Source organism: Pseudophryne corroboree, chromosome 4 (genome assembly GCF_028390025.1).
Source record: "Pseudophryne corroboree isolate aPseCor3 chromosome 4, aPseCor3.hap2, whole genome shotgun sequence".
Classification (NCBI taxonomy): Eukaryota; Metazoa; Chordata; class Amphibia; order Anura; family Myobatrachidae; genus Pseudophryne; species Pseudophryne corroboree.
In genome coordinates, this window is record NC_086447.1 from 253,687,570 (window position 1) to 253,759,658 (window position 72,089).

Consider the following 72,089-nt stretch of genomic DNA (forward strand, 5'->3'; position numbering starts at 1 on the left):
CCCCCCCCCCCCACACACACACACACACCTGCTTACCTGTTACCTACTTGGCTGTTGTATAGCAAACCGAAGACAAATTCCTAGTATACGTAAGTATACCTGGCCAATAAAGTGGATTCTGATAAAACCACCTTAAGAGATGGGCCATTGCTCATGCACTACAGACCACTGCTGTGCGCTTGCCACAAAGCTAAAATCTGACAACCAGTCTTTGCCATATCACAAAACTGCTGCTTAGTGTGTCCAAACGCAGCAGGTTTATTTGAATGTACAATCTCTGGACAACAAGCTCGGTCAGACGCAATCGGAGACTGCACACATGATGATGTTTTACTGAACTGATAGGTTTATTTAAATTAATTTTCATCTTCTGTAAAGAGGACCAGTATAAAGGCTCAGTTTAAAAACTCTACATTACTTGCATACATCAAACAGAATATTTTAATGTAGTCACAAATATATCTTTCACTTAATTGCCAATAATTCTTTTTATAATTTAGAATAACTTAGTGATCTGCAATATAATCTTATTTTATAGAACATTGATAACAAAACATTTATGGCTAACTGTTACGGATCATTGGATTCATTTTTGATAGAGCATCACTTTAAACTATAAAAAGAACAGATTCTTATAAAAATTAGATATTAAAGACAAAATGTCTCAGGAAGAAACACAATTAGATAACCTATTCCAACACTGTAAATTATGAATATAAAACAAAAAAAAGTTTTAATGCCAGCATTATGTGAACTATGGAACATTGAAAGAAATGGCTTAGAAATAAAACTGATGACTACACAGTATGTCATTGCACTCGGTCTGTACAATTTCACAAGAGGGCAGCACACAGAAAATCTTGCAGCGAGAACTTTTGAAGGTACAACGAGACGGCAGAGAGACATCCGGCCTGCACCAACAGGAACTGTCTTCAGAGCAGGCCTTCATAAACACCAGCCCCGCTGATACCTTGGTTAGAGTCCACCAGCCTGGGGAAAAAATACACAGGATCAGAGCGCTGTATTTACATTTGTACTCCAGTGCATTAGAGAACACTTCTAATAAAATACAGCATGAAATGTTAGGGTCACACACAAGTTTGGTCCAGCAGTAAAGGACAAATCTGTCACATCATTATGGCAAATATCATAGTTTTGAGGGTTATATTTATTACACCCATCATCGTCAACATCTTTTGCTGTATTTAGTGTTACAGTATGTTAGAGCAGGGATAGACAACGTGTGGCACTCCAGCTGCTGTCAAACTTTATATACCAGCATGCATAGCCAGTTTTTATCATGCCCCAACTGTGGTACTGTATGTTTGTTCCACAGCTGCCAATTTGCTTACCGTTGTGTTAAGGTTAATGAAAGGAGAAGGACGTGTGACTTAGCACTCCCACTAATTTATAGCCACTAAATGGCTTTGCAATATTTTTCAAGCCACAACTTTGCCCTACATGGTTCCTAAGCTCCATAAAGTTGATCAAAAGGAAGTCTCTATGGGGCAGTGGTTTTTATAAGTGAAAGCATTGGCTCAGCACCAAGTGATCTGCAGTGTGTTTACTTCCCACGTGCAGCCTGATCTCATCAGCATAAAAGCATTATAGTGGCGAGACCGGGATCTATACAACTGTCTGACCTCCTCATATATGCCTTATACAGGTTTAGAAGTACAGTGCCCATGTTCAACTGAAGCCTTAATCCCTGGACTTGCATGTTAAGTGGTGAAACTGCTACTCACAAAAATGAAGGGGAGCAATCAATTATGTGAAAGGTCATCTTGCCCTTGTATCAAGAAAAAGCAGAAGCCCACATGTACAGCTCAGGCAATCAGTGGCTAATCTGGCCATCTAGCACACTGGCCACTGCCAGACCCACTCTAGACAGTGAGAAGTACTGGCGGGTAGGAGTAGGGTGTTATCGGAGAAGAGACGCAGATGGGCTTTAAGTAAACATTAATTAGTAACACAGGATTCGTCAGAGGTGCCTGATCCTCTAATGTCTTTATTATCGGGTCTCTTGTCTGCATCAAATTTACTCTGCAAGTAAGTAAAAGTGAGAGCAAAACAAGCCCACCACTAAGGGTTCTCATTGTGATGACATGTCAGTGATGGGGCAGCAGTCTCTATATAAATTAGTGATGAGCGGATTCGGTTTTACTCGGTTCTCAAAACCGAATCTTATTGGCTCACTGATGTCACGTGTTTTGGATAGCCAATAAGATTCGCCGAGTAAAACCGAATCCACTCATCACTAATATAAATAAGGAAATCCTGCACATTAATGTTATAACTAAAACATTTAAGTTTCAGTGCACAAAACGGCAACAAACATTTTAACCCTTTGGCGAAGAGGGTTCCGACACCCCTTTGCTCTGGCTATTTTGGCACTTTTCAGGGAGGCCACATTCAAATATCAATATCACTGATTAATTTTTTTGTATTACAGTAATCACACAAATGGACTCGTTCATTTTTTATATATAAGGCTTTGACATTTCTGAAACTACCATTAGCATTCGTGTTTGAAAGTGGGCACTCTTCTCTTTCAAAGCAGGGTGTTTGGGAGTGAGCGAGTGACAGTATGGAGAAGATAAAGTAAGGCACTAAAACAGACCCATCTCTTGAAAACGCAATGTTTTCCATTGTGGTGTGATCAGACAATCACTATTGTGGCCACCACACAATTTCACAGATGTGAACCACGTATGAAAGAGCACAATTCCCAAGTTAATTGAAGCCAGGATGACACCCCTGGACTTAATGTTTTCAGGCAGTGTAGTATTTATTGGCGAATGAGAGCACCACCAGGTCTGTAATTGCCAGGATGGGAATAGAGAAGAGATTACTCCCTACCCATACACAGCACTACTGATTTTCTTTTCTGTAGTGCAAGATAAGCCATTCTGCCTCAAGACATCATTGCAGAATGTCATAACGCAGAGGTTCTCAAACGCGGTCCTCAAGGCACCCCAACAGTCCAGGTTTTAGGTATAACCATGGCTCAGCACACATGGTTAAATCAAATTGACTGGTGTGCTAATTAAGTCACCTGTAGCCAAGCATGGATAAACTTAAAACCTGGACCATTGGGGTGCCTTGAGGGCCACGTTTGAGAACCTGTCTTACAAACACCTGATTTCATCCCCAACTCCCCACTGGTAGTAATTATTGGTGGGGGCTTTATAGGTGCATTAAATGCGTGCAAATAGTCCCATAGTGCTGAGGATAGGTCAGACATGTCCTTGACATTTAAGTGGTTAAAATATACTTTGTCTACTATAGAACTAGCTTTTTAGAGTCATAGCTGCTGGGGGAAGAGCGAACAGGTGTTAGCTTGGGAATCAGGTTTTGGGAATCATGGAAAATAGTTAGAGCTACTTTTAGCTCTGGCAAGTGTCTATGCATTGTCCTTTGATGGAAAATTTGGAAAATTTTACTTTTCAAGAGAAGAGGGAATCCCAGATCTGTGAGGAAGGGTGGAACAAAAGAGTAGCTACTGTAAACTGTTTTCAGACATGAGCATGAATACCTATTTTAATGGTCATACTCGCTGAGGCTCAGGGACCAACTAGTGTGGGAACATACAGAGGGGATTACTTTTTTATGACATGATGCTTATAAACACTGTAGACTTACAATATAAATCTGGTGCTGGATACGTGGCTAGGAACGGTGGTGGTGGGGAATCGCATCCATGTGAACATTTAACTTCATTTCATTATCAATAATTTGGACAAGTTGCTGCATTGATGGGAGATGACCAGATTCTAGTTTTGACCACACAGGAACATCTAGAGAAAAGACATTACAGATTATTCTAAAGCATGAACATAAAGATAAGAGTCACGTTAGGAGTACTGTTCAACATACCAGCAGTCATAGGCCCTTCAACCTACCATCAACAAAACACAATCCTAATGTAACACTGCCAAAAGAAGTTATGGCCAAGATAGCTGAGATCTGGATGTTTAGCACATAGGCCAAACAGTCAGTTCTCCCCGTATCACTGGGACCTAGACTAGAGGTGGAAAAAACACAGAAGGCCAATAGCATTAACCTTACAAGCACATATACCTACATACCTGGTCATTCAGATTAAGAAGAGGACATAAATCTCAGAAAATATCAGGAACATGGAAAGTTATCTATATTATGTGAACCTATTACATTCATTCAGGTCTTTCACAGGTGTTACCAGCTATATAACCCTGACTGAATCCAGAGATTAATCTCCCTAGTAAGGAGCTATCATACAGCGAGCAGAGCTACAGGAGCAATATGAAGCTGTTGGGAGAACAGCAGCAGGTGATTATCACTGCACAAAGAAAAGGACAGCTGATACAAATGGAAGCATTCATCTTCCTCTAAAACCTTACAAAACAGACATTTTCATTACAAAACAAAATATATAAACAAATAGGTGAGCATGAAATGGGGAATTGAGGTTAAGAATCCCTGCCACCTTTTCCCATGGGATGCTCTCTTGTAACACCTTGATCACCCCCTACCACCACCTCAGATCTGTCCTCTAGCATCCCTTCGTCTGTCTCCCCTGGTATTCTCCTCTAAATCATATGGAGGTTCTGGTGTTTGTGAGGAAAATATTTTTTAACGTGACACTACAAAATATATGAATTGTGATCAGGGCCGGCAACAGAATTCTCGGGCCCCATACAGTGATATCTTTATTTATATTATAAATATGCATGTCTCTTCTTCCTCACCCCTACATACCACCGTCTATGTCTCCCTCTCTCCTTCCTCCCACACACCCAAAGTCTGTCTCTCCTGACTACATGATGCATTCCCAGCTCCCCCAGCCCATCCCAAAGCCCTGTATGCCCTCACCAAGCCACTCTTGCCCCAGGGAGAGACTCACTTGTGCTGCATTTCCCAGACCAGAACACCGCACAGCAGACCATACTAGAAGAGGACAATGCAGGGCACGGAAATCCTGGCTAGCGGAGCTGCTGCCATGTCCCGTAACTGCCTGCAACAGAGCGGAACCCAAAAGAGCGGATGCACACTCGCTCCGCACAGTCACTGTGTGTGAGAGGCTCCTGTCACTCTGAGGCTTTGGCCACACCACCTACAGCTCGCTGCCCTATTTGGCCAAGACTGCTCACATCCCTGCAGGGTACTTATCAGCATATACTTGGGGCCCGGTACAGTTGTCCCCTTTGTACCCCCATGTCGCCGGCCCGGATTGTGATCCCAGAGGAGAATGTGCTTTACATTGAAAGCATACTATGGGTGGTATTCAATTAGTGCCGCACTTTCCACCCGCTTGTAGGTTGAATTAACATTCAACCTATTCAAAGCCTGTTCTGATTTATCGACTTGTCGAAAAATCCGCCCGGGCAAAAAAAACACAAAAACAAAACAACACGTGGATTGGCGAATTCGCCGCCGATCCACATGTTTTGTCCACATGTTTTGTGGGGCGTTTGACAGTTTTTTTGGTCTGTTTTCTCCCATGCCGATTTGACCCTCCCAAAAAAAAAAAAAAAAAAAAAGGCATGGTGAAGACGAAGCAAAAAACTGGCAAAAACACCCGCTATGTAATACCAAATGGTCGAATTAGTGCCGATTTTCTGACTGTCAGAAAACTCGGCACTAACTGAACATCCCCCTATGAAATTATTTGCTAAGACTACACAAGGTAAAGCAGTTAGCCCTCACAGCAGTCCTGCATTTACAGAGAGATAGGAAAATGGCCTAATGCTAATTATTCTCAGGCTACAGCCAAGCACATGAACATTTACCATTCAAAGTGATCTCAAAGGCTCCGGTGGACATACACTGGTTCTCAATCATGTTGCTCAGGAAGAAAACCATCATGCAGGCATAGACCTAGTCAGAAACAAAGAGCAAAGCAAACCACATGTAAACACTCAGGTCAATGTAAAGAACACACACAATGCTAGGTAGAAGCTGATTGGTCACAATTGCCAGCTTCTACACTTCTCCATTCTTTAGCAGGCCTAGAACATCACCCTCAATTAAGTCTGACAAATGGACAGCAAAATAACGAGAAAAAAAAAAAAAGACAAAGATAACTGCTCATTACCAATTGACTATTGAAGGTTGTGCTCCTTATAGCAGCGCATTACATGTTGAGCCTCCCATATGTAAAATGTTTAGGTCCAGAGGAATTTCTAATTTTTGGGGTGGGGTATCCAATTGCCTGCGATAGTGCCACAGCCGTAAAGAGCAGGTGTTTTTCCCTTTTCTTTTTTTTTTCTCCTTTTTTTAATCACCCCTATTCAATTAGGTAGTGCGAAAAACACCCATTTTTTGTGCAAAAAATACATAGGTCCTGCAAAAAGCCGCAAACCTATGTATTTTCGTGACACTTAGGGTGAGATTCAAATGATATATCACGCCCAATTTCCTTTCTAAAACGATCTCCGTTATTGCGCATATTGCGCCCATAGTAATCAGGTATAGCTGTGTAAACGGTTGGGTGCCTCGCTACTTCGGGGGTAGCGAGCTGAAATGATGATACAACGTCCCTGAGGGCAGAAACAGAACGGGTGTGTAAAGGGGTGAAAAGTGCGTCTGCTTATCAGGGCTAATTGTATGGCTCCTGGCAAGAGAATTACCCACGGTGACCGCAGGCAATTGGATACCGCCGTTAGGGTTATTCTGTACTTTGTAATATTTGCATACCTATTAGCCACGATATGCTGGTGCGAGCAGCATCTTATTGGGGATTTTGTTTCACCTGCCTCAGGCAGGCGAAACTAAATTCACGGAAACAGCCAAAACCACAGTTTTCACTGAACCTGTGTGTGTTTTCAGGAGAAAAGGCATTTTTTTTTTTTTACAGGCGATCTAATTAGATAGCCTGTAAACAAAAAATAAATAAAATTGTGAAACATCGTGAAAAATTTACATTTTTCACACCCGATGTTTTACAGCAGCTAATAAGATACAGCCCATATAATCCATGATAAATTCATGGATCTACGCGTTAACACTGATAGATTTGCATTACAAAAAAAAAATTATCTGGCATTTAGTTTTTATCCTAAGCTTAATGAGGCTCAAAAAAGAATCCCCAATAATAGCTGCCGTGGCTGCACATCGGGGCTTATTATAGAGTCCCGGAGGATTAGCCCGCGGTAAATTACTGCAGGAAACTGAATTCTCCCCTAAATCATGCATTCTTTCAGTGTAGGATTTTTTTTCTTTTAACCAATGTTACATCTTCCCAACACCATCCCCTGTCTACTGCCATGAGCACAACCACATAAATAAGAGGACGGAGATAGCAAAACCTTAAAACATGGCCACTGGCCACATCGGCTGTTGTAAGACTATGGGGGAGATCTCTCAAAGCTTGGAGAGCGATAAAGCACTAACCAATCAGCTTGTGTCCCGTTACAGGCTGTATTTGAAAAAATAAGAATTTACTTAGCGATAATTCTATTTCTCATAGTCCGTAGTGGATGCTGGGGACTCCGAAAGGACCATGGGGAATAGCGGCTCCGCAGGAGACTGGGCACAAAGTAAAAGCTTTAGGACTAGCTGGTGTGCACTGGCTCCTCCCCCTATGACCCTCCTCCAAGCCTCAGTTAGGATACTGTGCCCGGACGAGCGTACACAATAAGGAAGGATTTTGAATCCCGGGTAAGACTCATACCAGCCACACCAATCACACCGTACAACTTGTGATCTGAACCCAGTTAACAGCATGATAACAGAAGGAGCCTCTGAAAAGATGGCTCACAACAACAATAACCCGATTTTTGTAACAATAACTATGTACAAGTAATGCAGACAATCCGCACTTGGGATGGGCGCCCAGCATCCACTACGGACTATGAGAAATAGAATTATCGGTAAGTAAATTCTTATTTTCTCTAACGTCCTAGTGGATGCTGGGGACTCCGAAAGGACCATGGGGATTATACCAAAGCTCCCAAACGGGCGGGAGAGTGCGGATGACTCTGCAGCACCGAATGAGAGAACTCCAGGTCCTCCTCAGCCAGGGTATCAAATTTGTAGAATTTAGCAAACGTGTTTGCCCCTGACCAAGTAGCTGCTCGGCAAAGTTGTAAAGCCGAGACCCCTCGGGCAGCCGCCCAAGATGAGCCCACTTTCCGTGTGGAATGGGCTTTTACAGATTTTGGCTGTGGCAGGCCTGCCACAGAATGTGCAAGCTGAATTGTACTACAAATCCAACGAGCAATCGTCTGCTTAGAAGCAGGAGCACCCAGCTTGTTGGGTGCATACAGGATAAACAGCGAGTCAGATTTTCTGACTCCAGCCGTCCTGGAAACATATATTTTCAGGGCCCTGACTACGTCCAGCAACTTGGAATCCTCCAAGTCCCTAGTAGCCGCAGGCACCACAATAGGCTGGTTTAAGTGAAATGCTGAAACCACCTTAGGGAGAAATTGAGGACGAGTCCTCAATTCCGCCCTGTCCGAATGGAAAATCAGATAAGGGCTTTTACAGGATAAAGCCGCCAATTCTGACACGCGCCTGGCCCAGGCCAGGGCCAACAGCATGACCACTTTCCATGTGAGATATTTTAACTCCACAGATTTAAGTGGTTCAAACCAATGTGACTTTTGGAACCCAAAAAACTACATTGAGATCCCAAAGTGCCACTGGAAGCACAAAAGGAGGCTGTATATGCAGTACCCCTTTTACAAACGTCTGAACTTCAGGGACTGAAGCTAGTTCCTTTTGGAAGAAAATTGACAGGGCCGAAATTTGAACCTTAATGGACCCCAATTTCAGGCCCATAGACACTCCTGTTTGCAGGAAATGTAGGAATCGACCCAGTTGAATTTCCTCCGTCGGGCCTTACTGGCCTCGCACCACGCAACATATTTTCGCCAAAAGCGGTGATAATGTTTTGCGGTTACATCCTTCCTGGCTTTGATCAGGATAGGGATGACTTCATCCGGAATGCCTTTTTTCCTTCAGGATCCGGCGTTCAACCGCCATGCCGTCAAACGCAGCCGCGGTAAGTCTTGGAACAGACAGGGTCCTTGTTGGAGCAGGTCCCTTCTTAGAGGTAGAGGCCACGGATCCTCCGTGAGCATCTCTTGAAGTTCCGGTTACCAAGTCCTTCTTGGCCAATCCGGAGCCACGAATATAGTGCTTACTCCTCTCCATCTTATCAATCTCAGTACCTTGGGTATGAGAGGCAGAGGAGGGAACACATACACTGACTGGTACACCCACGGTGTTACCAGAGCGTCTACAGCTATTGCCTGAGGGTCCCTTGACCTGGCGCAATACCTGTCGAGTTTTTTCCAACGGTTTATAATCATGTGGAAGACTTCTGGGTGAAGTCCCCACTCTCCCGGGTGGAGGTCGTGCTGAGGAAGTCTGCTTCCCAGTTGTCCACTCCCGGAATGAATACTGCTGACAGTGCTATCCCATGATTTTCCGCCCAGCGAAGAATCCTTGCAGCTTCTGCCATTGCCCTCCTGCTTCTTGTGCCACCCTGTCTGTTCACGTGGGTGACTGCCGTGATGTTGTCCGACTGGATCAACACCGGCTGACCTTGAAGCAGAGGTCTTGCTAAGCTTAGAGCATTGTAAATGTCCCTTAGCTTCAGGATATTTATGTGAAGTGATGTCTCCAGGCTTGACCACAAGCCCTGGAAATTTCTTCCCTGTGTGACTGCTCCCCAGCCTCTCAGGCTGGCATCCGTGGTCACCAGGACCCAGTCCTGAATGCCGAATCTGCGGCCCTCTAGAAGATGAGCACTCTGCAACCACCACAGGAGGGACACCCTTGTCCTTGGTGACAGGGTTATCCGCTGATGCATCTGAAGATGCGACCCGGACCATTTGTCCAGCAGGTCCCACTGGAAAGTTCTTGCGTGGAATCTGCCGAATGGGATTGCTTCGTAGGAAGCCACCATTTTACCCAGAACCCTTGTGCATTGATGCACTGAGACTTGGCTCGGTTTGAGGAGGTTCCTGACTAGCTCGGATAACTCCCTGGCTTTCTCCTCCGGGAGAAACACCTTTTTCTGGACTGTGTCCAGGATCATCCCTAGGAACAGAAGACACGTCGTCGGAACCAGCTGCGATTTTGGAATATTGAGAATCCAATCGTGCTGCCGCAACACTACCTGAGATAGTGCTACACCGACCTCCAACTGTTCCCTGGATCTTACCCTTATCAGGGAATCGTCCAAGTAAGGGATAACTAAAATTCCCTTCCTTCGAAGGAATATCATCATTTCGGCCATTACCTTGGTAAAGACCCGGGGTGCCGTGGACCATCCCTACGGCAGCGTCTGAACTGATAGTGACAGTTCTGTACCATAAACCTGAGGTACCCTTGGTGAGAAGGGTAAATTTTGACATGAAGGTAAGCATCCTTGATGTCCCGAGACATCATGTAGTCCCCTTCTTCCAGGTTCGCAATCACTGCTCTGAGTGACTCAATCTTGAATTTGAACCTCTGTATGTAAGTGTTCAAAGATTTTAGAATCAGTCTCACCGAGCCGTCTGGCTTCGGTACCACAATAGTGTGGAATAATACCCCGTTCCCTGTTGCAGGAGGGGTACCTTGATTATCACCTGCTGGGAATACAGCTTGTGAATGGCTTCCAAAACTGCCTCCCTGTCAGAGGGAGACGTCGGTAAAGTCGACTTTTGGAAACGGCGAGGGGGAGATGTCTCGAATTCCAATATGTACCCCTGAGATATTACCTGAAGGATCCAGGGGTCTACTTGCGAGTGAGCCCACTGCGCACTGAAATTCATTGAGAACGGGCCCCCACCGTGCCTGAGCTTGTAAAGCCCTAGCGTCATACTGAGGGCTTGGCAGAGGCGGGAAAGGGTTTCTGTTCCTGGGAACTGGCTGATCTCTGCAGCCTTTTTCCTCTCCCTCTGTCACGAGCAGAAAAGAGGAACCTTTTGTCCGCTTGCCAACAAAGGACTGCGCCTGATAATACGGCGTCTTATTTTGAGAGGCGACCTGGGGTACAAACGTGGATTTCCCAGCTGTTGCCGTGGCCACCAGGTCTAAAAGACCGACCCCAAATGTCCCCTTTCAAAGGCAATACTTCCAAATGCCGTTTGGAATCCGCATCACCTGACCATTTTACTGGTAGAATTGGACAACGCACTTATACTTGATGCCAGTCGGCAATTATTCCGCTGTGCATCATGCATATATAGAAATGCATCTTTTAAATGCTCTATAGGCAATAATATACTATCCTTATCTAGGATATCAATATTTCCAGTCAGGGAATCCGACCATGCCAACCCAGCACTGCACCTCCAGGCTGAGGCGATAGCTGGTCGCAGTATAACACCAGTATGTGTGTAAATACCTTTTTTGGATACCCTCCTGCTTTCTATCAGCAGGATCCTTAAGGGCAGCCATCTCATGAGAGGGTAGAGCCCTTGTTCTTACAAGCGTGTGAGCGCCTTATCCCCCCCTAGGGGGTGTTTCCCAATGCATCCTAACCTCTGGCGGGAAAGGGTATGCAGCCAATACTTTTTAAGAAATTATTAATTGTTATCGGGGGGAAACCCACGCATCATCACACACCTCATTTTATTTCTCAGATTCAGGAAAACTACAGGTAGTTTTTCCCTCACCGAACATAATACCCCTTTTTTGGTGGTACTCGTATTATCAGAAATGTATAAAAACATTTTCCATTGTCTCAATCATGTAACGTGTGGCCCTACTGGAAATCACGGTTGTCTCTTCACCGTCGACACAGGAGTCAGTATCCGTGTCGGCGTCTGTATCTGCCATCTGAGGTAACGGCCGCTTTAGAGCCCCTGACGGCCTATGAGACGTCTGGACAGGCACAAGCTGAGTAGCCGGCTGTCTCATGTCAACCACTGTTTTTTTATATAGAGCTGACACTGTCACGTAATTTTCAACAGTACATCCACTCAGGTGTCGACCCCCTAGGGGGTGACATCACTGTTACAGACACTCTGCTCCGTCTCCACATCATGCTCTGATAGAGGACAGGACCCCACTAGCCCTTTGGGGAGACAGAGGGAGAGTTTGCCAGCACACACCAGAGCGCTATATATGTATAGGGACAACCTTACAATAAGTGTCTATCCCTTATAGCTGCTTATATCTGTTATTTTGCCAAATAGGTGCCCCCCTCTCTTTTTTACCCTGTTTCTGTAGTTGCAGGATGCAGGGGAGATTCTGGGAGCCTTCCTACCAGCGGAGCTGTGTGGGAAAAATGGCGCTGTGTGCTGAGGAGATAGGCCCCGCCCCCTTCACGGCGGGCTCTTCTCCCGCTTTTTTCTGGAAAACTGGCAGGGGTTAAATACATCCATATAGCCCAGGAGCTATATGTGATGTATTTTTTGCCAAATAATAAGATTTTACTTACCGATAAATCTATTTCTCGTAGTCCGTAGTGGATGCTGGGGACTCCGTCAGGACCATGGGGATTAGCGGCTCCGCAGGAGACAGGGCACAAAACTAAAGCTTTAGGATCAGGTGGTGTGTACTGGCTCCTCCCCCTATGACCCTCCTCCAAGCCTCAGTTAGGATACTGTGCCCGGACGAGCGTACACAATAAGGAAGGATATTGAATCCCGGGTAAGACTCATACCAGCCACACCAATCACACCGTATAACTTGTGATCTAAACCCAGTTAACAGTATGACAAACGTAGGAGCCTCTGAACAGACGGCTCACAACAATAACAACCCGATTTTTTTGTAACAATAACTATATACAAGTATTGCAGACAATCCGCACTTGGGATGGGCGCCCAGCATCCACTACGGACTACGAGAAATAGATTTATCGGTAAGTAAAATCTTATTTTCTCTGACGTCCTAAGTGGATGCTGGGGACTCCGTCAGGACCATGGGGATTATACCAAAGCTCCCAAACGGGCGGGAGAGTGCGGATGACTCTGCAGCACCGAGTGAGAGAACTCCAGGTCCTCCTCAGCCAGGGTGTACCCCTGACCAAGTAGCAGCTCGGCAAAGTTGTAAAGCCGAGACCCCTCGGGCAGTCGCCCAAGATGAGCCCACCTTCCTTGTGGAATGGGCATTTATATATTTTGGCTGTGGCAGTCCTGCCACAGAATGTGCAAGCTGAATTGTACTACACATTCAACTAGCAATCGTCTGCTTAGAAGCAAGAGCACCCAGTTTTTTGGGTGCATACAGGATAACAGCAAGTCAGTTTTCCTGACTCCAGCCGTCCTGGAAATCTATATTTTCAGGGCCCTGACAACATCTAGCAACTTGGAGTCCTCCAAGTCTCTAGTAGCCGCAGGTACCACAATAAGCTGGTTCAGATGAAACGCCGACACCACCTTAGGGAGAAACTGGGGACGAGTCCGCAGCTCTGCCCTGTCCGAATGGACAATCGGATATGGGCTTTTGTGAGACAAAGCCGCCAATTCTGACACTCGCCTGGCCGAGGCCAGGGCCAACATCATGGTCACTTTCCATGTGAGATATTTCAAAACCACAGATTTGAGCGGTTTAAACCAACGTGATTTGAGGAATCCCAGGACTACTTTGAGATCCCACAGTGCCACTGGAGGCACAAAAGGGGGTTGTATATGCAGTACTCCCTTGTCAAATTTCTGGACTTCAGGAACTGAAGCCAATTCTTTCTGGAAGAAAATCGACAGGGCCGAAATTTGAACCTTAATGGACCCCAATTTGAGGCCCATAGACACTCTCCTGTTTGCAGGAAATGCAGGAATCGACCGAGTTGAAATTTCTTCGTGGGGCCTTCCTGGCCTCACACCACGCAACATATTTTCGCCACATGTGGTGATAATGTTGTGCGGTCACCTCCTTCCTGGCTTTGACCAGGGTAGGAATGACCTCTTCCGGAATGCCTTTTTCCCTTAGGATCCGGCGTTCAACCGCCATGCCGTCAAACGCAGCCGGGGTAAGTCTTGGAACAGACATGGTACTTGCTGAAGCAAGTCCCTTCTTATCGGCAGAGGCCCTGAGTCCTCTGTGAGCATCTCTTGAAGTTCCGGGTACCAAGTCTTTCTTGGCCCATCCGGAGCCACGAGTATAGTTCTTACTCCTCTACGTCTTATAATTCTCAGTACCTTTGGTATGAGAAGCAGAGGAGGGAACACATACACCGACTGGTACACCCATGGTGTTACCAGAACGTCCACAGCTATTGCCTGAGGGTCTCTTGACCTGGCGCAATACCTGTCCAGTTTTTTGTTCAGGCGGGACGCCATCATGTCCACCTTTGGTCTTTCCCAACGGTGCACAATCATGTGGAAAAAACTTCTCGATGAAGTCCCCACTCTCCCGGGTGGAGGTCGTGCTGAGGAAGTCTGCTTCCCAGTTGTCCACTCCCGGAATGAAAACTGCTGACAGTGCTATCACATGATTTTCCGCCCAGCGAAGAATCCTTGCAGTTTCTGCCATTGTCCTCCTGCTTCTTGTGCCGCCCTGTCTATTTACGTGGGCGACTGCCGTGATGTTTTTCCCACTGGATCAATACCGGCTGACCTTGAAGCAGAGGTCTTGCTAAGCTTAGAGCATTGTAAATTGCTCTTAGCTCCAGTATATTTATGCGGAGAGAAGTCCCCAGACTTGATCACACTCCCTGGAAATTTTTTCCCTGTGTGACTGCTCCCCAGCCTTTCAAGCTGGAATCCGTGGTCACCAGGACCCAGTCCTGAATGCATAACTGTGGCCCTTTAGTAGATGAGCACTCTGCAGCCACCACAGAAGAGACACCCTTGTCCTTGGAGACAGGGTTATCCGCGGATGCATCTGAAGATGCGATCCGGACCATTTGTCCAGCAGATCCCACTGAAAAGTTCTTGCGTGAAATCTGCCGAATGGAATCGCTTCGTAAGAAGCCACCATTTTTCCCAGGACCCTTGTGCCATGATGCACTGACACTTTTCCTGGTTTTTGGAGGTTCCCGACTAGCTCGGATAACTCCCTGGCTTTCTCCTCCGGGAGAAACACCTTTTTCTGGACTGTGTCCAGAATCATCCCTAGGGACAGCAGACGTGTCGTCGGAGACAGCTGCGATTTTGGAATATTTAGAATCCACCCGTGCTGTCGTAGAACTACTTGAGATAGTGCTACTCAGACCTCCAACTGTTCTCTGGACCTTGCCCTTATCAGGAGATCGTCCAAGTAAGGGATAATTAAGACGCCTTTTCTTTGAAGAAGAATCATCATTTCGGCCATTACCTTGGTAAAGACCCGGGGTGCCGTGGACAATCCAAACGGCAGCGTCTGAAACTGATAGTGACAGTTTTGTACCACGAACCTGAGGTACCCTTTGTGAGAAGGGCAAATTTGGACATGGAGGTAAGCATCCTTGATGTCCAGGGACACCATATAGTCCCCTTCTTCCTGGTTCGCTATCACTGCTCTGAGTGACTCCATTTAGAATAGGTCTCACCGAGCCGTCTGGCTTCAGTACCACAATATAGTGTGGAATAATACCCCTTTACTTGTTGTAGGAGGGTTACTTTGATTATCACCTGCTGGGAATACAGCTTGTGAATTGTTTCCAATACTGCCTCCCTGTCGGAGGTAGACGTTGGTAAAGCAAACTTCAGGAACCTGCGAGGGGGAGACGTCTCGAATTTCCAATCTGTACCCCTGGGATACTACTTGTAGGATCCAGGGGTCCACTTGCGAGTGAGCCCACTGCGTGCTGAAACTCTTGAGACGACCCCCCACCGCACCTGTTTGTATGGCCCCAGCGTCATGCTGAGGACTTGGCAGAAGCGGTGGAAGGCTTCTGTTCCTGGGAATGGGCTGCCTGCTGCAGTCTTCTTCCCTTACCTCTATCCCTGGGCAGATATTATGGGGACGAAATGGACTGAGGCTGAAAAGACTATGTCTTTTTCTGCTGAGATGTGACTTGGGGTAAAAAAGGTGGATTTTCTAGCTGTTGCCGTGGCCACCAGGTCCGATGGACCGACCCCAAATAACTCCTCCCCTTTATACGGCAATACTTCCATGTGCCGTTTGGAATCTGCATCACCTGACCACTGTCGTGTCCATAAACATCGTCTGGCAGATATGGACATCGCACTTACTCTTGATGCCAGAGTTTCGCATATATAGAAATGCATCTTTTAAATGCTCTATAGTCAATAAAATACTGTCCCTGTCAAGGGTATCAATATTTCCAGTCAGGGAATCCGACCAAGCCACCCCAGCGCTGCCCATCCAGGCTGAGGCGATCGCTGGTCGCAGTATAACACCAGTATGTGTGTATATACTTTTTAGGATATTTTCCAACCTCCTATCAGTTGGCTCCTTGAGGGCGTCCGTATCTGGAGACGGTAACGCCACTTGTTTTTATAAGCGTGTGAGCGCCTTATCCACCCTAAGGTGTGTTTCCCAACGCGCCATAACTTCTGGCGGGAAAGGGTATACCGCCAATAATTTTCTATCGGGGGAAACCCACGCATCATCACACACTTCATTTAATTTATCTGATTCAGGAAAAACCACATGTAGTTTTTTCACACTCCACATAATACCCTTTTTTGTGGTACTTGTAGTATCAGAAATATGTAACATCTCCTTCATTGCCCTTAACAAGTAACGTGTGGCCCTAAAGGAAAATACGTTTGTTTCTTCACCGTCGACACTGGAGTCAGTGTCCGTGTCTGTGTCGACCGACTGAGGTAAAAGGACGTTTTAACGCCCCTGACGGTGTTTTAGACGCCTGGACAGGTACTAATTGGTTTGCCGGCCGTCTCATGTCGTCAACCGACCTTGCAGCGTGTTGACATTATCACGTAATTCCTTAAATAAGCCATCCATTCCGGTGTCGACTCCCTAGAGAGTGACATCACCATTACCGGCAATTGCTCCGCCTCCTCACCAACATCGTCCTCATACATGTCGACACACAAGTACCGACACACAGCACACACACAGGGAATGCTCTGATAGAGGACAGGACCCCACTAGCCCTTTGGGGAGACAGAGGGAGAGTTTGCCAGCACACACCAAAAACGCTATATTATACAGGGACAACCTTTATATAAGTGTTTTTCCCTTATAGCATTTTAATATATATATATACATATCGCCAAATAAGTGCCCCCCCCTCTCTGTTTTAACCCTGTTTCTGTAGTGCAGTGCAGGGGAGAGCCTGGGAGCCTTCCCACCAGCATTTCTGTGAGGGAAAATGGCGCTGTGTGCTGAGGAGAATAGGCCCCGCCCCCTTTTCGGCGGGCTTCTTCTCCCGTTTTTCTGAGACCTGGCAGGGGTTAAATACATCCATATAGCCTCCAGGGGCTATATGTGATGTATTTTTAGCCAGAATAAGGTATTATACATTGCTGCCCAGGGCGCCCCCAGCAACGCCCTGCACCCTCCGTGACCGTTGGTGTGAAGTGTGTGACAACAATGGCGCACAGCTGCAGTGCTGTGCGCTACCTTCATGAAGACTGAAAAGCCTTCTGCCGCCGGTTTCTGGACCTTCAATCTTCAGCATCTGCAAGGGGGGTCGGCGGCGCGGCTCCGGGACGAACCCCAGGGTGAGACCTGTGTTCCGACTCCCTCTGGAGCTAATGGTGTCCAGTAGCCTAAGAAGCCAATCCATCCTGCACGCAGGTGAGTTGAACTTCTCTCCCCTAAGTCCCTCGATGCAGTGAGCCTGTTGCCAGCAGGACTCACTGAAAATAAGAAACCCAAAAACTTTTTCTAAGCAGCTCCTTAAGAGAGCCACCTAGATTGCACCCTGCTCGGACGGGCACAAAAACCTAACTGAGGCTTGGAGGAGGGTCATAGGGGGAGGAGCCAGTACACACCACCTGATCCTAAAGCTTTAGTTTTGTGCCCTGTCTCCTGCGGAGCCGCTAATCCCCATGGTCCTGACGGAGTCCCCAGCATCCACTTAGGACGTCAGAGAAAAGGTAAATTCATTGCTTCCCAGGGCGCCCCCCCCCAGCGCCCTGCACCCTCAGTGACCGAAGTGTGAAGTGTGCTGAGAGCAATGGCGCACAGCTGCAGTGCTGTGCGCTACCTTATGAAGACAGGAAAGTCTTCTGCCGCCGATTTATGGACCTCTTCTTGCTTCAGCATCTGTAAGGGGGCCGGCGGCGCGGCTCCGGGACCCATCCATGGCTGGGCCTGTGATCGTCCCTCTGGAGCTAATGTCCAGTAGCCTAAGAAGCCCAATCCACTCTGCACGCAGGTGAGTTCGCTTCTTCTCCCCTTAGTCCCTCGATGCAGTGAGCCTGTTGCCAGCAGGTCTCACTGAAAATAAAAAACCTATTTAAACTTTTACTCTAAGCAGCTCAGGAGAGCCACCTAGATTGCACCCTTCTCGTTCGGGCACAAAAATAAGATTTTACTTACCGATAAATCTATTTCTCGTAGTCCGTAGTGGATGCTGGGACTCCGTAAGGACGATGGGGAATAGCAGCTCCGCAGGAGACAGGGCACAAAATAAAAGCTTAAGGATCAGGTGGTGTGCACTGGCTCCTCCCCCTATGACCCTCCTCCAAGCCTCAGTTAGGATACTGTGCCCGGACGAGCGTACATAATAAGGAAGGATATTGAATCCCGGGTAAGACTCATACCAGCCACACCAATCACACCGTACAACTTGTGATCTGAACCCAGTTAACAGTATGATAAACGCAAGGGAGCCTCTGAAAAGATGGCTCACAACAATAATAACCCGAATTTTTGTAACAATAACTATATACAAGTATTGCAGACAATCCGCACTAGGGATGGGCGCCCAGCATCCACTACGGACTACGAGAAATAGATTTATCGGTAAGTAAAATCTTATTTTCTCTGACGTCCTAGTGGATGCTGGGACTCCGTAAGCACCATGGGGATTATACCAAAGCTCCCAAACGGGCGGGAGAGTGCGGATGACTCTGCAGCACCGAATGAGAGAACTCCAGGTCCTCCTCAGCCAGGGTATCAAATTTGTAGAATTTAGCAAACGTGTTTGACCCTGACCAAGTAGCTGCTCGGCAAAGTTGTAAAGCCGAGACCCCTCGGGCAGCCGCCCAAGATGAGCCCACTTTCCTTGTGGAATGGGCTTTTATTGATTTTGGCTGTGGCAGGCCTGCCACAGAATGTGCAAGCTGAATTGTACTACAAATCCAACGAGCAATCGTCTGCTTAGAAGCAGGGGCACCCAGCTTGTTGGGTGCATACAGGATAAACAGCGAGTCAGATTTTCTGACTCCAGCCGTCCTGGAAACATATATTTTTAAGGCCTTGACAACGTCAAGCAACTTAGAGTCCTCTAAGTCCCTGGTAGCCGCAGGTACCACAATAGGTTGGTTCATGTGAAATGCAGAAACCACCTTAGGTAGAAATTGAGGACGAGTCCTCAATTCCGCCCTGTCAGAAAGAAAAATTAAGTAAGGGCTTTTATATGATAAAGCCGCCAATTCTGACACACGCCTGGCTGAAGCCAAGGCTAACAGCATCGACACCTTCCATGTGAGATATTTCAAGTCCACAGTGGAAAGTGGTTCAAACCAATGTGACTTTAGAAAACTCAACACCACGTTGAGATCCCAAGGTGCCACTGGAGGCACAAAAGGAGGCTGTATGTGCAGCACCCCTTTTACAAATGTCTGAACTTCAGGTACTGAAGCCAGTTCTTTTTGGAAGAAAAATCGACAGGGCCGAAATTTGAACCTTAATGGACCCTAATTTTAGGCCCATAGACAGTCCTGTTTGCAGGAAATGAAGGAAACGACCCAGTTGAAATTCCTCTGTAGGGGCCCTCTTGGCCTCACACCACGCAACATATTTACGCCAAATGCGGTGATAATGTTTTGCGGTTACGTCCTTCCTGGCTTTGACCAGAGTAGGAATGACTTCTTCTGGAATGCCTTTTTCCCTCAGGATCCGGCGTTCAACCGCCATGCCGTCAAACGCAGCCGCGGTAAGTCTTGGAACAGACAAGGCCCCTGCAGTAGCAGGTCCTTTCTTAGAGGTAGAGGCCACGGTTCGTCCGTGAGCATCTCTTGAAGTTCCGGGTACCAAGTCCTTCTTGGCCAATCCGGGACCACGAGTATAGTTCTTACTCCTCTCCTTCTTATGATTCTCAGTACTTTTGGTATGAGAGGCAGAGGAGGGAACACATACACTGACTGGTACACCCACGGCGTTACCAGAGCGTCCACTGCTATTGCCTGAGGGTCCCTTGACCTGGCGCAATATCTGTCCAGTTTTTTGTTTAGACGTGACGCCATCATGTCCACCTTTGGTTTTTCCCAACGGTTTACAATCAGGTGGAAGACTTCTGGGTGAAGTCCCCACTCTCCCGGGTGAAGGTCGTGTCTGCTGAGGAAGTCTGCTTCCCAGTTGTCCACTCCCGGAATGAAAACTGCAGACAGTGCTATCACATGATTTTCCGCCCAGCAAAGAATCCTTGCAGCTTCTGCCATTGCCCTCCTGCTTCTCGTGCCGCCCTGTCTGTTTACGTGGGCGACTGACGTGATGTTGTCCGATTGGATCAACACCGCCTGACCCTGAAGCAGAGGTTTTGCTTGACTTAGGGCATTGTAAATGGCCCTTAGTTCCAGAATGTTTATATGAAGAGATGTTTCCATGCTTGACCACAGGCCCTGGAAATTCCTTCCCTGTGTGACTGCTCCCCAGCCTCTCAGGCTGGCATCCGTGGTTACCAGGATCCAATCCTGAATGCCAAATCTGCGGCCCTCTAGTAGATGAGCACTCTGCAGCCACCACAGGAGAGACACCCTTGTCCTTGGCGACAGGGTTATCCGCTGATGCATCTGCAGATGCGATCCGGACCATTTGTCCAGTAGATCCCACTGAAATGTTCTTGCATGGAATCTTCCGAATGGAATCGCTTCGTAAGAAGCCACCATTTTTCCCAGGACCCTCGTGCACTGATGCACTGAGACCTGGCCTGGTTTTAGGAGGTTCCTGACTAGCTCGGATAACTCCCTGGCCTTCTCCTCCGGGAGAAACACCTTCTTCTGGACTGTGTCCAGAATCATTCCTAGGAACAGTAGACGTGTCGTTGGAATCAGCTGCGATTTTGGAATATTTAGAATCCACCCGTGCTGACGTAACACTACCTGAGATAGTGCTACTCCGACTTCTAACTGTTCCCTGGATCTTGCCCTTATCAGGAGATCGTCCAAGTAAGGGATAATTAAAATGCCTTTTCTTCGTAGAAGAATCATCATTTCGGCCATTACCTTGGTAAAGACCAGAGGTGCCGTGGACAATCCAAACGGCAGCGTCTGAAACTGATAATGACAGTTTTGTACTACAAACCTGAGGTACCCTTGGTGAGAAGGGTATATTGGGACGTGGAGATAAGCATCTTTGATGTCCAGAGACACCATATAGTCCCCTTTTTCCAGGTTCGCTATCACTGCTCTGAGTGACTCCATCTTGAATTTGAACCTTTTTATGTAAGTGTTCAAGGATTTCAGATTTAAAATTGGTCTCACCGAGCCGTCCGGCTTCGGTACCACAAACAGCGTGGAATAATACCCCTTTCCTTGTTGCAGGAGGGGTACCTTGATTATCACCTGCTGGGAATACAGCTTGTGAATGGCTTCCAAAACTGCCTCCCTGTCGGAGGGAGACTTTGGTAAAGCAGACTTCAGGAACCGACGAGGGGGAAACGCCTCGAATTCCAGTTTGTACCCCTGCGATACTACCTGTAGAATCCAGGGATCCACTTGCGAGTGAGCCCACTGCGCGTTGAAATTCTTGAGACGGGCCCCCACCATATCTGAGTCTGCTTGTAAAGCCCCAGCGTCATGCTGAAGACTTGGCAGAAGCAGGGGAGGGCTTCTGCTCCTGGGAAGCGGCTGCATGGTGCAGTCTTTTTCCTCTTCCTCTGCCCCGGGGCAGAAAAGAGTGGCCTTTTGCTCGCTTGTACTTATGGGAACGAAAGGACTGAGTTTGAAAAGACGGTGTCTTTTTCTGCTGATGTGGAGTGACCTGGGGTAAAAAGGTGGATTTTCCAGCCGTTGCCGTGGCCACCAGGTCCGATAGACCAGCCCCAAATAACTCCTCCCCTTTATACGGCAATACTTCCATGTGCCGTTTGGAATCCGCATCCCCTGACCACTGTCGCGTCCATAACGCTCTTCTGGCAGAGATGGACATAGCACTTACTCTTGATGCCAGGGTGCAAATATCCCTCTGTGCATCACGCATATATAGTAATGCATCCTTTAAATGTTCTATAGTTAACAAAATATTGTCCCTATCCAGGGTATCAATATTCTCAGTCAGGGAATCCGACCATGCGACTCCAGCACTGCACATCCAGGCTGAGGCGATTGCTGGTCGCAGTATAACACCAGTATGTGTGTATATACTTTTTAGGATATTTTCCAGCCTTCTATCAGCTGGTTCTTTGAGGGTGGCCGTATCAGGAGACGGTAACGCTACTTGTTTAGATAAACGTGTGAGCGCCTTATCTACCCTAGGGGGTGTTTCCCAACGCGCCCTAACCTCTGGCGGGAAAGGATATAATGCTAATAATTTTTTAGAAATTAGCTGTTTTTTATCGGGGGAAACCCACGCTTTTTCACACACCTCATTTATTTCCTCTGACTCAGGAAAAACTATTGGTAGTTTTTTCTCACCCCACATAATACCCTTCTTTGTGGTACTTGTAGTGTCAGAAAGGTTCAATGCCTCTTTCATTGCCGTGATCATGTAACGTGTGGCCCTACTGGACATTACGTTTGTCTCGTCACCGTCGACACTAGACTCAGTATCTGTGTCAGGGTCTGTCGACCCACTGAGGTAACGGGCGTTTTAGCGCCCCTGACGGTGTCTGAGACGCCTGGACAGGCACTAATTGATTTGCCGGCTGTCTCATGTCGTCAACAGTTTTTTGCAAATTGCTGACATTATCACTTAATTGTTTAAATACAATCATCCAGTCAGGTGTCGACTCCCTAGGGGGTGACATCACCAACACAGGCAACTGCTCCGCCTCCACATCATTTTCCTCCTCATACATGTCGACACACGCGTACCGACACACAGCACACACACCGGGAATGCTCTGATAGAGGACAGGACCCCACTTAGCCCTTTGGAGAGACAGAGGGAGAGTCTGCCAGCACACACCCAGCGCTATATATATATACAGGGATAACCTTATATAAGTGTTACTCCCTTATAGCTGCTGTTAATATATTTATTTGCTGCCAAACGTGCCCCCCCTTCTCTTTTTTACCCTGATTCTGAAGCAGGACTGCAGGGGAGAGTCAGGGAGCCGTCCTTCCAGCGGAGCTGTGAGGGAAAATGGCGCTTGTGTGCTGAGGAGATAGACTCCGCCCCTTCACGACGTCCTTATCTCCCGCTTTTTCTGTGTAAAATGGCAGGGGTAAAATACATCCATATAGCCCAGGAGCTATATGTGATGTATTCTTTTTAGCCACCTAAGGTATATACTGTAATATTGCGTCTCAGGGCGCTCCCCCCCCAGCGCCCTGCACCCTCAGTGACCGGAGTGTGAAGTGTGCTGAGAGCAATGGCGCACAGCTGCGGTGCTGTGCGCTACCTTAGTCTGAAGACAGGATCGTCTTCTGCCGCCGATTTCACCGGACCTCTTCGTCTCTTCTGGCTCTGTAAGGGGGACGGCGGCGCGGCTCCGGTGACCCATCCAGGCTGAACCTGTGATCGTCCCTCTGGAGCTAATGTCCAGTAGCCTAAGAAACCCGATCCACTCTGCACTCAGGTGAGTCCGTTTCTTCTCCCCTTAGTCCCACGATGCAGTGAGCCTGTTGCCAGCAGGACTCACTGAAAATAAAAAATCCTAAACTAAACTTCTATTCTAAGCAGCTCAGGAGAGCCACCTAGATTGCACCCTTCTCGGCCGGGCACAAAAATCTAACTGAGGCTTGGAGGAGGGTCATAGGGGGAGGAGCCAGTGCACACCACCTGATCCTTAAGCTTTTATTTTGTGCCCTGTCTCCTGCGGAGCCGCTATTCCCCATGGTCCTTACGGAGTCCCAGCATCCACTAGGACGTCAGAGAAATCTGAGGCTTGAAGGAGGGTCATAGGGGGAGGAGCCAGTGCAGACCAGCTAGTCCTAAAGCTTTTACTTTGTGCCCAGTCTCCTGCGGAGCCGCTATTCCCCATGGTCCTTTCGGAGTCCCCAGCATCCACTAGGACATTAGAGAAATTTGTGTTACGGTTGGCATTTCATCTTGATCCATTTTATTTCTCCAAAATCCCCCCCCCCCCCCCCCTTACTGGAGAATTTTACAATAGACAAAATATATAAACTCGTTTCTTGAAGATGCCAATACACTTATTTGTACCATATTTTTTACATTGCTTTCTCTGAAACATATGGAATGTTTATTGCAGGGGTGGGGAACCTCTGGCCCGCGGGCCGTATATGGCCCGCGAAGCCGTTTGGTCCGGCCCACCAGCTTGTGTCAGTGAGACATGCTGCCACTCAGTACGGCGGCAGCGTGTCTCAGCTGTCAGAACAGGGAGGAGAGCGCGGCTGTCGAGTGGGAGCGGCGGCGTGTAGTACTTCAAACCAGCCGCCGGTCCGTGAGCCAATCAGAGCTCGCGGACCGGCAGCCAATCAGGAGCCGCGGCTGCCGGTCCGCGAGCTCTGATTGGCTCTCGAACCGGAGGCTGGTTTGAAGTACTACACGCCGCCGCTCCCACCCAACAGCCGCGCTCTCCTCCGTGTCCCACGGTAAGCAGCACGGAGGGGAGGGCATCTGTATACCTGGCACTGTGGGGGGCATCTGTATACCTGGCACTGTGGGGGGCATCTGTATACCTGGCACTGTGGGGGGCATCTGTATACCTGGCACTGTGGGGGGCATCTGTATACCTGGCACTGTGGGGGGCATCTGTATACCTGGCACTGTGGGGGGCATCTGTATACCTGGCACTGTGGGGGGCATCTGTATACCTGGCACTGTGGGGGGCATCTGTATACCTGGCACTGTGGGGGGCATTTGTATACCTGGCACTGTGGGGGGCATTTGTATACCTGGCACTGTGGGGGGCATTTGTATACCTGGCACTGTGGGGGGCATTTGTATACCTGGCACTGTGGGGGGCATTTGTATACCTGGCACTGTGGGGGGCATTTGTATACCTGGCACTGTGGGGGGCATTTGTATACCTGGCACTGCGGGGGGCATTTGTATACCTGGCACTGCGGGGGGCATTTGTATACCTGGCACTGCGGGGGGCATTTGTATACCTGGCACTGCGGGGGGCATTTGTATACCTGGCACTGTGAGGAGCATTTGTATACCTGGCACTGTGGGGGCAATTGTGGATCTGGCACCGCACTATTGGGGGCATATGTGTATCACGTCCAATTTTAACTGGCCACACCCATTTTTTGGCGCGTGCGCGCCTCTGGCGCGCACACACAGTACCTCTAAGGGGCAGACCTACTGGGGGGCAGGGTAATTTTTTAAGTTGAGAATTTTTGTATGGCTCCCGAAGGATTTTATAAATATCCAAATGGCCCTCGGTAGAAAAAAGGTTCCCCACCCCTGGTTTATTGTCTACTATAAATATAAGAAAGTGACAGTTAAAGTATTGCTTTCTCTTACATTTGCATTGCTAGGTCTGAGAGAGCATACATCTGATCTTTGGATACAGAGAGCAGGATGATGTAACGGCTAGCAATACAAGTTATTATTTCATCATTACAACAAACCATACTGACTTTGTTTATGTACACAATCATTTAGAGAATTCAAAAGGCATTTTGGCAAATCTTCAAGTCAACCACTATAGACACAGAACATAACGGCGATAAACAGGTCATGTCACATGTGTTGTCAGATACTATGGGTCTGGTAGACTACTGATGCATTCTCTCTTTAATCTACCAACTGCTGTATATGTATGTGACCACAAACCTTATTTTCTTGTCCCCATTGCCAAAGACCTGGAGCTTGCATACCAAAAAATGCAAATGGATCCTTTCCAGCGATTATTAAACCTATTAATACTAGCTTGAAGACAGACAGGAACGATGAAATATGTCTAATAGAAAGAAAATAAGTTACGTCAGTGCATAAATTATATTTAAGAACAGGTTAACTGCTAAATGATAACCAAAGCCATATAACAGTCAAAATATTTTGGAGATGGCATCATAAATAATAAAATCTAGTAATTCTTATAGAGCACATTAGAACATAATTGTTACGGCAGACTTACTGTTGACAACTATTTATAGTCCACAGGATAACACTGGGAAATGAGGTAGCGACAGCGGATTGGCACCAAACGATCAAAGCTTTCGGCCTCCCAGAACGCAACGGTCCAATCCCTATATGCCTACCTCCTGGCTCAGGCAATTCAGTTGTTTACCAAAGCTCAAGGCAGAAGCATCATAGAACACACATGCACACCCTTCCGTACAAGAAGAGGTTAGTAAGTGAAAGGATCCTCAAATCAGGTGCCACCGGGTGGGATCCCTGTGGACTTAGACTTAACGTTGATAAAAGTTTCTCCTATCATAACGATTATTTCTCCTGCAGGGTCCACAGGATAACATTGGGATGTCCCAAAGCAATTTAGTGGTGGGGATGCTCCTGACTGGATAGAAGAATCCTTTGCCCGAATTCAGCATACTGAGGCTCAAAGGTATCAAAGGCATAATGTCTAATGAATGTGTTAATGGAAGACCATGTGGCTGCCTTACATATCTGTTCTGCTGAAGAACCACGTTGTGCTGCCCACGACCAATCATACGAGTAGAATGAGCAGAGACATTAGCTGGAACAGGGAGATCTGCTTGAGAATATGCTTCTGAAATAGTAATTCGAAGCCACCTCGCCAGTCTCTGCTCGTCAGCAGGCCATTCTCTCTTGTGAAATCCGTAGAGAACGAAGAGAGTGTCTACTTTTGTGATGGCACTGGTATGAACCACGTAGATCCTTAAAGCACAGACTACGTCCAATGAGGCATCTCTCGCAGAAAGGTCAGGTACTACAATTTCTTTGTTAAGGTGGAATTTAGACACCACCTTAGGAAGATACCCAGATTTGGTTCTGAGAACTGCTCTATCTGGATATAAAAATAAAAAAATTAAAAAAAAAAAAACAGAAGAGAAGGGCGACATAACAATGCCCAAAAATCTGAAACTCTTCTAGCTGAAGCAATAGCCAGCAGAAAAAGAACTTTAGCTGTCAACCATTAAAATCCACTCGTTTTAGTGGTTCAAATGGGGCAACTTGAAGGGCTTTTAGGACTAAACTTAGGTCCCAAGGCACTGTAGGAGGAGGGGGAAAAAAAAAAAAAAAAAAAAGGAGGCGGCTGAATGTGCAGCATTCCCCGGAAAGTAAAGTGTGCACATCCTGTAGGTTACCAATTTTCTTTTGAAACCACATAGTCAATGCTGACACTTGCACTCTCAAGGAAGCCACCCTAAGACCTTTGTCCATTGCTGCCTGAAGGAATGCTAGGACTCTGGAAACTCTGAAAGACCTGCCGGTCACTGCACCATTGAATATAGACTTACCATAGTCGGTGATAAATGTGAGCTGAGGAAGGTTTCCTTGCTCTGAGCATTGTTTGAATTACCTGTTGTGAGAATCCTCTTGCTTTCAGGATGGAAGTCTCATGCCGTCAAAGACAGTTGATCCAGGTGCTTGTGATAGCAAGGACACTGAGACAGTAGATCTGGACGTTGAGTAGGAATGGAGCATCAATCGACAGCCTCTGCAGATCTGTGTACCAATGTCTTCTGGGCCAAGCTGAAGCCATTAGTATCATGGCGGCCCTTCCTTGTTTTGCCTTTCGCATCACCCTGCGTTACAGGGCAATTGGTGGAAACGCATAGACCAGACAAAAGTCCCATCTCACTGATAGGGCATCTACAAAGAACCTTTGTTCTTGACACGTATGCAGGAACTTTGTTGTTCTGACGGGACGCCATGAGATCTATCTCCGGTAACCCCCACTTGTCTACCAGAATTTGGAAGACCTCTAGGTGTAAAGCCCATTCGTTTGCATGAATGACGTGTTGACTGAGAAAATCCGCTTCCCAGTTTAGGACTCCAGGAATGAAAACAGCGGACAAGGCCGGATGATGAAGTTCTGCCCACTTTAACGTGCGACTTACCTCTTTCATTGCGTTTTGGCTGCGAGTTCCTCCCTGATGGTTGAGGTACGCTACTACCGTTGCATTGTCCAAGCGGATTTGGACTGGTTTCCCCTGGAGGATGTCCTTTGCCTGAATAAGTGCCATATATATGGCCCGAAGTTCCAATATATTTATTGGAAGGTAACTTTCTCCCTTGGTCCACTGCCACTGGAAGCAACTCCTTCCCGACACCACTCCCCAGGCCTGAAGGCTGGCATCCGTTATCAGAATTTCCCAATCTGATGTCCAAAAGGGTCTCCCTTTGTTCAGATGGGATGTCTGTAGCCACCAGGCTAATGACCTCCTTACTGGAAGGACCATAGTCTGCGTTATTATCTGCTGAAAACCATTCCATTTGGAAAGGATCAGACGTTGCAGAGGCCTCGAGTGGAACAGAGCATACTCCACCATATCAAATGTCGACACCATCAGCCCCATCACACGCATTGCTGCGTGAATAGATACCCTTTGACTGTGTAGCAGCTCCTGGATCCTTGACTGAATTTTGGATATTTTGATCAAAGGTAAAATTACTTTTTGAAGACTCGAATCCAACACAGCCCCCAGGTGAGTCATCCGTTGTGAAACTGAAAATGTTGCTGGAGGATAGCAAACCTGAGATAGCGCTGATGGGACAGTGCTATAGGAACATGAAGGTAAACATCCTAGATATCCAAGGATACCATAAAATCCTCCAGCCCCATGGCCAAAATAATGGAACGTAAAATCTCTATATGAAACAGGTAGACTGCTGCCAGATCTGTGCAAACTCAATTAGTCGGCCTCCCACCCTAGGGTCCCCCAGGTGTAGCAAGGAAAAGAAAATCACCCGAGGGTGGTTTTACTCCTGGCGCTAGAAGGGGGGATTCCACACTGGTGAGATCTGCTGTGTGTGCCCACTCTCCATCCATTGGACTTTGAAGGATTTACACCTGGACCAAGTCCCTAGCTGTGTGTGCCCACTCTCCATCCATTGGACTTTGAAGGATTTACACCTGGACCAAGTCCCTAACACCGCTTGAATCCGGATCCCTTAAACGCCTTGAGAATTGCTGATGGTAACTATCCTATACGGTGTGATTTCTACGGGACACTGAGATAAAGGGGACTGTTTTTCTGGAACAGGTCAAATGAACTGCCTAGATCCTTCCTCATCTTGCTACTGAGAGGAGCACAACTCACTTGAGACACACACACACACACACACACACACATATATATTTAACTTTTTTCATTTATTACTGTTTTTAACCATTCATTATATGTATGATTATACATTTTTTATGATCAATTAAATCATGTGTTAATGCTTTGACCTACCTCTCATTTATGACCACTTAGCGCTATTGTTTTTGTGTGTGTCCCAGGTGTAGGCCCACACCATCAGGTTGATGGCTTATCTTCTGATTTGGAAGCCGGCCCTCTGGTAGCTCAATGTTTTATAGTCTTACCAGACTTGTCAGATTGAAACAGTTTGCCATAACCCTTTCCTTTTGCTTTTCCTCGAGTCCGAAAAGCTGGAAATCTAGGCTTGGATTTGTGTGTGGAAGAAAACTTCACTTTCTTGGAGTCTGCTTCTGACTCCAAAATACTGTTTAATTCTTTACCAAAAAGAATATATCCAGTAAAAGGCAAAGACTCCAGAACCTTCTTGGATTCTGAGTCAGCTTTCCATGTACTTAGCCAAACCGCTCTGCAAGCTGCTACTTCTAGGGCTGATGCCTGAGAGGCAACTGTACCCATATCCAAAGCGGTTTCTTCCATAAAAATAGCTGCCTGTTTGATATGTGCAATATTGGATTTTTGATCTCTAGATGCCATTGAAAAAGGTCATCCTTCAATGCATCAGCCCAGGCTACCTCTGGTTTTGCCATCCAGGCTGAAGCCACGGCTGGTCTTATGATTGCCCCAGACAAGGAGAAAATGGCAGAGGTAATGTAGTTTTTTTACACCAATCGGATGACATGCGTATCTACTTTGCAAACCACCTCCCTTTTTAAACAGTCCCCAGCTGGAAGAGGATAATGGGAATTCCATTTCCTTGGAATTCTAAACTTCATACTGGGTGTAACACAAGCCTCTTGCATAATTTCGGTCAGCTGTTCTGACCCAGGAAACTCAGTTCTAACTGTTTTGGGACATTTAAACACAGGTGCCTTAGATTTTAACAAAGGCTCTGCTGCCTCCTCTAAAGCTAGAATGGCTTTCGTAGCACTAATTAGCTCAGGAATGTTCACTGAGCTGATGCCTTCCTCCTCGTCTCTATATGTAGACCCGAAGTGCAATGAATCCTCATCCTCCGAGTCCTCATCTGAAACATGTGTAGACTGAAGATGTTGTTTCATGTCTATGTGATTTACTTACCACCAGCCATTCAGCCTATTTCTGTTAAGAGGCTGCCAATTCCTGTACTGGATGTGATAACCTCCAGGTGGAATGTTGCATGTAAAGGATTAATAGGGTAACCTCTCCCTGGTATAGGAGCTGGCATTATCTGCTCAGCTATACTGGATAACTTCTCTGCAAAGGTAGCCCATGGGGGTTCAACTTGAACCTGTGTCTGCCTCGGACTATTCAAGAGGCTTTGGTGAAAGCTAAAACAATTTGCACATAATCCATTTTGAACCAGATCCTGAGAGGTTAACACAGCTTTGCAAGACAAACATAACATGAGTGTTGGTGCTGCTGTGGAGAGTGTATCCTCCTCACCCTTGCCTCTCAGACATGATAAATAAATCACACACCTGTACAGTGTTAACTTCACAAATTGTGACTGCAATCACTTTAAAATTTGTTAAAGTGACATACAGTCCGAACCCTCCCTGCGTTGCACCAGCATTGGAGGATCGGAATACAGAGAAACGGACAGAAAATAGTAGTCAGCAATCACACTAGCAGTCAGTCACAGGTTATACCTTTGTATAAAAAGCAAAATGAGCACATAATCAACTACAGATAAATTTCAAGTATGTAGGAGAAACATATTACTAAAGTACCTTATATAGGAGCTTGAACGTATTCAGTAACAGAGCGAAAAGAAGCAGCAATAGTTTACAGACTCATATGCATCAGGCACTTATCCAACTACTCATACTTAATAGTAGGTAAAGACTTAGTTGGTCATTCAGAGTTGATCGCAGCCAGCAACTTTTTGCGCCTAAGGGGGAGTGTATTTTAGCTTAGCAGAACTGCGATCGCTTGTGCAGCCCTGCTAAGCTAAAAAAAAATTCAAGCAGAATACCAGCCCTATACCTACTTACCCTGTGCGACGATCTCTGCGATGCTGGAGCCGGCTTTGACGTCAGACATCCGCCCTCCGGTCTGCTGGACACGCCTGCGTTTTCCTTACCACTCCCCGAAAACGGTCTCCCAACGGTCCGGATCCGCCCAGGTACGTCTTCTTGTCAATCTTCTTTGCGGTCAGCTCTGCGACTGCTTCCATCGTGGGACGCGACGTAACCCGGCGACGCCGCGCATTGTGGCCGCCGCACATGTGCATTCCGGACCCGTTCGCACCGTAGCGATAACCCGCTGCGTGCGAACGGGTCGGAATGACCCCCTTAGTGCTGTATCACACAGCTCAGGAGAGTGGGATATAGGGAGACTTCATCCCGCTTCCAGGATCGATCAATACGTTAGGGAACGCTGAGTGGATCCAGACGCTATTAGTGTACACAATCGCCCCGTGAACCTAAAGTGAACACAGACGACCAAGTGAACACCGACGCACCAGTCATACAGCTGCTTATGCTGCGACTGGGTCCTTTTAGATACACAGCGTCTCAGACGCAAGCAGGAACCTAGTTCATGGTGGGAAACTCGGAGGAAACTGGTCATGAACCGGTGGAAGGCGCGACCAAGGGAGCATCTTACTCCTCACTGCTGACATCAACCTTAGGGATCATGGCCTCAACCTTAGGGATCACGGATCCTTGGAGCCTATGATCTCTGAGGCCTAGCTCTGGTGCACCCGAGGCGGCAGCCGTGTCAGTGACTGTTCGGTAGTCTCTATCCAGAAACAGTGCAGCTGAGTCTCGCGTTTCCCCTACTGAGAGGAACCGCTGCCCAACCTTCTCCCAGTGCTCCGGCCACAGCCTGGTAACGTCTGCTGGACTTGCTAGTACATCCTACACAGCACCCTCTGAAATAGCACTGTACACATGGGTAAGCGTAAGACTATAAAAATAAAATAAAAAAAGGTTATGGCTGCTAAAAACCAGCAGCCCATTGACCATGGTCCGGCTCCTGCCGCACCAAAAAAAAAAACTGAATTGCCTGAGCCAGAAGGCGGGGATATAGGAACGGGCCCGTTGCATTCTAGGAGGCAGAAAGCTTTGATAGTTTGGTGCCAATCCGTTGTCGCTACCTCATATCCCACTTATCCTGTGGATAACCTGTGGACCCTGCAGGAGAAATAAGATATTTAGAACCCATTGTGAAAAAAAAGGAGATATATGGTAGACTTACCATGGTTAAATCTTTCTGCGAGGTACATTGGTTCCACAGGGAAACATCGGGGTGTAGAGATGGATCTTGATACAGGCAGCAACAGGCTAAAGCTTTAGACTGTCCCAGGATGCATTGGGGCCTCCTCTATGACCCCACCTCCAGGCACTCAGCTTCGTTAACCAGTCCAATGCAGGAGCAGGTAAAAGAAGGTAGATGTTAGTCACATAGAACCACATTCTCATGACAGGAGAAGGGACTAGCGGCTAATGTCTTACAAACCCATAGAAGCTAGGTGCGTCAGAGTGGGCGCCCTGTGGAACCAATATACCTCGCAGAAAGATCTAACCACGGTAAGTCTACCATAAATCTCCTTTTCTGCAGCGGGGTAAATTTGTTTCCACAGGGAAACATCGGGATGTCCTAAAGCAGTTCCTCAAAGGAGGGGACACGCCATAGCGGGTATGAGAGCCCGGCGTCCAAAGGAAGCATCCTGGAAGGCGAAAAATTGAAGGCATAGAACCTAATGAACGTGTTCACTGAGGACCATGTAGCCGCCTTGCACAATTGTTCAGCGGATGCGCCTCGGCAGGCCACCCAAGACAGTCCAACAGACCGAGTAGAATGGGCTTTAACAGCAGCAGGAGCTGGGAGACCAGCCTGCGCATAGGCTTGTGCAATCACCATTCTAATCCATCTGGCCAAGGTTTGCTTATTCGCAGGCCAGCCACGTTTGCGAAATCCAAAAAGTACATAAATGGTATCTGACCTCCTTATAGAGGCAGTCCTCTACACATATATACGGGGAGCCCGTACCACATCCAAAGACCTCTTTGGAAGACAAACCAGAAGAACCGCCAGGTCACTGTGAAATATCAGGAAGGGTGGACGACCGGACAAAGCACCTAGGTCTGACAACCTCCTAGCAGAGGCGATAGCCAGTAGGAACAGTACCTTGACCGTAAGCCATTTAAGGTCCACTGACTCAAGAGGTTCAAATGGAGACTCTTGCAGGGCATTCGGGACAACAGACAAATCCCATAGAGCCACAGGAGGAACATAGGGAGGCTGAATCCGTAACACACCCCGAGTGAAAGTATGAACGTCAGGAATAGACGCAATTTTTCTCTGAAACCACACCGACAAGGCAGAGATATGAACCCTGGGGGAGAACAGACGAAGGCCTAAATCCAGGCCTTGTAGAAAAGCCAAAAGTCTGGAAGTACTGAATTTGTATGCATCGTGATTCTTAGCAGCACACCAGGTGAAGTAAGAATGCCAGACCCTGTAATAAATCCACGCAGATGCTGGTTTGCAGGCCTTCAGCACAGATTGGATAACCGCCTCGGAGAATCCTTTGGCCCTCAGGAGTGGAGCTTCAAGAGCCACGCCGTCAAAGCCAGTCTGGCCAGGTCCGGGTAAATGAGGAGGTCTGGGCGTTGAGGAAGTAGAAGAGGGCGCTCTATCGACAGAACCAATGTCGTCTTGGCCACGCTGGAGCGACTAGAAGTAGTATTCCTTGGGCAGGAGTAACATTGGAGGGAACACGTAGGGCAGCCGAAAGTTCCATGGAATTGACAGTGTGTCCACGAACACTGCTTGAGGACCCCTGGTTCTTGATCCGAAGACCAGAACTTGGCGTCTCGACACAATCGCAATCAGGTCTACATCTGGTAGCCCCCACTTGTCCACCAGGAGTTGAAAGACTTCCCGATGAAGATTCCAAACTCCAGCGCACACATCCTGACTGAGGAAATACACTTCCCAGTTGAGGACTCCCGGAATGAACACTGCCGATATTGCTGGCAGATGGCATTCCGCCCAACGAAGGATTTTTGGCACTTCCATCATTGCCATGTGGCTTCGAGTGCCGCGTTGATGGTTTATGTACGCCACCATGGTGGCGTTGTCTGACCGTACCTGAACAGGCCTGTTCTGTATCAGAGGCAGGGCGAGAGACAAAGCATTGAACACTGCCCGTAATTCTAGAATGTTTATCGGGAGGAGTGATTCCTCCTTGGTCCACCGACCCCGGAAAGAGTTGCTCCAACACCGCCTCCCAACCCCTCTGACTGATGTTCGTAGTCAGTAGGACCCAGTTGGGGATCCAGAAGGGACGTCCCCTGCTCAACTGCTGGTCCTGTAGCCAGCAGGTCAGCGACAGACGAACCTCCAGAGTTAAGGAGATCATGCGAGACCTGATCCGATGAGGTAGGCCGTCCCACTTGGAAAGTATTAACCTCTGCAGAGGGCGTGAATTAAATGCAGCGTACTCTACCATGTCTAACGCCAACACCATGAGGCCTAGTACTTGCATCGCCGAGTGTATCGACACTCTTGAACGAGAGAGGAAGTATCTGATCCTGTCTCAAAGTTTCTGGACCTTCTCTGGAGACAGAAACAGCCGTTGACTGTGTGTCCAGCGGGTGTAGTATGGTATGCCGGCGGTCGGGCTCCCGGTGACCAGCAGACCGGCGCCGGGAGCCCGACCGCCGGCATACTGACAGTGTGGCGAGCGCAAATGAGCCCCTTGCGGGCTCGCTGCGCTCGCCACGTTGCGCTCGCCACGCTGCGGGCACGGCCCCTCCAGGGGGGTCGTGGACCCCCACGAGGGAGAATAAGTGTCGGTATGCCGGCTGTCGGGATCCCGGCGCCGGTATACTGTGCGCCGGGATCCTGACAGCTGGCACACTGAAGACCACCCTGTCCAGCAGTGCCCCCAGGTGCACCATGCTTCGAGCAGTGACCAGCAAGGACTTCTTCCAGTTGATGAGCCACCCGTGGGCTTGTAGTAAGTTTACTGTCCATTGTAGATGACTGAGGAGGACATTGAGGGAGTTCGCCAGAATCAGCAAGTCATCCAGATAGAGCAGAATCCCGACTCCCTGGCGATGGAGATGAGCCGGCATCACAGCCATAATCTTGGTGAAGATCCAAGGGGTCGTGGCCAGTCCAAACGGCGGAGTCTGGAATTGATAATGAAGGTTACCAATAGCAAACCGCAGATATTGCTGATGTGACATGGCAATAGGTATATGCAGGTAAGCATCTCGCAAATCCAGGGATACCCTATAGTCTCCGGGTTCCATAGCCAGAATAATTAAGCACAGTGTTTCCATACGGAACTTGGATACTCTCACAAACTTGTTCAGTGATTTGAGGTTGAGTATAGGCTGGAAAGACCCACTGTGTTTCGGGACTAGAAACAGGGTTGAATAGTATCCTCTGCCCCTCTGGGACAGAGGTACCGACAATACCAATCCTGTATGCAGGAGGGAACGCACAACCAGTTGTAGAGCTTGCGCCTTCAATGGATCTGAAGGGATAACCATTGTGCAGAACTGGCGAGGGGGACGTCTCTTGAAAGAGACAGCGTACCCGCGAGAGAGAACTTCTCGCAACCATCCGTCTGAAGTGGTCTTTAACCAGACCTGGGTGAATCGTAGAAGTCGTCCTCCCACCCTGGGGTCCCCCAGAGGGAGGCCTGCCCAGTCATGCAGCAGGCTTGTGTTTAGAAGCAGGCTGACAGGTGGCCCAGGATTGCTTTGCCTTGGTGGTTTTGGGAGCATGAGATTGTCTCGAGAATGCCTGACCTTTTGCTTTCCCTTGAGGCCAAAAGGAGCGAAAAGTGGTACCTTTTGCCTTCTGTTTAGAAGGATTAGTATTCGGGAGAAACGCAGTCTTAGCAGCTGCTAAGTCAGTCACAATCTTATTGAGATCTTCCCCAAATAGGATATTTCCCTTAAAAGGGAGTACCTCCAAGGTCTTTTTGGAGTCCAGGTCCACGACCTCAACCACAGAATACAGCGAGCCAGGATGGATGCAGTCGATGCCTTGGCCGCTAACACACCTGCCTCAGAGGACGCCTCCTGAATGTATTAGGCAGTGGTGGTAATGCGAGACAGGTACTGTCTGGCAATGTCAGATATATCCTGAGGCAGCTCTTCCTCTAATGCCTGAACCCATGCCTCAATTCCTTTTGCAACCGAAGAGGCTGCTATAGTGGGTCTATGCACAGCACCTGTAAGGGAATAAATAGACTTCAGGCACCCTTCACACGCTAATCTGTCGGTTCCTTCAATAAGGTGACAGTGGTGACAGGCAGAGTAGATGACACCACAAGATGGGTGACATGGGAATCCACCGGCAGTGAATTTTCCCACTTGTTACACAACTCAGAAGGGAGAGGATAACGAGCCACCATCTTTTTAGATGGGGAGAATTTCTTTCCTGGCAAAGACCAGGGTTCTTGAAGTAGGTCTACTAAATGGTCAGAATGTGGTAATGTTTTAGTTACCTTCTGACATTTAAACTTATCAGGTTTCTTAGAAACTGTAGTGGAATCCATCATCATCATCATCTGTAGGATCTGCTTAATAGCAACCACCAAATCAGGGACATCAACCCGAGTAGAAGATTCCTCGTCAGAAGCAGCTGTATCAGTATCTGGCAGGTCAATATACTCCCCATCCTCATCAGAAGAATCTTCAGAGAGATTAGTGGATTGTGAGGAGGAAGTGGCCCGCTTAGATGACCCCTTCACATGAGAGTGAGCTGGGATAAGTTTATGTCTAACCAAAGATTGATTCAATTGCTGCAACTGGGTAGACAAATTATCCGCCCAAGGCGGATTTACCATAGGGACAATATGTGGCTGCAATGGCACAGGAGGTCCCATAGGGGGCGTGAGACGTGTCAAAAGCGTATTAAGCATAGATGAGAACATCGCCCAAGGTGGCTCCTGATTGGTTACAGGAGCTGCGGACTGACAGGGAAATGTAGGACACACAGTACACAGATCTTCATACAAAGCTTCCCCCTCGGGCAAATCCCTGGCGCATGCGCTGCATGATACAGGAGCCGCCCTTTGCGTTAGACATTTTAGTTAATGTAACCGCAGAGCGTATTAGTATGATACAGCCAAAGAACAATACCAGCGAATAAATCTCCTAGTCTGTGACAGCGTACACAGTACACAACACCAGCGTCTAAATCCGGTACTATGTGACTGTGTCTCAGTCAGGGAGTGAGGGAGAGTGTGAGGCAGCTCCAGGGCGGGAACACCAGCAGTAGATTGCGCCCGGGGCTGGGGGAGGGCTACAGGTCAAGCACCTTCTCCCCTATGCTGGTCCTTACCATCTGGTACTACGGAGTCTTAATAAAATGGGCATTAGTACACCCGACCTGTACTCCTATGCCCTGGTGGATATAGTGGGGTCCCTGCTCTGTTACAGTGTCCACACCAGCGTCGCAGTCCATCTCCTTAGCATGCGACCGGAATGCGATTTAATGGCGGGTCCTGCCTGGGGGACCCTCTTACCTCCTCCCTTCAGTAGCAGCCACGCAAACCAGGAGAGCGTTTGCATCAGTGTGCCTAGAGTCGGAGCGTCTCCGCCGCAAGTACCCGGGAACAGAGCCAGCGGGAGTATGCGACGCCGCTGGGGAGGTGATGGAGCCGCAGCACAGAATGTCACCCTGACATGAAGTGCTGCGGTCCTTGAAATCTTCTAAAAGCTTTTTCAGGACTGCCCAGTGCAGCTCCCGTTAAGTGACCTGCTTCTGCAGGCACCAACTCGAAACCGAGCTCACAGTGCCCAGAGGTGGGGTTATAGAGGAGGCCCCAATGCATCCTGGGACAGTCTAAAGCTTTAGCCTGTTGGTGCCTGGATCAAGATCCATCTCTACACCCTGATGTTTGTTTGTGGAAACCAATGTTACCTGCTGCAGAAATAACCTCGTTAGTAGGCCGACTACATTCGAGTAGGGCTCGGTGGCGAGCTGCGCTAGCCACAGTTCTGTTCCCACTCTATGGGTGTCGTGGACACCCACAAGTGGGAATAGTCCCTGTTAAGTCAGCATGCCGACTGTCAAGATTCGGGGGGCGGGATGTAGGTGGTGTCAGTATTGAGGCCAACTACCCATACACGTATAATAAGATTTTACTCACCGGTAAATCTATTTCTCGTAGTGCGTAGTGGATGCTGGGAACTCCGTAAGGACCATGGGGAATAGCGGCTCCGCAGGAGACTGGGCACAACTAAAGAAAGCTTTAGGTCACCTGGTGTGCACTGGCTCCTCCCACTACGACCCTCCTCCAAGCCTCAGTTAGGACACTGTGCCCGGACGAGCTGACATAATAAGGAAGGATTTTGAATCCCGGGTAAGACTCTTACCAGCCACACCAATCACACTGTATAACTCGTGATACAATACCCAGTTTAACAGTATGAAAAAACAACTGAGCCTCTCAACAGATGGCTCAACCATAACCCTTTAGTTAACAGTAACTATGTACAAGTATTGCAGACAATCCGCACTTGGGACGGGCGCCCAGCATCCACTACGGACTACGAGAAATAGATTTACCGGTGAGTAAAATCTTATTTTCTCTGACGTCCTAGTGGATGCTGGGAACTCCGTAAGGACCATGGGGATTATACCAAAGCTCCCAAGCGGGCGGGAGAGTGCGGATGACTCTGCAGCACCGAATGAGAGAACTCAAGGTCCTCCTCAGCCAGGGTATCAAATCTGTAGAATTTTGCAAACGTGTTTGCCCCTGACCAAGTAGCAGCTCGGCAAAGTTGTAAAGCCGAGACCCCTCGGGCAGCCGCCCAAGATGAGCCCACCTTCCTTGTGGAATGGGCTTTTACTGATTTAGGATGCGGCAGTCCAGCCGCAGAATGCGCCTGCTGAATTGTGCTACAAATCCAGCGAGCAATAGTCTGCTTAGAAGCAGGAGCACCCAGCTTGTTGGGTGCATACAGGATAAATAGCGAGTCAGTCTTCCCGACTCCAGCCGTCCTGGAAACATAAATTTTCAAGGCCCTGACTACATCCAGCAACTTGGAATCCTCCAAGTCCCTAGTAGCCGCAGGCACCACAATAGGTTGGTTCAAGTGAAAAGCTGATACCACCTTAGGGAGAAACTGAGGACGAGTCCTCAATTCTGCCCTATCCATATGGAAAATCAGATAAGGGCTTTTACATGACAAAGCCGCCAATTCTGACACACGCCTGGCCGAAGCCAAGGCCAATAACATGACCACTTTCCACGTGAGATATTTTAGATCCACGGTTTTAAGTGGCTCAAACCAATGTGATTTTAAGAAACTCAACACCACGTTGAGATCCCAAGGTGCCACTGGAGGCACAAACGGGGGCTGAATATGCAGCACTCCCTTCACAAACGTCTGAACTTCAGGCAATGAAGCCAGTTCTTTCTGGAAGAAAATTGACAGAGCCGAGATCTGTACCTTAATGGAGCCTAATTTTAGGCCCATAGTCACTCCTGTTTGTAGGAAATGCAGAAATCGACCTAGTTGAAATTCCTCTGTTGGGGCCTTTTCGGCCTCACACCAAGCAACATATTTCCGCTATATACGGTGATAATGCTTTGCAGTTACATCTTTCCTGGCTTTAATCAGCGTAGGAATGACTTCCTCCGGAATGCCCTTTTCCTTCAGGATCCGGCGTTCAACCGCCATGCCGTCAAACGCAGCCACGGTAAGTCTTGGAACAGACAGGGCCCCTGCTGCAGCAGGTCCTGTCTGAGCGGCAGAGGCCATGGGTCCTCTGAGATCATCTCTTGAAGTTCCGGGTACCACGCTCGTCTTGGCCAATCCGGAACCACGAGTATTGTTCTTACTCGTTTTCTTATTATTCTCAGTACCCTTGGTATGAGAGGCAGAGGAGGGAACACATAAACTGACTGGTACACCCACGGTGTCACCAGAGCGTCCACAGCTATCGCCTGAGGGTCCCTTGACCTGGCGCAATATCTCTCTAGTTTTTTGTTTAGGCGGGACGCCATCATGTCCTCTTGTGGACGTTCCCATCGATTTACAATCAGCGTGAAGACTTCTGGATGAAGTCCCCACTCTCCCGGGTGGAGGTCGTGCCTGCTGAGAAAGTCTGCTTCCCAGTTGTCCACTCCCGGAATGAACACTGCTGACAGTGCTAGTACGTGATTTTCCGCCCATCCTGCTTCTTGTGCCGCCCTGTCGATTTACATGGGCGACTGCCGTGATGTTGTCTGACTGGATCAGTACCGGCTGGTTTTGAAGCAGAGGCCTTGCCTGACTTAGGGCGTTGTAAATGGCCCTTAGTTCCAGAATATTTATGTGTAGGGAAGTCTCCTGACTCGACCATAGTCCTTGGAAGTTTCTTCCCTGTGTGACTGCCCCCCAGCCCCGAAGGCTGGCATCCGTGGTCACCAGGACCCAGTCCTGTATGCCGAATCTGCGGCCCTCTAGAAGATGGGCACTCTGCAGCCACCACAGCAGAGACACCCTGGTTCTTGGAGACAGGGTTATCAGGCGATGCATCTGAATATGCGATCCGGACCACTGGTCCAACAGGTCCCACTGAAAGATTCTGGCATGGAACCTGCCGAAAGGAATTGCTTCGTAAGAAGCCACCATCTTTCCCAGGACCCGCGTGCAGTGATGCACCGATACCGGTTTCAGGAGGTTTCTGACTAGAGATGACAGCTCCTTGGCTTTCTCCTCCGGGAGAAACACTTTTTTCTGGACTATGTCCAGGATCATACCCAGGAACAGTAGACGTGTCGTCGGAACCAGCTGTGATTTTGGAATATTCAGAATCCAACCGTGCTGGTGTAGCACCTCCTGAGATAGTGCTACTCCCACCAACAACTGCTCCTTGGACCTCGCCTTTATTAGGAGATCGTCCAAGTACGGGATAATTAAAACTCCCTTTCTTCGAAGGAGTATCATCATTTCCGCCATTACTTTGGTAAACACCCTCGGTGCCGTAGAGAGTCCAAACGGTAGCGTCTGGAATTGGTAATGGCAATCCTGTACCACAAATCTGAGGTACTCCTGGTGAGGATAGTAAATGGGGACACGCAGGTAAGCATCCTTGATGTCCAGGGATACCATGTAATCCCCCTCGTCCAGGCTTGCAATAACCGCCCTGAGCGATTCCATCTTGAACTTGAATTTTTTTATGTATGTGTTCAAGGATTTCAAATTTAAAATGGGTCTCACCGAACCGTCCGGTTTCGGTACCACAAACAGTGTGGAATAGTAACCCCGTCCTTGTTGAAGTAGGGGCACCTTGACTATCACCTGCTGGGAATACAGCTTGTGAATTGCCTCTAGCACAGCCTCCCTGCCTGAGGGAGTTGTCGGCAAGGCAGATTTTAGGAACCGGTGGGGTGGAGACGCCTCGAATTCCAGTTTGTACCCTTGAGATACTATTTGCAGGATCCAGGGATCCACCTGTGAGCGAGCCCACTGATCGCTGAAATTTTTGAGGCGGCCCCCCACCGTACCTGGCTCCGCCTGTGGAGCCCCACCGTCATGCGGCGGACTTGGAAGAAGCGGGGGAGGACTTTTGCTCCTGGGAACCTGCTATTTGTTGCAGCCTTTTTCCCCTACCTCTGCCTCTGGACAGAAAGGACCCGCCTTTTCCACGCCTGTTTTTCTGAGTCCGAAAGGACTGTACCTGATAAAACGGCGCCTTTTTAGGCTGTGAGGGAACATGGGGTAAAAATGCTGACTTCCCAGCAGTTGCTGTGGAAACTAGGTCCGAGAGACCATCCCCGAATAACTCCTCACCCTTATAAGGCAAAACTTCCATGTGCCTTTTTGAATCTGCATCCCCTGTCCACTGGCGAGTCCATAAGCCTCTCCTAGCAGAAATGGACAGTGCACTTATTTTAGATGCCAGCCGGCAGATCTCCCTCTGTGCATCTCTCATGTATAAGACTGAGTCTTTTATATGCTCTATGGTTAGCAGAATAGTGTCCCTGTCTAGGGTGTCAATATTTTCTGACAGGGAATCTGACCACGCAGCGGCAGCACTGCACATCCATGCTGACGCAATAGCAGGTCTAAGTATAATGCCTGAGTGTGTATATACAGACTTCAGGATAGCCTCCTGCTTTCTATCAGCAGGTTCCTTGAGGGCGGCCGTATCTGGAGACGGTAGCAGTGATCGCGCTGAGACCAAAAAAAAGTGGGTCCCAGGGACCCCTCACTTTTAAAAATTGGGGTCCTACCTGTCCTTTTCTGGGTCCCATCGGAGTGAAGGTTTTAATTAGTCTTATTAATGATTCAAATATAAAAAGACAAACTTGATTTGGACACTACAAAAGTGGTGCAAGGGGGAGGATGGGGTGACGATGCTGCTGGGCTGTGTAACATACAGCACACCCCGCACTATAGATGTAACTAGACATTTTGGTGACCTTGTGGCAGAAAGAGAACTGGTTCTCCCTCACCTATACAGAAGACTGACAGTGCGCGCCGAAGGTGCGCTAGAATTTTTAGGGGCGTGGCTTCGTGGTGAATGGGCGTGGTCACAATAGTACCAATTCACATTACTCAACACAGTAGTGCCACTTATACACATTGCACCAGGTAGAACCTCCTATACACACTGAGCAAAGGAGAGCACGTTATACACATTGCGCCAGGCAGAGCACGTTATACACATTGCGCCACACGTTGCACCAGGTAGAGCACGTTATACACATTGCACCACACGTTGCACCAGGTAGAGCACGTTATACACATTGCGCCACACGTTGCACCAGGTAGAGCACGTTATACACATTGCGCCACACGTTGCACCAGGTTGAGCACGTTATACACATTGCACCAGGTAGAGCACGTTATACACATTGTGCCAGGCAGAGCACGTTATACACATTGTGCCAGGCAGAGCACGTTATACACATTGTGCCAGGCAGAGCACGTTATACACATTGTGCCAGGCAGAGCACGTTATACACATTGTGCCAGGCAGAGCACGTTATACACATTGTGCCAGGCAGAGCACTTAACAATTATATGATTAAAAAACAGGACAACATTATTAAATAATACATTTTCTATATGTAATGGCTTTATGGTGCCGCTATAATAGGAGCCTCAGACTGGATTTAGACACTACAGAAGTGTTGTGGGGGAGGGAGGGTGACAATGCTGCGGGGCTGTTATCATATCGGAAGTATGCGTTCAGAATCCTGGCTGTCGGGATCCCAGGAGCCGTAATACCGATGCCGGAATCCCGCCAAGATTAGGATCCCACCAACGATATCCCGACAGTCAGGATCCTGAAGGTAAGTATGCAATGCCGCCACTGGTTTAGCGTGCGGGTCGGGGGGGGGGGGGGGGTTAGGATATGGTGTTGGGGAGGTCAGGGTTAGGCTGCAGAGGGGGGGTATAAGTGTTAGGCACTAAGGGGGTGGGTTAGGTTTAGGCTGTGGGAAACGGAGGGTTAGGGGTGGGAGGTTAAGGTACCCTCTGCACTCGTCACTCTTGTCTGCTTTGCTGCGATCCGGATGCTGGTGTCGGTATACTAAATGCCAACATCCTGACCGCCGACTTCGGACACTTGGTGCAACCACTGGATTCGAGTCATGCTGCCTGTAATTTATGTGCTGACTGATCAACTTCAGTGACACTCACTGTGCTGGCTGTCTTTACAGTAACCAGTGGCAACCAACAAAGACAGCCAGCACAGTGAGTGTCACTGAAGTTGATCAGTCAGCACATAAATTACAGGCAGCACTCACCCCCACCCCATGCAACATTTTTGTGGTGTTTAACACCTGCTTGCCGGCGCCATGCAGCCCCCATCTCTGCCTTCCCACTGATATGAGCAGCCCCCCAGCCGCCACCCCAAGTCCAGCTCACCCTTCCGCACAGAACGCGGTCACTGGCGTTCAACTCCACCCGCAACACAGTGTGTAGCGCGCCGCAGAGCCATCCCTGCTCTCTGTCCAGCCCCCGTGAAGCTGCAGCAGGTGGTCGGGGGGGGGGGGAGAGAAGCCGTCCTCACTCTCTCGCTGTCCGTCCCCCGTGAAGCTGTAGCAGGTGATCGGCGGCGGGGGGTGAGCCGTCCTCACTCTCTCGCTGTCCGTCCCCCGTGAGGCTGCAGCAGGTGATCGGCCGGGGGGTGGGGGGGGGAGGGAGGAGGAAGCCGTCCTCACTCTCGGTCCGTCCCCCATGATGCTGCAGCAGGTGATCGAGGGGGGGAAGGGGGGAGGGCGCCGCTAGAGGACTGCTAAGGCTCCGCTTCTGTCGTCTGTTACAGGAAGCTGATACAAAACAACCAGCTTCAGCGGAGCGCGTCCCCGGGGACCCACACAGTTTAGAAAAGTGAGTCCCCGGACCACAGATCAGGGTAAAATACGCACTATAGCGCGCATTTGCGAACACTGCGGTAGTGCCACCTTTTTAGACAAACGTGTGAGCGCTTTATCCACCCTAGGTGGTGTCTCCCAACGTGACCTATCCTCTGGCGGGAAAGGGAACGCCATTAGTAACTTCTTAGAGATTACCAATCTTTTATCAGGGAAAGCCCACGCTTCTTCACACACTTCATTTAATTCTTCTGATGGGGGAAAAACTACGGGTAGTTTTTTCTCCCCAAACATAATACCCTTTTTAGTGGTACCTGGGTTTATATCAGAAATTTGTAACACCTCTTTCATTGCTTCAATCATGCAACGAATGGCCTTAGTGGACATTAGACTAGACTCATCGTCGTCGACACTGGTGTCAGTATCCGTGTCAACATCCGCGTCTGCCATCTGAGGTAGCGGGCGTTTTAGAGCCCCCGAAGGCCTTTGAGAAACCTGGACAGGCACGAGCTGAGAAGCCGGCTGTCCCGCATTTGGCATGTCGTCAAATTTTTTGTGTAAGGAGTCGACGCGTGCACGCAATTCCTTCCATAAGTCCATCCACTCAGGTGTCTGCCCCGCAGGGGGTGACATCCCTTCTATATGCAACTGCTCCGCCTCCACATCATTATCCTCATCAAACATGTCGACACAGCCGTACCGACACACCGCACACACACAGGGAATGCTCTAACAGAGGACAGGACCCACAAAAGCCCTTTGGGGAGACAGAGTGAGAGTATGCCAGCACACACCAGAGCGCTATATAATGCAGGGACTAACTGAATTATGTCCCCTATAGCTGCTGTTATATATACTGCGCCTAAATTTAGTGCCCCCCCCTCTCTTTTTTACCCTTTTCTGTAGTGTAGACTGCAGGGGAGAGCCAGGGAGCTTCCTTCCAGCGGAGCTGTGAGGGAGAAATGGCGCCAGTGTGCTGAAGGAGATAGCTCCGCCCCTTTTTCGCGGACTATTCTCACGCTTTTTTCTGGATTCTGGCAGGGGTAATTATCACATATATAGCCTCTGGGGCTATATATTGTGGTATTTTTGCCAGCCAAGGTCTTTTTATTGCTGCTCAGGGCGCCCCCCCCTAGCGCCCTGCACCCTCAGTGCCCGGAGTGTGAAGTGTGTATGAGGAGCAATGGCGCACAGCTGCAGTGCTGTGCGCTACCTTGGTGAAGACAGATGTCTTCTGCCGCCGATTTTCCGGACCTCTTCTTACTTCTGGCTCTGTAAGGGGGACGGCGGCGCGGCTCCGGGACCGAACACCAAGGCCAGTTCCATGCGGTCGGTCCCTCTGGAGCTAATGGTGTCCAGTAGCCTAAGAAGCCCAAGCTAGCTGCAAGCAGGTAGGTTCGCTTCTTCTCCCCTTAGTCCCTCGCTGCAGTGAGCCTATTGCCAGCAGGTCTCACTGTAAAATAAAAAACCTAAATATATTTTCTTTCTAGAAGCTCAGGAGAGCCCCTAGTGTGCATCCAACCTCGGCCGGGCACAAAATCTAACTGAGGCTTGGAGGAGGGTCATAGTGGGAGGAGCCAGTGCACACCAGGTGACCTAAAGCTTTCTTTAGTTGTGCCCAGTCTCCTGCGGAGCCGCTATTCCCCATGGTCCTTACGGAGTTCCCAGCATCCACTAGGACGTCAGAGAAATATATTTTTTTATAATATACAACTACAAGATTAGGTTTAGATTAGGCCTCTCCTCCATCACCCTGCCTCATGCCTTGAACATCTCAGCTTTGCTTGCATACTGCCATCAGGCTACCTCCCGCTTGCTTGCACCTCATGTCATCTGTCTGTCGACCCTTCTCACTAGATTGTTAGCTCTTCAGAGCAGGGCCCTCTTTCCTCTCGTTATCTAAGCCCTCTTCTCGACACATTTCACTCGCAGTGTAAAGATTGATGTCCTATACAAGTGCTATGTGTACTTCATTCACCATGTAACGAGCTGACTTTAGTCAAGGCACACGTGAAGCATAGGCTTGTTTATATCCTTGTGTTCCCAGTCGACAATTACCCATAACAATGCAATTTTATCTTTGAGATCATGAACAGATGTATTAAATATGAATTACATTCTAAAATACCCAGATTTCCAACTTTATTTTTTCCCCTAAGGTCCTTAAAGAAAAATGTACAAAACCTACTCAATGCAGAATGGATTAAAAATAAGATTAATACGATAAAAAAACACTAGGGAATGGGGCTAAAAGCAGAGTGAGGTAATTCCCCTGTGGTGACACAGAACAGATATGCTTTATCTCGGATACTGCATTCACAACTATTGTAGATAACCTAGGTATACTACTAATGCATGAAATAAGCATCATTTAAGAACGAAGTAAAATAACTTAAAAAAAAAAAAAAAACACCATTGTGTATAATAAAAATGTTGCTCTCTCAAAGAATAGATCTAATCTAAACGAGAGCACACCCCTATTTTCTTACCTATAAAATGGGTGGGGAAGGTAGTTCTCTCCCTCTATGCGGATGTCTGGGTACCGCTGGCTAATAACCCGCATGTACTCTTCAAACACCCGCCGATAACCTCAGGAAATGCTGCAAAGAGAAAAAGATATTTTGTTAGCCAACTAGTTCTGAGATCCAATACGCTTCTTCCAAACAGCCAATTGCTCTAGAACAGGGGTGGCCAACCTGTGGCTCTTGAGCCGCATGTGGCTCTTTCTTTCTTAAAATGTGGCTCCCCACACTTGAAGTCACATTACCACAACAGATCTGGTAACCACTGCACTCCAGAAAGACACGCGGAAGCACTACGAGGGCTGCGGACTGAGGAAGCCAGAAACTAGAGATAAAACACCCACCGCCAAACAGAGGATCCTTAAGCCCCTTTCACATTACCAATGCAGGATCCCACCCGGGAATTAGAAACGGTCCTTCCTGGGTGGGATCCGGCATTGGACCCTAACAGGTTGCTTCCCAACTCGGCAATATGCTGGGTCGGTTGCCATAGCTGCAGGGGGGCGGCAGCGGCGTTGGGAGATGAGCTCATCTCCATGCCGCCTCTCCCTATGTAGTAAACGGGTCCCATCACCCGGGAACCCAATTACGCTGCCACTGACCCGGTATTCAATCCAGGAATAACACTGCTTATAACCCGGGTTGAATTATCGGGTCAGGCGACCCAGGAATTCGACCATGGCCCATTCACACCGCACACCAACCCGTGTTGATTCGGCATATTGCTGGGTCGATACCAGGATATTTGTGTGGTGTTAAAGGGGTAATAAGGAGCTGCTACAATGGCATGAGTTGGGGTGGGGGGGCTCTGAAGTGACACATGAGGGTTCTAGCAGGAGTGAGACATGGGAGAGCTGGATGAAGTGACATAGGAGGGTGCTAGCAGGAGTGACACGTGGGGAAGCTGACTGGAGTGACACATGGGAGAGCTGAAGTGTACTATATGAATCGTCTTTCATTATATTTCATATGGTTCTGGCTTTTTCAATTATTTTATGCGGAAGTGACTTCTTCAATGTATTTTATGTTGGATCCGGCTTTTTCAATGTATTTTATACCAGGGTGTGGCCTAGCGGGCACAAGGCCACACCCCATTTTTGCAAGCTCGCCTTCGGCCCTTTGATGTACCTAACAAGATTTTTTGGCTCTTTGACTCTGACTGGTTGGCCACCCCTGCTCTAGAACATGGAAGCGGCAACACAATGCAGTTTCAGATAGGTCACCTTACAGAGCTCCCCCACAGTAAGGACATTCTCCAAACTGAATGCAGAATCTCTTTTTGAATGACTGATGTTCCTATCGGGTCTTCAAAATACCTTTCCCTGAAAAGATAGTTTTCAAAAGTACACATACAGTATAAGACTAGCCCTACTGACTAACACTGACCAAAGTGTAAACCATGTTAATTTACTGCCAGGTTATTACTTAATAACTGACTGCTTTTGAAATCCAAAAACAGACAGCCATTAAGAAAGCACTTCCTGCCATGTTTGTAAAAGAACAATCAGTCTTTTGTCATTGGTGAGAATTACATTTTCCCTGAAGAAAGTTGGAGGAATTGTGTTCACACTGATTCTTTCCTGCAGGTCTGGAATAGCTGCCTCAAACGTCAAGACCTAAGACATGCCTCAATTTCCTGCAAAACTTCACCTGTCAGACACCAAGCTCATATTGCTTCCATTATCTCTCTCAGACATCACAAAGCCCTTACATAAACTAATTAAGTGTACTCTCATTAAAGTGACATGTTACAATCCAGTATCAAGAAATAAAATTTAAAAAGTCCCACTTTCCCTTCAACACTGAACAGAGAATGGCACACATACAAAACGGAGTACTTTACCACTACTGTGGAGGAACACTCACCCTTTCACACATTCTGGGTACTACCTTCAGCTTCCTTTCATAACAACCTCTCTCTCCCCCCCCCCCCCCTCGGGAGGGAGGAGGGGGGGGGGTTTGACACATTTGAAACCTGCCCATATTGTCATTGTACTGGGCACACACCAGCCTCTACAACTGAGGAGAAGAGGCACATTTACATAGATACATTTATCTTTAGATAAATGTATCCCTTTAAAATGTAAGCTCTCACTAGCAGGGCCCTCAACCCTCATGTGCTTATCCTTCTCTTATACCCCTTTTACACTCGCAGGAAAATCCCGGGATATTGCACGTGAACGCGCATCATCCCGGGATTCTTCTCAGTGTAAATGGGTACATGGACAATTTCCCGGGACGAGCATCCCGGGATTTCATCCCAGGTCAAAAGCAGGGTTGAACCCGGGACCGTCCCGGGAAGCTGTGTAGTGTAAAAGGGTCCGTCCCGGGATTCACTATCCCGGGACTGTTAAAAGGACTTGGATTGGAGCTTTCTTGGGCTCAGAAAAGCTGATGTCATCTTTTCTGAGCCCAAGGCCATTTCTAATGACATACTAATGCATTTGCAGGGATATCCCGGGATCAGTGTAAATGGGGCTGTCCCGGGTCGATCCCAGGTCTTAATGCAGTGTGAAAGGGGTCAGTCCCGGGAATGCATCCCGGGATGCATCCCGGGAGTGACCCGGGAGTGCGAGTGTAAAAGTGGTAAACATCTTCAGCAGCACCTAATCCCATGGTTTCTGCCACCCTGATACTTATCTCAGTGTCATCTGCTGATGCAACTAGGTTTATTTACCCTGTACCTGTTCTATATGTCTACAACTGCAAGTCACTATTGTCCAGTTTTGATTTTTCATTTATGTACTTCGTAATTGGGCACTGTGGGTCCCTCTTGGCGCAATATAAATAAAGGTTAATAATAATAGATCTTGAGTTTTTGCTGCCATGAAGTAACTTCTGCCAACTAGCACTACTCCACCAACTTCTAACATAGTGGCATGTGCCTATTTCTCAAAAGCAGAAAAATGTAAATCCCTGGTATTAAATTTCAAGACATAACTAGTTCAAAAGGGACTCATGCCTCTTTTCCCCGAGCCCTCATTTTCTCTAACCAGAATTAGTTATTGGTCCGCCCTTTGTACTTCCACTACATAACTGCAGTTTTATCCATGAAACATTTAAGAAAGCACAGCTGCATGTAACTGAACAACTAAAAGGAAAATCTACATATACATTTATTTATAATGCTTCTCTTGTTACCAGTGGGTGTTTACTAGTACATTTACCAAACCGTATTGGTGTTCACACATTACAGAAAATCATTATTAAATATCCGAGAAGCAGTAATATAGCTCCGGGAATTTTTATCTTCAAATTCAGGTTACAAGGTAAAGACAGTCATCCCGCTCACACATTTTAAAGGAAATTAAATTCTGAGCAATGTAGCGCCAAACACCACACTGTCCAGCAGCGAGCATTACAGTGCGGCAATATTCGCTACATTCCCTGAGCACCTCTATGGGGACATGAGCAAAAATATTAAAAACACTGCTTGCAGGAGGCACTACACCAGGAATTGGGTTGTTATCTGTACATATAGGACTTGTGTATTCTGTATGAAACAATAGGAATACTCTGCCCACAGTGCAAGAAATTGCTCAATTACATATTATATTAATAGTCTCAATTAGAAGTACTGTGGCTTACATCGAATAATGGGGCAGATTTATTAAGCTCGGTGAAGTGATAAAGTGGAAGGTGATAAAGGACCAGCCTATCAGATTTTAACTTCCATGTCACAGGCTCGGTTTGAAAAATTACAGTTAGGAGCTGACTGGCTGGTCCTTTATCACCTTCCACTTTACCGAGCTTAATAAATCTGCCCCAATGTGTAATATATATATATATATATATATATATATATATATATATATATATATATATATATATATATATATATATATATATATATACACACACATACACACCAGATGGATGTGTAATATTAATATGCAGTAATACCGGGAAGCAGTTACAATCTGGACGGATGGGAATCCGGCGGTCAATATACCGACGCCAGGATCCCGAAGGAAGAAGCAATGCCAGTGTATATATACCGCTTCCATTCGCGATGCCAGCGTCAAAATACCAACAGCCAGCATCCCAATCGTCATCACAGCGGGACGCGCTGGCATTCTGCCAGTGTGTGTGTGGTTAGGTTTAGGGAGGAGAAGGGGGGGGGGGGGGGGGGTTAGCATTAGGGAGCAGGGAAGGTTAGGGACCGGGGAGGGAGGGTTAGGTTTAGGCACTTGGAGGGGGAAGTTAGGGTTAGGCATCGGGGAAGGGAGGTTTAGGCACCCACAAGGGAGGGTTAGGGAAAAGGTGAGGGATAGGGGCCTTAAGGGGGGGGCTGACGTGATGCCGCTGCCGGTATACGGACAGCCGGCATCCCGTCCATTGGCAAATCATACTGATCCGGGTGCTAGTACAATGCAGGTAGGAGCACCGGCTGAGGAACACTGGGCACGGTAGGAAGAGCGGCAGCCTGATCCCACCATGGAGGTGGGAAGAGGGGGCTCAGTCTGCGCACCATACATGTAACATACATGTAACAGGAGTGCTGCTGCCAGTGTACAGGCCGGGTGTCCTTGCTGGCGGCGGCTGGGAGAGGGAGGTGAGCAGGCGGCAGCACAGGCCCGGGCACCCGGCATACTCACCAGATTTGGAACTTGAGCAGCGGGCCGGCCGTGTATTGCATCCGCAGCTTCTTGCTGGGCAGCCCATCACCGTCCGCCGCGGCCCCGCTCAGCACAGCGGCCAGCACGCCGCTCACCAGCAGCAACCACGGGGAGAACCGCACCGACATCCCGGCCTCTGGCTCTATCTCTGCCGGAGCCGAGGAACAGCCCTGCTTGACGTCATCGCGTACAGGGGATGTAACGTACGGAAGCACAAGCAACGTGAGGAGGCGGCGCCGCGGCCATTATTACTAAGGGAGTGACTGTAGGGATGCCCATTGGTGTGGTTATCAACGATGGCGATATGGCAAGTGGCCGTCGATGGTTGCCAATTATGCAAGGAATGACCATCGATCGTTTAACTAACCAATAGTCATCCCTGTTCTTTAACTGACTGACCCGTGGCCCAATCATAACCTGGGGGCGGGGCTTTGCGAGGGCCTGGGCTATACTCATGTCCTGACACCTTGAAAAAATAAATAAAAAAATAATCTGTTATTCTGTTCCATGGAAGCAGGGAAACCATCTGGTTCTCCCCCATCAATGGAAAAATAATTTTATATAGGCCATAACCATCAGTGATTCTGAATTATCGATGGTTGATGGCCATTCCTAAAGGTGGGTACACACTGGCCGATATATCGGCCGTTCTATTGAATGGCCGATATATCGCGGGTCCGTCGGCCAGTGTGTACGGGCGATATGTCTGTGAACTCCGTCGTTCACAGACATATCGCGTCGGCCCAGCAGCACAGCCGACGGCCAATATATCTACCGATATATTGGCGCATCGCTGTGTGTGTACGGGCAACCAGCCGGCTGCACGTACACATGCTGCGGCAGCCGGCGGTGATTGACGGCTGAACTGGGCGGGTGTGTGTGTACACGCCCGCCCAGTTCATGACGTCAGTCCCCGACGGATCGGGCAGTGTGTATGCACAGCACACTGCCCGATCCGTCCATAGATATATCTGCAGATCAATTGATCTGCAGATATATCTATCAGTGTGTACCCACCTTAAGTGCCTTTGCCCCCAAGGACCATTCCTATTCAGCAGCAGGAAGGTTACTGACTTTAGGGCTAATAATACACACGGAAATTGGAAATAAGTTCTTTGGTCTATTTACTAAGCCTTGTAGAGTGAGAAAGTGGGGAGGGGATGCAGTTAATATGTCGACGGATGGGATCCCGGCAGTCGAAATACCAACGCCGGAATCCCGAACGCCAGTATAATCCCAGCGTCTAAATCCCAATGGAGGTCGGAATTCCGGCGTCTAAATACCGACAGCCGGAATCCCGATTGTATTTACAGCCTTCCTCGGGAATGGGGGAGGTTAAGTTTAGGCACTAGTAGAAGGGTTAGGGTGCAGTGAGGGAAGGTTATGGTTAGCTACCAGGGAGGGGCGTTAGGGTTAGGCACTAAAAAAGGGAGGTTAGAGTTAGGCACCAAGTGGGGAGGGTTAGAGTTAGGCACCACTGGGGAGGATTAGGTTTAGGTACCTACTAGGGAGGGTTAGGGTAGGGAACAGGGGAGAGTTAGGGTCTTTACCACACGGTATGAACCAAAATTTACATTACGCCACACAGTATGAGCCAAAATTAACATTACGCCACACTGTTGCGTGTGCGCAGACCCCCAGGCCTGAATAGACCCCATAGTACCCCCCATCCACAATATATACACAGTGCCCTTTCAAACACATTTTTGACACATAAAGCCTCTCCAAATACATTATATAATACACATATTATACATTACTTGTGGGTGCTCTCGCCACCGAGCACTCCTCGCCGCTGTCCCTCCTCTCTATTTGCCTCCCTCCTTCCCGGCAGTCCTGTTCACCTGTGGGTTCCGGCAGCAGGTGCAGCTGGGAAATGCACCCACTACTGCCCCACAGTGGCATGTCTGTCCCCCTGTGGCCGGGCCTGCTGACCTGGCGTAGCGCGAGGGGGTAGAGAGGGAAGGGAGGGCGTTGGAGGGCATAGAGAGTGGAGGTGGGCGGGCATAGAGAGCGGGGTGTGGGAGGCAGGCAGGTGGGCATAGAACGCAGCTGGGAGGGAGTGCATAGAATTCAGGCGGGCTTACAGCGTGGCCGGGGGGAGGGCGTACACAGGAATAGATCTGCACGGCATGCACGCTCTGAGTCTGCGATCAGTTACAACTTGCAACTAGCTAGCTACAGGCGTGTATGAGGGTGCACACGCCGATGTAATGCGTTCTCATGTGTGTGTCCCCAATGCTGAATACACACTAGAAAGATATATTATTTGTTCTTGTGACCAACAATCTATCTGTAGTAGATCGGCGGGTGTGTACACCCAATATGTCTGTGAACAACATCATTTACAGACATCAGGCTGGCCCTACAGCACAGCCAGTGCTGATATATTGGCATGTCTGGCTGTGTGTACAGCCAACCCAGATTATATGTTGGTGATAGGAACCATCTACAATGACTTCATAGGTTGGTGTAAAAAGTCAAATTCTTTTGTGATGTCTGGACCGACATATCGAGCAGCTGATTGGTAAGTGTGTATCACTTACCTAATTGGCTGCTTTGTCGCTGTAGTGTTTACCCAGCTTAAGAGTGCCTCAAATTGGGTAAATCTAGAGCTTGGAATTTGGAAAAAGTCAGAGCAGTAGAGCTGGTGGTTTCGGGAAACCCTTAAATCTTTATATTGTTATGCCTTGTTGTGCTTTCCTTAAGCAAGCCTGCAATCTCAGCAAAACTGAAATCACAAAGCGTAGTTACTGGACCTACATTGATGGATTAGAAATATTCTTAATCAATTTATAACCCAGTCTTAAGCCAATTCCAGTTCTGTTTAAACCATGTAAACAATTTATTTTCTTATTTAAAACATTGTGATTGATTCACTCTGATTATAGAGCTTTTCTATTTATCATAGACTCTTACGGTATTATTTTTATTATTGCTTTGAACCTCTTCTGATATTGAACCATACTATCTTTATATATAACAACATTTATATCATTGTTATTGTTTTTTTTTTGTTCTGATTCTGGTGTTAATTTCCTTGATTGAAAGTTATTTATATTGTATTATTAATTTACTGCATCATATAGAGCAATTGGTGTGATAGGAATGACATCAATCAACAAGTGTTTAAAAATATAGTCAATACGTTTTTATCTTTCTAACTAGAGATGTGCAGCGGGCATTTTTCGTGTTTTGTGTTTTGGTTTTGGATTCGGGTCCACGGTCGTATTTTGGATTCGGACGCGTTTTGGCAAAACCACCCTTTCGGGTTTTGGATTCGGATGCGTTTTGGATTCGGGTGATTTTTTTAAAAACCTCAAAGTATTACTCAAAGTATTACTGAGCACCACAAGACAATGAGCACTGATACTGAGCACTGATGATACTACTGAGCGCTGATACTGAGCACTGATGACACTACTGAGAACTGATACTGAGCAGCACGATGCAGCACAAGACACTGTACTAGTATTAGTAATGTAGTATTACTGAGCACCACAAGACAATGAGCACTGATACTGAGCACTGATGATACTACTGAGTACTGATACTGAGCACTGATTATTAGAGATGAGCGGGTTCGGTTTCTCTGAATCCGAACCCGCCCGAACTTCATGTTTTTTTTCACGGGTCCGAGCGACTCGGATCTTCCCGCCTTGCTCGGTTAACCCGAGCGCGCCCGAACGTCATCATGACGCTGTCGGATTCTCGCGAGGCTCGGATTCTATCGCGAGACTCGGATTCTATATAAGGAGCCGCGCGTCGCCGCCATTTTCACACGTGCATTGAGATTGATAGGGAGAGGACGTGGCTGGCGTCCTCTCCATTTAGATTATAAGAGAGAGAGATTTACTGGAGCTTAGGACTAGGAGGAGTACTGTAGAAGTGTAGAGAGTGCAGAGAGTTTACTAGTGAGTGACCACCAGACAGTGCAGTTTATTTAATATATCCGTTCTCTGCCTGAAAAAAGCGATACACACAGTGACTCAGTCACATACCATATCTGAGTGCACTGCTCAGGCTCTGCCCAGTGTGCTGCATCATCTATATATATTATATATCTGTCTGACTGCTCAGCTCACACAGCTTATAATTGTGGGGGAGACTGGGGAGCACTGCAGTGCCAGTTATAGGTTATAGCAGGAGCCAGGAGTACATAATATTATATAGTGAGTGACCACCAGACAGTGCAGTTTATTTAATATATCCGTTCTCTGCCTGAAAAAAGCGATACACACAGTGACTCAGTCACATACCATATCTGTGTGCACTGCTCAGGCTCAGCCCAGTGTGCTGCATCATCTATATATATTATATATCTGTCTGACTGCTCAGCTCACACAGCTTATAATTGTGGGGGAGACTGGGGAGCACTGCAGTGCCAGTTATAGGTTATAGCAGGAGCCAGGAGTACATAATATTATATTAAAATTAAACAGTGCACACTTTTGCTGCAGGAGTGCCACTGCCAGTGTGACTGACCAGTGACCTGACCACACTGACCACCAGTATAGTTAGTAGTATACTTATATTGTGATTGCCTGAAAAAGTTAAACACTCGTCGTGTGACTTCACTTGTGTGTTGTTGTTTTTTTTATTCTATAAAAATAAAACTCATTCTGCTGACAGACAGTGTCCAGCAGGTCCGTCATTATATAATATATAATATATACCTGTCCGGCTGCAGTAGTGATATATATATATTTTTTATATCATTTATCATCCAGTCGCAGCAGACACAGTACGGTAGTTCACGGCTGTGGCTACCTCTGTGTCTGCACTCGGCAGGCAGTCCGTCCATAATTGTATACCACCTAACCGTGGTTTTTTTTTCTTCTTTATACATACATACTACTACGACATCTCTTTATCAACCAGTCTATATTAGCAGCAGACACAGTACAGTACGGTAGTTCACGGCTGTGGCTACCTCTGTGTCTGCACTCGGCAGGCAATCCGTCCATAATTGTATACCACCTAACCGTGGTTTTTTTTTCTTTCTTCTTTATACATACATAGTTACATAGACATCTCTTTATCAACCAGTCTATATTAGCAGCAGACACAGTACAGTACGGTAGTTCACGGCTGTGGCTACCTCTGTGTCTGCACTCGGCAGGCAGTCCATCCATAATTGTATACCACCTAACCGTGGTTTTTTTTTTCTTTCTTCTTTATACATACATAGTTACATAGACATCTCTTTATCAACCAGTCTATATTAGCAGCAGACACAGTACAGTACGGTAGTTCACGGCTGTGGCTACCTCTGTGTCTGCACTCGGCAGGCAGTCCGTCCATAATTGTATACCACCTAACCGTGGTTTTTTTTTCTTTCTTCTTTATACATACATAGTTACATAGACATCTCTTTATCAACCAGTCTATATTAGCAGCAGACACAGTACAGTACGGTAGTTCACGGCTGTGGCTACCTCTGTGTCTGCACTCGGCAGGCAGTCCGTCCATAATTGTATACCACCTAACCGTGGTTTTTTTTTCTTTCTTCTTTATACATACATACTACTACGACATCTCTTTATCAACCAGTCTATATTATTAGCAGCAGACACAGTACAGTACGGTAGTTCACGGCTGTGGCTACCTCTGTGTCTGCACTCGGCAGGCAGTCCGTCCATAATTGTATACCACCTAACCGTGGTTTTTTTTTTTCTTTCTTCTTTATACATACATAGTTACATAGACATCTCTTTATCAACCAGTCTATATTAGCAGCAGACACAGTACAGTACGGTAGTTCACGGCTGTGGCTACCTCTGTGTCTGCACTCGGCAGGCAGTCCATAATTGTATACTAGTATCCATCTCCATTGTTTACCTGAGGTGCCTTTTAGTTGTGCCTATTAAAATATGGAGAACAAAAATGTTGAGGTTCCAAAATTAGGGAAAGATCAAGATCCACTTCCACCTCGTGCTGAAGCTGCTGCCACTAGTCATGGCCGAGACGATGAAATGCCAGCAACGTCGTCTGCTAAGGCCGATGCCCAATGTCATAGTACAGAGCATGTCAAATCCAAAACACCAAATATCAGTAAAAAAAGGACTCCAAAACCTAAAATAAAATTGTCGGAGGAGAAGCGTAAACTTGCCAATATGCCATTTACCACACGGAGTGGCAAGGAACGGCTGAGGCCCTGGCCTATGTTCATGGCTAGTGGTTCAGCTTCACATGAGGATGGAAGCACTCAGCCTCTCGCTAGAAAAATGAAAAGACTCAAGCTGGCAAAAGCAGCACAGCAAAGAACTGTGCATTCTTCGAAATCCCAAATCCACAAGGAGAGTCCAATTGTGTCGGTTGCGATGCCTGACCTTCCCAACACTGGACGTGAAGAGCATGCGCCTTCCACCATTTGCACGCCCCCTGCAAGTGCTGGAAGGAGCACCCGCAGTCCAGTTCCTGATAGTCAGATTGAAGATGTCAGTGTTGAAGTACACCAGGATGAGGAGGATATGGGTGTTGCTGGCGCTGGGGAGGAAATTGACCAGGAGGATTCTGATGGTGAGGTGGTTTGTTTAAGTCAGGCACCCGGGGAGACACCTGTTGTCCGTGGGAGGAATATGGCCGTTGACATGCCTGGTGAAAATACCAAAAAAATCAGCTCTTCAGTGTGGAGGTATTTCAACAGAAAAGCGGACAACAGGTGTCAAGCCGTGTGTTGCCTTTGTCAAGCTGTAATAAGTAGGGGTAAGGACGTTAACCACCTCGGAACATCCTCCCTTATACGTCACCTGCAGCGCATTCATAATAAGTCAGTGACAAGTTCAAAAACTTTGGGCGACAGCGGAAGCAGTCCACTGACCAGTAAATCCCTTCCTCTTGTAACCAAGCTCATGCAAACCACCCCACCAACTCCCTCAGTGTCAATTTCCTCCTTCCCCAGGAATGCCAATAGTCCTGCAGGCCATGTCACTGGCAATTCTGACGAGTCCTCTCCTGCCTGGGATTCCTCCAATGCATCCTTGCGTGTAACGCCTACTGCTGCTGGCTGTCACAATCCTGACTGTAGGTTTATATTTGGTGACTTACCCCTGCCATCTGTCCTGGATCCTGTGTCTTTTCACTCACGGAGTTAAACAGCTTGTCAGCACTATGAGTTTTCCTGAGTTCTCTGCCTGAGAGGTAATCAGCTCCACCTGTGGTGATCTCCTGTGTGAGGCTGAATTCAGTAATCTAAAAGCAAGCATCCTGTGTTTTGCAGAAGTCCAGGCTTCAGTGTTCTCTTGGCCTGCTAGGCCTCATTCTACATCACAGCCTTGGCTAGAGTAGTCACATGACAGTGACATCACCTAATCCTGCCCACCAATCATCAAGGACCAGGAAGTATAAATCAGGAGGCTGAGTTGGAATCTGGGCCAGTTCCTTGTGTCACATACAGCCTTGTGTGGGTCTTAAGCTGAGCTCCCTAAAGGTAACCTTTGTACCTAAGTTCCTGTGGAAACTCTGTTCCCTTGTTACCGTTTGGTTTATTTGTGTGTTGCCATTTGATTTCACCATTTCCCTGAGTCTCAATGTAAAGGTACAGCTGCAATGTTTCGTCTTAAAGGCACAGTACTGAATTCCGTGTTCTCCACTGAAAACCACAGCTGTCGTGTTTCAGTTTTACTACTGTTGTAGTTGGGATCTCCAGGGCTCAGTACCTCGTGCCTCAGCATCTCCGTGCTTCCAGCATCTCCGTGCCTCAGCATCTCCGTGCCTCAGCACCTCCGTGCTTCCAGCACCTCAGTATCTCCGTGACTCAGCATCTCCGTGCCTCAGCACCTCAGTGCCTCAGCATCTCCGTGCCTCAGTACCTCCGTGCTTCCAGCACCTCCGTGCTTCCAGCACCTCCGTGCCACAGCACCTCCGTGCCTCAGCACCTCCGTGCCTCAGTACCTCCGTGCCTCAGTACCTCCGTGCTTCCAGCACCTCAGTATCTCAGTGCCTCAGCATCTCCGTGTCTCAGCACCTCAGTGCCTCAGCATCTTCGTGCCTCAGTGCCTCAGTACCTCCGTGCTTCCAGCACCTCCATGCCACAGCACCTCCGTGCCTCAGTACCTCCGTGCTACAGCATCTCCGTGCTTCCAGCACCTCCGTGCCTCAGCACCCCTACGCACCCCAGTGCCTCCACGCACCTCAGTGCCTCCACACACCTCAGTGCCTCCACGTACCTCAGTGTCTCCAAGCACCTCAGTGTCTCCAAGCACCTCAGTGTCTCCAAGCACCTCAGTGTCTCCAAGCACCTCAGTGTCCGCAAGCACCTCAGTGTCCGCAAGCACCTCAGTGTCTCCAAGCACCCCGTGCCCTTTAGCACAATTATACCTGGTATTCTTCACTGATTCATCAGTGCCTTTCCAGTTCTGTCTTTCAGGAGACCTTCAGCATGCCTCCTGTCTGCCGACCTAATCCTGCATGAGGAGAACCTAGATTCGGCCATCTCTGCTGCGGTTCCTCTTCCCAGTCACCGGAGGAAACCCAGAGTCCACAGCATTTCCAAACCAGGTCAGTGGTAGTATTCACATAATCCTCCAGTCGCCCGCACAGACTTCACTACACCGGGTTCACAAAAACCTCAGTCATGACAGTAGGAACTGGCCACATGGACCCGGCCGAAAGTGTTAGTCTGACGCATGACCTCCTAAGCAATATTGCAGGACGCTTGGAAGGTCTGGAGTCGACTCAGCATCGATTGGCACAGTGTCTGCAGCGGAATTCGTCCTCCAGAGATTCTATGACCTTCTGCTCTAAGACTCCTGACCAACTGCAGATTTTCTACCAGATGTTACTACAGTTACAAGAACTTTTGCCTAGTATTCTCTCTGTGATGCCTGATCTCCTCAGGAATACTACCAACGTTGTTGATCCTGTTTTGTCCCATCCAGTTAATAGAGTCTCTTCCTCTGCGCAAGGGAAAGTTTTTCATCAGAGCTATCCACGGCCCAAGCTCTCTGAAGCTGAACGTCAGCGGCGTAAGGAGCTACATCTCTGTCTTTACTGTGGAAATTCTGGTCATTTTGTTAAAGACTGCATTCTTCGCAAGCCAGGTAATAGTGACAAATCTCAGTATCATAGTGCTCATGTCTACAAGTCATCCACAGTATCCGATCCTTCTGCTGCTGACGGGGGTATCAAGAAGGCTACTCTTCTGAGAGAGACTCAAATTTATGACTGGGGTCCGGTGGTTAAAAGACCTTATCCTAAGTTGGGTGTCCAGAGAAGAATGTTCAAGCCATTTACAGTCACAGAGGAGTCCGTGTCCACAGACCCAGGAGGGGCGTCTTCAGAGCGTCCAGCCCCAGGAGGGGCGTCTTCAGAGCGTCCAGCCCCAGGAGGGGCGTCTTCAGAGCGTCCAGCCCCAGGAGGGGCGTCTTCAGAGCGTCCAGCCCCAGGAGGGGCGTCTTCAGAGCGTCCAGCCCCAGGAGGGGCGTCTTCAGAGCGTCCAGCCCCAGAGAGTCTTCAGAGTGCTGCCCAGCCAGTGAGTCTTCAGAGTGCTGCCCAGCCAGTGAGTTTACAGAGTGCTGCCCAGCCAGAGAGTTTACAGAGTGCTGCCCAGCCAGAGAGTTTACAGAGTGCTGCCCAGCCAGAGATTCTACAGAGTGCTGCCCAGCCAGAGATTCTACAGAGTGCTGCCCAGCCAGAGATTCTACAGAGTGCTGCCCAGCCAGAGATTCTACAGAGTGCTGCCCAGCCAGAGATTCTACAGAGTGCTGCCCAGCCAGAGATTCTACAGAGTGCTGCCCAGCCCCGTGAAGAGGGGGCTCTTGCCTCAGCCCAGCCCCGTGAAGAGGGGGCTCTTGCCTCAGCCCAGCCCCGTGAAGAGGGGGCTCTTGCCTCAGCCCAGCCCCGTGAAGAGGGGGCTCTTGCCTCAGCCCAGCCCCGTGAAGAGGGGGCTCTTGCCTCAGCCCAGCCCCGTGAAGTGGGGGCTCTTGCCTCAGCCCAGCCCTGTGAAGAAAGGGCTCAGCCCGTCCCGGTTCCAGCCGGTCCAGCAATACTCCAGGCCCTGCCTGGTCAGTCCGTCCCGGTTACAGCCGGTCCAGCAATACTCCAGGACCAGCCTGGTCAGTCCGTCCCGGTTACAGCCGGTCCAGCAATACTCCAGGACCAGGCTGGTCCGTCTCCTTTGGCTCCAGCCAATTCAAGTATCCTCGGATCCAATCCAGTCCTACTCGTCCAGCCAAAGCTTTCTTCAGTTTCATCCTCTAAGCCTGCCAAAGATAGTCCAAGTATCTCCTTCCGTAGGAATCCGACCATTCAGGTTGGTCATGTAGGAGTCTCTCCTAGCTCAATACTAAGTTCTCCGCCAAAGAATTTAAAGTTACAGTGCACTTCTAGGTCATTTTCAAACTGTGTATCTAAAGGAGATTCGTATTTTCCGTTAGACTTGGACTCAGACTCTGAATTTGATCCAGTTTATGATGCTACTCCTTTCCTGGGAGGTGCTGTTCCTTCCTGTTATGCTTCCATGCATGAAGAGGTTCCAGAATCACCAAAAAGCTCTACAGGTCTCTGTATGAAAAGTCCTCGTTATAGAACAAGATTTAATTTAAGCCTCAGTGGAGTGCTAGCTTCGAAAGCACAATCTTCTCGCACTACAAAACGAGGAGAGGAACCTTCTACAGTTTATTCCTCAGTCCTTTCGGATGAAGGAAATTCCAGTCTTGTCTATGATGGATGGTCTACCTGTTCTGAAGATGAAGATCAGGAAGACTTCTAAAGAATCCAGCTTAAGTTTTGTTCTGGACCCTCTGGTTTCCACTTTTTAGAAGCTTTGTGTACAAGTTATTCATCAAGTTCCTCTAAGATTCAAGATGGGTGTCCGGAGTCCACCCTTGAAGAGGGGGATACTGTCACAATCCTGACTGTAGGTTTATATTTGGTGACTTACCCCTGCCATCTGTCCTGGATCCTGTGTCTTTTCACTCACGGAGTTAAACAGCTTGTCAGCACTATGAGTTTTCCTGAGTTCTCTGCCTGAGAGGTAATCAGCTCCACCTGTGGTGATCTCCTGTGTGAGGCTGAATTCAGTAATCTAAAAGCAAGCATCCTGTGTTTTGCAGAAGTCCAGGCTTCAGTGTTCTCTTGGCCTGCTAGGCCTCATTCTACATCACAGCCTTGGCTAGAGTAGTCACATGACAGTGACATCACCTAATCCTGCCCACCAATCATCAAGGACCAGGAAGTATAAATCAGGAGGCTGAGTTGGAATCTGGGCCAGTTCCTTGTGTCACATACAGCCTTGTGTGGGTCTTAAGCTGAGCTCCCTAAAGGTAACCTTTGTACCTAAGTTCCTGTGGAAACTCTGTTCCCTTGTTACCGTTTGGTTTATTTGTGTGTTGCCATTTGATTTCACCATTTCCCTGAGTCTCAATGTAAAGGTACAGCTGCAATGTTTCGTCTTAAAGGCACAGTACTGAATTCCGTGTTCTCCACTGAAAACCACAGCTGTCGTGTTTCAGTTTTACTACTGTTGTAGTTGGGATCTCCAGGGCTCAGTACCTCGTGCCTCAGCATCTCCGTGCTTCCAGCATCTCCGTGCCTCAGCATCTCCGTGCCTCAGCACCTCCGTGCTTCCAGCACCTCAGTATCTCCGTGACTCAGCATCTCCGTGCCTCAGCACCTCAGTGCCTCAGCATCTCCGTGCCTCAGTACCTCCGTGCTTCCAGCACCTCCGTGCTTCCAGCACCTCCGTGCCACAGCACCTCCGTGCCTCAGCACCTCCGTGCCTCAGTACCTCCGTGCCTCAGTACCTCCGTGCTTCCAGCACCTCAGTATCTCAGTGCCTCAGCATCTCCGTGTCTCAGCACCTCAGTGCCTCAGCATCTCCGTGCCTCAGTGCCTCAGTACCTCCGTGCTTCCAGCACCTCCATGCCACAGCACCTCCGTGCCTCAGTACCTCCGTGCCACAGCATCTCCGTGCTTCCAGCACCTCCGTGCCTCAGCACCCCTACGCACCCCAGTGCCTCCACGCACCTCAGTGCCTCCACGCACCTCAGTGCCTCCACGTACCTCAGTGTCTCCAAGCACCTCAGTGTCTCCAAGCACCTCAGTGTCTCCAAGCACCTCAGTGTCTCCAAGCACCTCAGTGTCTCCAAGCACCTCAGTGTCCGCAAGCACCTCAGTGTCCGCAAGCACCTCAGTGTCCGCAAGCACCTCAGTGTCTCCAAGCACCCCGTGCCCTTTAGCACAATTATACCTGGTATTCTTCACTGATTCATCAGTGCCTTTCCAGTTCTGTCTTTCAGGAGACCTTCAGCATGCCTCCTGTCTGCCGACCTAATCCTGCATGAGGAGAACCTAGATTCGGCCATCTCTGCTGCGGTTCCTCTTCCCAGTCACCGGAGGAAACCCAGAGTCCACAGCATTTCCAAACCAGGTCAGTGGTAGTATTCACATAATCCTCCAGTCGCCCGCACAGACTTCACTACACCGGGTTCACAAAAACCTCAGTCATGACACTGGCGCTGCTGTTGTTGCTGCTGGGAGTCGATGGTCATCCCAGAGGGGAAGTCGTAAGCCCACTTGTACTACTTCCAGTAAGCAATTGACTGTCCAACAGTCCTTTGCGAGGAAGATGAAATATCACAGCAGTCATCCTGCTGCAAAGCGGATAACTGAGGCCTTGACAACTATGTTGGTGTTAGACGTGCGTCCGGTATCCGCCGTTAGTTCACAGGGAACTAGACAATTTATTGAGGCAGTGTGCCCCCGTTACCAAATACCATCTAGGTTCCACTTCTGTAGGCAGGCGATACCGAGAATGTACACGGACGTCAGAAAAAGACTCACCAGTGTCCTAAAAAATGCAGTTGTACCCAATGTCCACTTAACCACGGACATGTGGACAAGTGGAGCAGGGCAGGGTCAGGACTATATGACTGTGACAGCCCACTGGGTAGATGTATGGACTCCCGCCGCAAGAACAGCAGCGGCGGCACCAGTAGCAGCATCTCGCAAACGCCAACTCTTTCCTAGGCAGGCTACGCTTTGTATCACCGCTTTCCAGAATACGCACACAGCTGAAAACCTCTTACGGCAACTGAGGAAGATCATCGCGGAATGGCTTACCCCAATTGGACTCTCCTGTGGATTTGTGGCATCGGACAACGCCAGCAATATTGTGTGTGCATTAAATATGGGCAAATTCCAGCACGTCCCATGTTTTGCACATACCTTGAATTTGGTGGTGCAGAATTTTTAAAAAAACGACAGGGGCGTGCAAGAGATGCTGTCGGTGGCCAGAAGAATTGCGGGACACTTTCGGCGTACAGGCACCACGTACAGAAGACTGGAGCACCACCAAAAACTACTGAACCTGCCCTGCCATCATCTGAAGCAAGAAGTGGTAACGAGGTGGAATTCAACCCTCTATATGCTTCAGAGGTTGGAGGAGCAGCAAAAGGCCATTCAAGCCTATACAATTGAGCACGATATAGTAGGTGGAATGCACCTGTCTCAAGCGCAGTGGAGAATGATTTCAACGTTGTGCAAGGTTCTGATGCCCTTTGAACTTGCCACACGTGAAGTCAGTTCAGACACTGCCAGCCTGAGTCAGGTCATTCCCCTCATCAGGCTTTTGCAGAAGAAGCTGGAGACATTGAAGGAGGAGCTAACACGGAGCGATTCCGCTAGGCATGTGGGACTTGTGGATGGAGCCCTTAATTCGCTTAACAAGGATTCACGGGTGGTCAATCTGTTGAAATCAGAGCACTACATTTTGGCCACCGTGCTCGATCCTAGATTTAAAGCCTACCTTGGATCTCTCTTTCCGGCAGACACAAGTCTGCTGGGGTTGAAAGACCTGCTGGTGACAAAATTGTCAAGTCAAGCGGAACGCGACCTGTCAACATCTCCTCCTTCACATTCTCCCGCAACTGGGGGTGCGAGGAAAAGGCTCAGAATTCCGAGCCCACCCGCTGGCGGTGATGCAGGGCAGTCTGGAGCGACTGCTGATGCTGACATCTGGTCCGGACTGAAGGACCTGACAACGATTACGGACATGTCGTCTACTGTCACTGCATATGATTCTCTCAACATTGATAGAATGGTGGAGGATTATATGAGTGACCGCATCCAAGTAGGCACGTCACACAGTCCGTACTTATACTGGCAGGAAAAAGAGGCAATTTGGAGGCCCTTGCACAAACTGGCTTTATTCTACCTAAGTTGCCCTCCCACAAGTGTGTACTCCGAAAGAGTGTTTAGTGCCGCCGCTCACCTTGTCAGCAATCGGCGTACGAGGTTACATCCAGAAAATGTGGAGAAGATGATGTTCATTAAAATGAATTATAATCAATTCCTCCGCGGAGACATTGACCAGCAGCAATTGCCTCCACAAAGTACACAGGGAGCTGAGATGGTGGATTCCAGTGGGGACGAATTGATAATCTGTGAGGAGGGGGATGTACACGGTGATATATCGGAGGGTGATGATGAGGTGGACATCTTGCCTCTGTAGAGCCAGTTTGTGCAAGGAGAGATTAATTGCTTCTTTTTTGGGGGGGGTCCAAACCAACCCGTCATATCAGTCACAGTCGTGTGGCAGACCCTGTCACTGAAATGATGGGTTGGTTAAAGTGTGCATGTCCTGTTTTGTTTATACAACATAAGGGTGGGTGGGAGGGCCCAAGGACAATTCCATCTTGCACCTCTTTTTTCTTTTCTTTTTCTTTGCATCATGTGCTGATTGGGGAGGGTTTTTTGGAAGGGACATCCTGCGTGACACTGCAGTGCCACTCCTAAATGGGCCCGGTGTTTGTGTCGGCCACTAGGGTCGCTAATCTTACTCACACAGTCAGCTACCTCATTGCGCCTCTTTTTTTCTTTGCGTCATGTGCTGTTTGGGGAGGGTTTTTTGGAAGGGACATCCTGCGTGACACTGCAGTGCCACTCCTAGATGGGCCCGGTGTTTGTGTCGGCCACTAGGGTCGCTAATCTTACTCACACAGCTACCTCATTGCGCCTCTTTTTTTCTTTGCGTCATGTGCTGTTTGGGGAGGGTTTTTTGGAAGGGCCATCCTGCGTGACACTGCAGTGCCACTCCTAGATGGGCCCGGTGTTTGTGTCGGCCACTAGGGTCGCTAATCTTACTCACACAGCTACCTCATTGCGCCTCTTTTTTTCTTTGCGTCATGTGCTGTTTGGGGAGGGTTTTTTGGAAGGGACATCCTGCGTGACACTGCAGTGCCACTCCTAGATGGGCCCGGTGTTTGTGTCGGCCACTAGGGTCGCTTATCTTACTCACACAGCGACCTCGGTGCAAATTTTAGGACTAAAAATAATATTGTGAGGTGTGAGGTATTCAGAATAGACTGAAAATGAGTGGAAATTATGGTTATTGAGGTTAATAATACTATGGGATCAAAATGACCCCCAAATTCTATGATTTAAGCTGTTTTTTAGGGTTTTTTGAAAAAAACACCCGAATCCAAAACACACCCGAATCCGACAAAAAAAATTCGGTGAGGTTTTGCCAAAACGCGTTCGAACCCAAAACACGGCCGCGGAACCGAACCCAAAACCAAAACACAAAACCGAAAAATTTCAGGCGCTCATCTCTACTGATTATACTGAGCACTGATGATACTACTGAGAGAACTGACACTGAGCAGCACGATGCAGCACAAGACACTGTACTAGTATTAGTAATGTAGTTTTACTGAGCACCACAAGACAATGAGCACTGATACTGAGCACTGATGATACTACAGAGCACTGATACTGAGCACTGATGATACTACTGAGAGAACTGACACTGAGCAGCACGATCAGTGCCAGATTAAGGTCCACATGGGCCTGGAGCTGAAATTTAGGAAAGGCCTATTATGTGCCGTCGCAGGTAGTGTGATCAGCACCATAGAGAAATTCTTCCAGGTGGGTAGGAGGCTGTGGTGACATACTATTGACTGCACTACCTCCCCACACTACACCACTATATTACTCCCCACACTGCATTACCTCACTATATCTACTTCCCCAAACTACTCCCCACACTACATCCCTAGGCTACCTACTCACACTTATCTCTACACTAGACCTCCCACACGACATCACTAAGCTACCTCCCCACACTACATCCCTGCAGTATATCACTATGCTACCTCACCACTAGTTCACTGCTCCCCAGACTATATTCCCGCACTGTATCTACTTTCCCACACCACATTACTGCGCTACCTTCAGGACCAGATTAAGGTTTGTGGGGGCCTCTGGGCAACAAACCTGTGGGCGCTTATCAATAATAAGAAGAGGGGGAGGATGCCAGGCTGCAATGCTTGCCTCCAGTGCAGGGTTGGCTGGGATCAAGGTGGAGGAGTGCCAGCATCCTCCTTCTGGCAGGAGACGGCTCCAACAGGGTGTGCCATGGTCGAGGGAGCGACTGACAACCTCCTTCCGGCAGGGGCGACCCCGAGCAGTAAGCTGCACTGTAAAGTGGCCACTGCTAAGTGTAGTTGGCCAGAAGTTACCTCTGGGGGGAGTCAGCCGGGTATCGCAGGACTACACTGTAGTAAGTCAGTGGTCACTGCTGGGAGCTGTCTGAGTTCACCACACAGGTGCCAGTGGCCTTCTCTGGGCTCAGGTAATGTCACTGTAGCAGCAGTGAGCATACCGCCGCTCGCTGCTGTGGAGAATCAGCGGTCACAGTCTGGAGCCATGGGAGACCCACACACAGAGTGTAAGCGTACAAGCAAGTGGTTATACAGATTTGCTGGAAACAGTACTGCAAGGCGTCAGCAGCTCTATGGGACCCATTACCGTGACAGTCTCTGAGACACACACAGCCTTGCTAAGATATCATCATGTCAAGAGAGTAGCAGGGTACTGACCCCCACACCACATTACGGTGCTACCTCCCTACACATTATTGCACTAAGGGGGTCATTCAGATCTGATCGCTGCTGTGCGTTTTTGCACATTGGGCGATCAGATCCGAACTGCGCATGCGTCTGAGCCGCACTGCGCCGGTGCATCACACAGCTACAATGGGCATCGGCGTCCTGCAACGGGATGGTGCGAAGGATCCATTCCCACGGGCGTTCGCAAGGAGATTGACAGGTAGAGGCTGTTTGTGGGTGGCAACTGACCATTTACAGGGAGTGTACGGAAAAACACAGGCGGGCTCAAGTGTTTTCAGGGAGGATGTGTGACGTCAGCTCTGGTCCCGATCAGCCTGTTCTCATTGCGCTGGAAGAGTAAGTCCTGGGCTGCACACAGACTGCACAAAATCAGTTTGTGCGGCTCTGCTACACATGCGATCGCACACCTGCACAGCGAAAAACCACTCCCCCTGTAAGCGGCGACTATCTGATCGAAGGGCAGCAAAAAACGCAGCCCAGCGATTAGATCTGATATCGCTAATGCTGTCTAGGTAGCATGTTGTCCAGTTTCCTTCAAGTATCATGTCACTTCTGGATATCAGGTCATAATGTATTGCTGAGAGAACCCAATAAGACACACAGCCGTATGCCTCATAGGTAATCTGTTTTACTGTAGTTTCTTCAGAGCATATATAAGGCACATTGTACATATCAGTCATGGTGGTCAGCTCACATTACTGTCCCCGAAGGTGGGGGCACACTCAATATGACATATGTTCTTTCCATCTTTGGTAATCAGCAAATGTGCAGTGTACAGTTCATTTTACAACAAGTTACATCACACACTTTCTATAGATGTTTCTCCCTACCAACAGTGTATATTCTTAACTCTGTACTTATAAGCTGCATCCACCTGTCCCTTACTTCATATAGATAAATATAGTACAGACAAGTTTGCTGACTGTCTCTAAGCTCAATACAGTTCATTAAATCTGTTTCATATAGTGAGGCTTATTTATTTATTATTTATTACCAGTTATTTATATAGCGCACACATATTCCGCAGCACTTTACAGAGAATTGGCCATTCACATCAGTCCCTGCCCCAGTGGAGCTTACAATCTATATTCCCTATCACATGTACACACAGACACATTCATGCTAGGGTTAATTTTGTTGGGAGCCAATTAACCTACCAGTATATTTTTGGATTGTGGGAGGAAACCGGAGCACCCGGAGGAAACCCACGCAAGTACGGGGAGAATATACAAACTCCACACAGTTAGGGCCATGGTGGGAATTGAACCCATGACCTCAGTGCTGTGAGGCAGTAATGCTAACCATTACACCATCCGTACTGCTTATAACATAATCAGCCCTTACTTGGAACTCACTTCTTTATTCAACATAAAAATACCTCCTATATGTGTATTTATCCATTTGATTATTATAACACAATATAGTAATAAAACATTAAGCTAACATTTTCCCTCCTTTTTATAATAAATCAAAGATTACAGGTTTATCTAGCACATTCCTAACAAGTCTATGCAATAACAGTCTACTCTAATGATACTGATGGCTACCTATCTCCCTACAGGTAGGAAGCTACACCCTATTTGTCACAAAATTGGTGTCTTTGTCTTGGCTTTGGTTGGTAGACTTTTGATTCATATCCATTAGGGCAGACTGTTGTTGGACCTGCTTCGCTAGACGCTTCTGTATTGACCTATATTTGGAGGTGTCCAAAGCATCTTTTACTCGTTTCTGGCAAACTGAAAAACAACAAAGCAGCATCTTAAAACACAAATATAATATAATTGCAATTCCAACTGCTTTTAACAAAAACATTAGGATTCCTACAATCCATCCTTTAATTCCACTGAACCATGAAACTGGATTCAGCTATGACAGCCAACCCCATTCACCCTCTAGTGTATCAGGGATATTATGTTTGTTGGCATAAGTCAGCTTTGCATCTTCTATCTCTTGTATATGTTTTTCCACTATTTCTTGAGCATTATCTGTTTCATTGGTAATAAAAGTACAACACAATTTTCCTGTCTGTGTGTACAATGTCATGCAATAACCTCCTGTCTGAGCTGTTAAATAATCCAACAAAAGCCTGTGTTGTAACTGTTCTTTTTTTATTTCTTGAATTTCTTTACCTACATATCTGAAGGTACTATCATACATTTCAGTAATGTCATCTAAGAGTCCTGCAAGAGATTCAACTCTGTAATATGCATTTGATCCAAAGAGGTCCAGAAATCCCATTCTCTCATGCCAGGGTGCATAGATTAGTTTCTTTGCATTTCTCCCTGCTTGCTTTACCTCTCTCCTACCTCTGTGCATAGGACTATACTTGTTCACATGGCCTTTTTGGTTTTTAATCATTTCTTTCAGCTCCTCATGATCTATTGCTCTTGCTGATGGTACTATGCGTCCTAAGGTGCAATTCCCATAATCACCATAGTTGAGCCACTTATAGGCATATTTTCCACATAGAAAATACAGATCTCTTGGAAGCCAAGGGGGTATATAGTCCCACATTCTTTTTAGGTTCTCTAGTCCTACTCTGGTATCTCCATGTACCATTAACTGAGCAGGGGTGCTTCCTGTTTCATTCATCCAATTAGGGAAATCTGGTCCTGGCCATACTCCAATATTTATCATTGATCTCCCTTCAAGTGGTGTCCCTCTATAGGTTGTAAGGGTTATGGGGTATGGAGCTTCTCCTGGCTTTGTCTCCCCCTTTACACCACCTACTCTGAATGGGGCTATAGTACAAGGGTAAAATGTTCCTAAGTAGACATTTGATGGATACTGTTGATCCTGTCTGTGGTCAACTGCACTTTCCCTTTCCCTTTTTGCAAATTCAATGCAAAAGAATACCTCTGGGGTAACTAGATGTGCCAGCAACTTAGGTGGTTTCTGGTTAAAATATCTATCTGATCTTGCCTTAAATAATACTTCATCAGTGTAGTCTTCTTGAAATTCCTCCCATTCTTCAAATGTGATAGGAAGGAATGTCCACTCTCCCCCTCCTGCTGAGGTGGGACCATGAGAGCAGACCCAACAATTTGTTGTGTCAAGGGCATTCCCTACTAACTGATGCAACTGTAGCAACATGTTTTGGTCTGATCCACTAGGGGCCTTACACCATTCTGTACATGACTCCTCTGGTGGATGTCCACAGTGCTCACAAATACATTTTGGGGTGAGTGACAGATTTCTGCATTCATGGATAGGGTTTTCTGCTTCCCTTTCCTGGCGTGTGATGTTCACTTCACTGCCTCCTCCTTTCTCCAAAATGTCATGTAACTCTCTTTTGTGTCGCCCTGTTACATCACTTATGTTTTTCTTGTATGTGTGGTTTTGACCTGTTAGTTTCTTGTTACACATACAATCTTTTTCCCCAACTACAACGTATATGGCAAGAATAGTGCCCACTGTTACCAGTGGGACACCCAATATTA

The 72,089-nt window shown here is 48.1% G+C and overlaps 1 protein-coding gene across 1 annotated transcript; it reads right to left on the reverse strand.

Annotated features, from left to right (window-relative positions):
• Positions 1-323: 323 nt before the first annotated feature.
• SELENOT (selenoprotein T) lies at positions 324-52,020 on the reverse strand. The gene is made up of 6 exons (XM_063916040.1): positions 51,776-52,020; positions 47,145-47,255; positions 25,861-25,987; positions 5,772-5,859; positions 3,643-3,797; positions 324-990 (listed from the first exon to the last, which is right to left on the reverse strand). The coding sequence occupies exons 1-5, from the start codon at positions 51,922-51,924 to the stop codon at positions 3,670-3,672; spliced, it is 603 nt and encodes a 200-aa protein (XP_063772110.1). The 5' UTR covers positions 51,925-52,020; the 3' UTR covers positions 324-990; positions 3,643-3,669.
• Positions 52,021-72,089: the final 20,069 nt, after the last annotated feature.